The 68,873-nt window shown below is 40.1% G+C and overlaps 1 protein-coding gene across 1 annotated transcript; it reads left to right on the top strand.

The window, feature by feature from the left end:
* The first annotated feature begins 11,609 nt into the window (after positions 1-11,609).
* Ndnf (neuron derived neurotrophic factor) lies at positions 11,610-44,712 on the top strand. Its single transcript, XM_021165797.2, has 4 exons — positions 11,610-12,081; positions 35,480-35,668; positions 39,990-40,114; positions 41,598-44,712. Exons 2-4 carry the CDS (start codon positions 35,481-35,483, stop codon positions 42,989-42,991), a joined length of 1,707 nt encoding a protein of 568 aa, XP_021021456.1. The 5' UTR covers positions 11,610-12,081; position 35,480; the 3' UTR covers positions 42,992-44,712.
* The last annotated feature ends 24,161 nt before the right edge of the window (positions 44,713-68,873 follow it).

Here is a 68,873-nt window from a genome sequence, read left to right as displayed (position 1 = left end):
TATCTTCAGCTCCCTTCCCCCAACCCCCACCCTAGACATGCCCTCATTTTAGATTCAGTACTCTGTCCATAGCTCTCCTGTATTTCTTGCTTCCTCTTTCAGTGACTTCTCACCACTGCAGAAGCCAGATAGGAATCCCTCTACGTTTCTCTCAACCGACAGCCATCTCACCTCTAATGCATACAAGAAACAATGGCATGAGATATTTTAAGTGATTCCATTTTTTAAAATGTTTATTTTAATGTATATGAGGAAAGGAAAAAAGCATAACCAGCCCATGACACTGATATTGCTGTTTAGGTTGTTAATTTCCTTCTAAAATAAGCTATTTTATAGAGAGAGGGTCTACATCTTAAACAAATCAATCACATAAGTAATAGTAGACGTTGTGTTTAAATACAGAAAACCTTGGGGAAATTCTACCTTAAGGCAAATTGGCTTAAATCCCACTTGGTTCAAATCCACAATCTAATTTACTTTCTCTATTTTCACTGAAGACTCTTCTGACGTCAGAGCTTCCGTGTCTCAATATTCTGAAGTTCTCTTCGCTTGTCCTGCCATAGCTGGAGTGGCCTTGAGCTACCATTTTGCATTCTTGCTGCATCAGTGTGAGTCTAAGGATCAGGACATTCTGGCTAAAGGTTTTATAGTGTTTTCACTTCACTATCCTGTGCCTCTCTGCCATGTCTGTCTTTCCCTCCCTACCCCACATTTCCTATTCTGTGTACCCCTCTCTGCCACGTCTGCTTTCCCAGCCCTATATACACTTTCTGCCGTGTCTGCCTTCCCCTTCTCACCCCACATTTCCTATTATATGCACCCTCACTGCCATGTCTGTGTTTCCCACCACACCCACACTTTCCGATCTATGTGCCCCTTTTGACAGCACTCCCTGTGGTGCTGACAAGCTATATAGCATTGTTTTCTCTTGAACTTGATATTTGGTATGTGCTGCTGCTGTTGTTGTTGTTGTTGTTGTTGATGATGATGATGATGTATTCTGACTAGGGTGAGCTGAAAGCTCAAAGCAGTTTCAATTTGCATTTCCCTGATGGCTGAGGATGCTGAACATCTTTTTATATATTAGCTGTTTTTACTTCTTTGAAGAAATGTTAATTTGCTCATTCACTGATTTCATTGCACATTATTTTGTCATTTCATTTTCATTTCTTTACATATTCTAAATAGGATCCATGTCAAATGAATAGCTGTCAAACACTTTCTTCCATTCTGAAGACTGTTTCCTTCTTCAATTAATTGTTTTCATTGCTGTGTAGAAGCTTTTTAATTTCATGAAATCCCATTTGTCAATTCTTAATACTTTAGCATTCTATTAAGAAAGGTTTTATCTATGCCAATGTCTTAAAGTGTTTCCCTGAGTGGTTTGAGCTAGTTCTTTGACCTTTATACATGGTAAGAAGAGGTGGGGGGTGAGACTTTAGCCTTTTTCTTAAGCTTCTTAATATCTCGTTATTAAGGAGGCCATCTTTGCTTCACTTCTACACATACTCTAGAATGTCAGTTGGTCATCTTTAATGTTGCTAATGATTTCACCTACTCTCTCACAACTATTATAAATTCTTAATTATTACTCCCTTTTCATCCTTCCCACTCCCTCTCCCCTTTGTAATCTGCTATGACCCACTGATATTATTGTCGTTCACTTGGTTGTGGTTTTTTTTCACTATATAATGCCTTGTCTTGAAGTTAAGATGAGGAGGAAATAGATTCACAAGTGTGTCTTTTGGTGAAAAGAGAAAGAGAGTCACCCTGCTGTGGCTCTGAAGTTCTGTCTGTATGTGAGGCATGGCTGCACTATGTGGCCTCCTCCTTTGAGTACATCACACCCGGTATCAAAAACACTGACCCAAAGTTGATTGGCTGTTAAGTTTGTCTCCAGGTTGTGAGTGGCACACCTTGCTCATTGCTCATTAGGTCATTTCCACTTCCTTACAGTGTTTAACGTTTTTCTTCTTTCCTCTTCCTCTTCCTCTCCTCCTCCTCTTCCTCTTCCTCTTCCTCTTTCTCCTCCTCCTCTTCCTCCTCCTCCTCAGATGCACAAGTAAATTTAAGTTTCCAGTCATCTGAGTCTCATACCTCTTTGAATTCTCATTTTGCTATTTTCTTTTCTCAGTTCCTGAACAACATCCTACCTTTATTACCTCTTTGAACTAGAATCTCCTGTTTGAGCTTGGAGGCGAGAAGTGATAGAACATCAAAATTGTCACATTACTGGAAAGTCATGGCTTCATAAACGGAGAACAAAACTGGGAGCAGAGAGATGTTCAGGATTCACACTGGGGCAATGACAGAATTTCAGTGATTTCAAATAAGAGGGTAGAGCACATAGATAAATAAATCAGTATGGGATATTTTAACTGACTTAATCTTCTCCACTTGTGGTCTGAAAGGTTGTAGCTAGCATGATCCATAGCACACAACTGGCAGAAGCAGCTCCTGTGGTGGATTCACTCTTATCAGATGCCAATGGGACTCTCAAACATATTCTGTGGTAAAGTCTTTTCTTTTTAAGCCTATTAACATGAGAAGAGAAAGAAAACAGAAATGAATTTAAAAATAGTCTAGAGTAGTTCCTGGCACCTTCCCGGGACTGACAAAATTAGTTGTGAACACCATATTTGAAGTTATGCTGAATGGGACTCAGATCCTGGCTGAAGCACTGATGGCCCAGACCTTCAGCTTCGTCATGTGAGACGTATAAATAAATGTGCTTTTCTCACAACGTGTGTGTCAGGGATGTGATGTCAACTTTGCAGAGATGTAAAGTTGTGAAGTGCTCTTAGTGCATTTTGTTAAACCTGAAGCTATCATCTGGGTGTCCTGTGTGCCAGAGCCAAGCAGGTCCTTTCAATTTATTATTCCCTTACATTTTAAAAAATAATCTGGATGAAGCCGATGTTCTGTGTATTTAATTATTTACCCTGTGCTTTACTAGTCAAAATTGTTTAATCCTGCTAATAACACTCTGAGGGAAATGTTACTTCCCCATGTTACAGATGAGTGAGGAGAGTCTCTGAGAGATTCCATGTTTCAAGTTCACACTGTCCTGTAGCTATTGGAATGGCAGTGTGTAGAAAACAGAACCCAAGAATTCTACATCAAAATCCTGTGTTTTTCTCCACTCCATTTGAATCCATTCAGATATATGACATTTAAAAATAAGTAGGCTTTGTGTTTGTGTGACCTTAAGGCAAAATGACATCACTGGGAAGTAACTCTAAGAGACTGGACCCAAATTTCTCACGTGAAAGACTTTTTTTTCTTCAGCTTCATCTAAAAAAAATTGATGAAATAAGGCCATCCTCACATGAATTCAATTATAGAGACATTATTTGTCACACAACCCCTGACCCTACCTGCATGTATTTTCCTCTTCTCTTCTCTGTGTGTGCATATTCTTGTTGACATCACAGTGCTAGCTTGGGCTCTCATGCTCTGCCTTTGTGTTAATAACAGAGCTAGACTAGACCAGAGTGCTGGGGCGTCACAGACTTCAGCTCTGCCATTGCAGACTATAGAAGAAAGAAGGCTCTTGGGAAATATGATTCACATTAAAAGCACTTAGATGTTTTTACCAACTAATTGATAGAGTATAATACATAAATTAATAAAATGTCCACAGGAAATGAGATGACTGGGAGAGTATATGCTTTGAAGTGGAACAAATAGGAATTCTATGTGTGAGAGTCCTGTTACTTGAAAGTCAATAGACTATCTCTGTTATAAGTCGCCAGTGTCCTTCTTAAGTGTAGAAAATTGTATTTGTTTTCTTGCTTTTTATATTTAAGTTTTGTGCATTGCCAAGTGGATGAAGTCAAAGCTTCAAACATGTTATTTCCAGTGTGCCCAGCCTAACAGACACTTTCTTCTTCTGTTATTTTTCTTGACAAAATCTATTGCAATAAAATAAGTCTATCAACTGCCTCTCAAATGTGCCTTACTACTTCCTGTCTCTTTCTTGTATATTGTTTCCAGGATTTCAATACTCCCACTCTCTCCCCTAGCAAGTCAAACAGTTCCCAGTGGGAGCAAGTCATATCCTGTTCTTACTCTTTGCAGTTACCATTTGATGTTGGGGGCTGTAACCACTGGTTAAAAGCCAGCTAGCCTGTTTGTTAGGTTCTCTGAAGACAAAAGTGACATCTATCGTTTGAATCCTACGTCTCAGAATCTGTAAGGTAATAGACACCCAGGAAACGTTTATTAAGTGTCTGAAGGAATGAAATAATATACATCTAATATCACTTTACAGATTTCTGGGCAAAGTATTTTTAGATATCACTGTACCAAGTGCTTTGCATGAAGTAGTAGCTCAATACCTTAAAAAAGAGGAACTAAGAATGTTGTATGGGAATTACCCTTTGATTTGGTGAAGATTGTATTTGAGGTTTTAAATTTAAAAAAAAATATATATATGTGTGTGTATATATATATATATAGGTTTTTTTTGTTCTTAATGAAATAATTCTTTCTAGAAGACAATAGCATTCTGTTTTAAAGTAAATATAATTGAACATACCATAATATTTTTTAAAACATTCTAATCAAATTAAGACTCAATAAAATATATTATTATCCCAATATTTGATATCAGGTGGTTTTCTATAGTTCCCGTTAATTTTTCCAGTTAGTAAGAGTCTTTGAATGTGTCAAAGTCTAGGCTGTTTCTTGTTCTAATCCTTGCACCCAAGGCCACCAAGCTACTGCTTTGTATCTATTTAAGTCTTTTCTGGGTGAGAAGTTTTTCTACTGTTGCTGGAGACCAAGTTCCTGCTTCCCACATGCTAGGCAAGTCCTTTACCACTGGGCCACTCTTGCACCCGCCTCCCCATTTGTTACTTTCTCTAACAAACCTTCCAGGATTTCACCCTGCCAAGCTTCCCCTACATTTGCATAGCACCTCATTATTCCCCTATACCACATGCAAATGATGTATTTCTCTGCTAGACTACAGGTTCTGCAAGGAAAGGGACTCATTGACTCTTTCCTTTCCAGCTCCATGTGTGCGCATAAGAAGTGCCGAGTCTGAGTCTGTTAAGTTGACTGAACTTCCTCAGAACATCAGAATGTTGGCTAGGATTTATTTCACCTTCTCATTGGCTACATGTGTCAGAGTACTCAAATGACCATTTAAGTCTGACAGAACTGTGGAGTATGGGGTTACAGCCCCTGCCACAGAGAGGCAGTGTATGGTCCTTGAGACATGGAGACTGAGTGCACGAACAGGCGTGACATCTGCCAGCAAGACCAGGAGTAAGCCTCTCTTTTATCCATGCTTCAAGGCTTGGAGAATGGTTTGAATTTGCTTTCCTGTCCCACTGCCCCTCCCAGCAACCAGAGGAGAATGTCAATTGTTACACTGTAAAGAATTGAGTTTCTTGAAGGATATATTTGCATTTGGTGGGTGGGTAACAAATGTATTATATGATTATGACTGAAATGATGATGCCCCAACCTTGAAGACCTTACAATCCACTTTTGTGACGTGACTGTTTCTTATGTCATGGTCTTTTTCACTTTACAGTGGACCTTAGATCATGGAATAGAATTGATAGAGGGCCTAGAGGGGCTCAAGTTGCATGAGTTATCTTTACCAATATTCTATATTTCATGAGTCAGAAAATTTAAAATATTTATTTCAAAATAACATAAATAAACTCAAGCATCCTCTGTAAATCAACCATATCTTTCCATATACAATCTTTTCAGTGTTTACTTTTGTTTGAGGTAAGTGAGGAAATTCTAGTTTTGTACAGATATACAGTTAGGGTATTCTTTAGTGTGACACCAAAACCCAGTGAGGACTAGTCCCTTTAACCTGATCATTGTGGTGTAAAAAAAAATCCATGAAGCTGCTTCACTTAGCTGCTAATGCTGTGTTAACATTGAAGCCTAGTGGTTTATTTTATGCTTTCAAAGGCACTTTAACTCAGGGATTATTCTGGGATGCATCCTTTAAAAAATACTGGATCCCCGTTTTATGCAAATCTTGCAAACAGTGATACATTTGTTACACTGAACCACCTCAGTTTCAGTACAGAGAGCTACTAGGTTCACTGGGACTGACTCAAGGTCTCTATATGTTTAGATTTTGTTTTCACTGAAAATAGATGCTACTTGTTATTACCTTGAAGAGACAGGCTCTTCATTTGAAAATAGTCCATCAGTATACAAACCAAAATGGCACAAAATGTTTATCAGTTATTCTTTAAGTTTATGTTTCATGCAAAAAGCAGCTAGGGGCAGTTCACAACTCAATTATTCAAACATGTCATTTCAGGGTAGATGATGTGTGTACATTAGTGTGAAATGGAAGGGCTTATATGCATTGTCTAGTTTGCCCCGTGGAATATTAAAAAGAAATAGAGATGAAATTTCAATAAATGAATAATTTTTGTTGTTTTATCAAAGGCATCCTTAACAGTAACTGACATTTTGACAATGAAACTGAAATAACCATGAAAAATGTTTCAGGGCATTGCTTCTTTCAGTTGTGTGCTCATAGATGTCCCCACCAGGGTCTTGGTGTGGTTAGTACCAACATCACTCATGACAAATGGCAAATCAGTGTCTCACAACTGACCTGAAACTAGTCTCCCCTGATAGGAACCAAGGACACCTCTGGGGCACTGTGCCTAAGACACAGGCTTGAATTAGGAGTCCTCCCAAATGAACTTAATGTCATCTCTGAATTTTCCAATTCACTGAATATGAATTTTGTAGTTTTACAGTAAATGTGGGCAAAAATAAGCAAATGATTTAATATGTAATACTATTCCATGAGGCATATGTTATAAATTGTTCTATTTTATATTCTAAAAACATTAATGTTCAGAAAATGTTTTGCTCTATAATGAAAAGTTTTCAAGACTAGAACTAAATATTACTGTCAGTCTAAATAAGATCTATCGTATTCAAGAAAAGGGAGGGACCTTTGATGAAATGCCTGACAATAGGGAGAGGGGACTTATAAAGCCCACCTCCAGCAGGAAGACAGGACATCAAGTGACAGATGGGGTTGCCATCCCACAGTTTCAACTCTGATCCCTAATTGTTCCTGTCTGAAAGAATTACAGGGATGGAAATGGAGAGGAGTCTGAGGAAAAGAAGGTCCAGGGACAGACTCAAAGTGGGATCCAGCTCAAGGGGAGGTCCCAAGGCCTGACACTATTACTGAGGCTATGGAGTGGTCACATAAAGGGACCTATCATGACCACATTCCAGAAGACCCAAAAAGCAACTGAAAGAGTCAGATGCAGATATTTGCACCCAACCAGTGGACAGAAACTGCTGACCTTTATGGTTGAATTAGAGGAAAGCTAGAAGAAGCTGAGGAGGAGGGCAACCCTGTAGAAGGGCCAGCAGTTTCAACTAACCTGGACCCCCAAGATCTCTTTAACACTGGACCACCAACCAGGCAGCATACACCAGCTGATATGAGGCCCCCAACAAATGCACAGCAGAGGATTGTTGAGTCTGTGTTCAATCAGAGATGATGTACCTAACCCTCAAGAGACTGGAGACCTCAGGGAGTTTAGAGTTCAGGTGGGGTGGGGGTGGGGTGGGAAGTAGGGACATCCTCGTGGAGAGTGGGGTGAGAAGGTACAGGATATGGAGCAGTCAGAGGGTGGATAGGGGAGGAATAAAATCTGGACTGTAAAAACTAATAGTAATTTTTTAAAAAAAAGAAAGAAAAGCAAATGACTGTAAATGATGGTGAGTTTAGGAAAGAAGAACTCTGTTTATCACTGGTAGGACTGTAAAGCTGTAGAGCGGCCATGGAAGTCTATAACGACGTTTAAGGAAAAAAAAACTGAAAATGGGATAAATGGGACTGGATAAATGGCACAGTGGTTAAGAGCACTGGCTGCTGTTCTATAGGACCTGGGTACCATTCTCAGCACAGACAGGGTGACTAGCAATCAAATGTAACTCCAATTCCAGGAGATCTGATGCCCTCTCCTGGTCGCTGCATGCATCAGGTGGATGTTCCAAGTCAGATAAGGAACAGTAGAGTGTTGCCAAGACCAGGGACATCTCTCAGTGAGCATGGCAGTAATAAGGCTGCTCCCTACCCAAATTAGCCTTGGGCCTACTCAACTCCATAGGGACAAAGGCCATGTCCTGTTAAAGCCAGTTAGGCTTCTGTTTCCCTACCAGACGACTAGCTTCTCAGAAACCATGTGACTGGCAGTCTGCTAATCTAGCTGATGTGCTTGACTCTGCTGCAGTACTTCTTCCCTCGACCTTTCTCCTCCCCTCCCTCCTGACCTGAGCTGTATATGCTAGCCCTCCTATTCCAATAGAGGAGCTGGCCTCTAAAACAGTCTCTTGGGCTGTTCATACCTGCTGTACTCACCAGGTCCTCAGACCTTGCTCCTCCCCCCCCCCCCCCGCCCAGCTGGTGCATAATGGCAGCTAGGTGCAGGGACCCACAATCGAGTATACAAGTGATGCCTACACGTGCTTGTAGCCAAAACACCCATACACATTAAAAAAAATAAGTAAATTAAAAAAATTTAAACCCAAAATAGAATTGACTTGTGACCCAGCTATACCACTCTTGACTATGTACCCAAAGGACCCTGATTCAACATACCACAGATGCTAGCATATCTGTATTTATTGATCACAATACCTGTGAGAATGAAATGTGGTATGTTTTATGGAATTTTATGCAGCCATAAACAAAAATAAAATCATGACACAGGAAAATGGACACACCTGGAAATCATTATGCTAAGCCCAATAAGGAGACTGGGAAAGGTAAGTGCTCTGTTTTTGCTCATATATAGAACCTAGATTTGACACTGTTTATATGCATGCATATATGTGTGTGCTTACATATGTGTATGTTTATGGGTCACAAGACTAGAAAAGAAACTATAAGATAGCAGGAAGAGCTCTTAGTAGGAAATAGAGAAGGTGGTGGATAAACTGTTATAAAGTAAGAATTGGGAGTGACCGAGAAATAAAGGGAAGAGAAACAGCAGTGGGACGACACATGAGAGCAAAGTGAAATGGCATGGCGACTGTCCCTTTCCCTTTCCCTTGGGGGCTGAAGAGGTGGCTCAGGGTTTAAGAGGGTTTGCTACTTTTGCAGTGGACTTGCGTTCAGTCCCAGCATCTACACTGGGCATGCTCTGAAAGACTGCACATCCTTTTCTGGCCTTCTCAAGGACTATTCCTACATGCATAACGACACACCTACACACCACTAATTAATAAACATTTTATAAACTTAAAAATTACTCTTCCTGTTATGCCATTTTTTTTAAAAAAATGAAATCCCATTTCATTTGGATTATACTGATCCATCTGTCACATCCTAGAAGAGTCACCAACCAACCCCTAACTCCTTTGGCTTTGTCCTCTCCTTGTTTGGCTTTCTTTATGGTCTCTATCTTTGCCAGGCTTTTTTCTTCTTCTCCCTATTTCTGTAAGACTAGTGTCCTGGCGTGATCATTCCCCTGTCTTTTTACTTCCTTCTTCCTCTCAGACTTATAAAACACCTGAATGCTGATAACCCCAGATTCCAGCCTGACCTCTCTCAAAAGCCTTCCTCCCTCTCCAGCTGCCAACACAATGTTGAATTCAGACATTATCAACACCCTTGCTCCACAAACAGAAAACATGACCATTTATACACACAAATATATATGCATTTATCTATTTCTACCGGTATATTTCTATCATCTCTATACCTTTCTCTATTTCTTTGTATTGTTTCTCCTTGCTAGTGGCACCATGGTCTGTCTTGTGCCACCCAGAAAACTTAGAATTAACCCTTTTCTTCCACCTTCCTATAAGGGCTTACTAACCCCTGTCAGCAAATTCTAAATGTATCTGAAATGGCCCCAGCCTCTCAGCTTCATTGGTCGAGACCTGTTTTTGTTTCTACTTTGCAGAAGTTTCCTCACTATTAAGTCACTCTTATTTGTCTTCCTAAGAGGTATCAGAGTGACCTTTCTAAATGTGTACCCAATGACACCAACCTTATGATCCGCTTCCTCTTAACAACTTTAATCATTTTCCAAACAACAGTCACCTTCAGAAGTTCTGCCTCCCTGAGCCTGGAGCCTGGGGTGGGAGGCCTTGCTCACTGCACCTGCAATGCAGCCACACCTAACTTCTCCCTGTTCCCAGGGCACCCACGTACTCTGACAAGTTCCAGCCTCTTCATTTACTTCTCAGCGGAGTGCTTTCCTCCTTCCCCTCCCCCATCCTTATTTGCCTGGACTCCATCATACTCCAGAGTTCTGCACTGAAATCTATACCCCAGCACCTTCTAAGCCTTTTATGGCTTTTACTAAACTATGTCACAACATGGAAGCATTTAACAAACTCACCTAGAGTAGTAGTGGACCCCCTAGCAGCAGAACTTTGGAAAGTGGGCTGAACTGCCCTCTGTAAGATGCTTGCTTTTCAAAGGCATTTAACAGAAAGCTTATAGTTATAAATGAGGGTTCGATAAGGTTGAATTTCATCTTATCTTTGCTTTGGTGACAATGGAAGTAGATAAGTGTTTTCATGTTTTCAATACAGACACTATTAATGAATCCTGTGTAGTATATTCTTAGAACTTGATTCCCTAAAAGCCAGAGTCTGAAGAAAGAAAGAAAGAAAGAAAGAAAGAAAGAAAGAGAGAGAGAGAGAGAGAGAGAGAGAGAGAGAGAGAGAGAGAGAGAGGGAGGGAGGGAGGGAGGGAGGGAGGAAGGAAGGAAGGAAGGAAGGAAGGAAGGAAGGAAGGGAAAAGAGACTTGTTAGTCTAGGTTCTCAGTCACGAAAATGAGATTTCTAAATATTACTCCATACACACACCCAAGCTCAGGCCAGGTTGCTAATTAAGCAAGTTCTTACCATAATTACCTAGTCAGCTTTAATGGATTTCCAAGTTTTGCTGGGCCTCACTGGTCCTGTAGGGTCATTTTTTTCAATTGTTAAAACAGCAGCTGAGTTTCAAGCCCCAGAGGCTGAATTTGTAGAGGCAAACGCTCCAGAGTGAAGTCTGGGGCAGGCGGTCTGCAAGAGTCGCCTTCTACGCTCCCTCGCTCGCTTGCTTCCTCCAACCTCCAGCCTTCCAACTGAACACTCCGGATCACTAACCAAGCTCAGAGTTCCTCTCCATTGTGCTCCCCGGCTTCTGGACACTGAGATGGTCCCCCGTGAGCGTCTAGTCGTGCATCATTGTTGGGGGTCTCAAAGGCGCCCTCCCACCCCTCTCCCCACCCCCGGTAGCAGGGACCTAAAGAAAGCAATGAGTCCTGTGACCACCCCCAACCCCCACCAGACCGCAGCCCCACGAGGGTCTTGTGTGAGTGCTTGGTCGTTGGACCGGAGTGTATGCGCGAGAGAGGCAGCAAAGGAACGTGTGTGTGTGTGTGTGTGTGTGTGTGTGTGTGTGTGTGTGTGTGTGTGTGTGTGTTGCACGCTGGCGCGCAGCGGGAGAGAGGGCGCGAGGCACGAAGGGGGAGCGGCGGGCAGAGGAAGGCGGGGCAGCGGGCAGCGGCGGGAGGGCTGGGAGGGGCAGAGGCTCAAGCTCTGCAGTGACACCAGGAGCCAGCGCACACTCCTTGCCCGGAGCGGCGAGAGAGCAGAGCTTAGCGAGCCGCGTATGAGCCGCCGCCTCTGTCGCTGGTGCACCGGGCTCTGCCTCTGCAGCCCGCGCCGGCGTTTAGCGAGCCAGCCGGTCCGGCAGTGCCAGCTCCACGGGCGCGTTCAGTATCCTCCCGCCACTCAGCGCCCGCACCGGCCAGAGCTGTCCTGAGACCCCCGGGCTGGCGCCACCGTCTGTGCCACTTCGCAGCAACTTCTGCGGCTGCGTGTCGCCGGCCTTCTGCTTGTGTTGGAAGTTTGCAGCGCCCGCCACAAAGTTGGGACAGTTGGGCATTACATTCGCCCTAGCGTGCACGTCCCCTTGGTTCGTGGATCCTGGTATTTGACATCTTGGTAGGATCCCCGGACCTGGGCTTTTTCCGCACAACACACACCCCCGGGAAGAAAAAAAAAACCAACCAACTAAACTTTCTTCTTCCCACTAGAAAAAACAAATTCTTTAAGGTAAGGAGCAAGATCGAATCAATTCTCACCTCCCCGGGCGCCTTCTTGCGCCGGTGCGGACCTGGCCCGACTGCATTTGCATCTAAGGGCTGGTTTATGGTCGGGGTTGAGGTGTATCCTCACACAGGGAAGGGAGCGACCAGAGACTCTCTAGAACACGGACGTGGGCAGCTCTCACTGGGTTGGTCGGTCTGTGGCTGGGTCACTGATGTATTTGGTGGGCAGACAGCGACAGTGCTGGGGAGGTAGACACGCTGCATCGGGCTGGAGTGGATCCCCGGAACCGCCCGCTTTATCCTAGCCCTGCCTAGGCACTGACTTTGGCCGGTTGGCGGTGAGCTCTTGCTTCTCTCCCCGGGTTCAAATTCCTTCTCCATATGTGCTCGTTCTGCGGGACTGGGTGGTGGGGCGGGAGGTGTTTGGGGGCACTAGCGTGGGTCTGCGAAGCTTATAGGACTCGCGGAGTGGAGCACAGAGGTGGGCTCCATGCAGACGGTGGCTGCCCGGTGGTGGAAGGAATCTTCTGGGACTAGCCCAGCGACCCCACGCTTTCTCCTCATTTGTCCTCTGCCACGCAGACCAGCATCCTTAAAGAAACTTCCCTAAGCTGGGTGGTCTAGGTCCCGCTCACACTTTCCGAAACTTAGCAGAGTAGCTACGGAGGTCCGGACACCCTCCTTCCACCACAGCGGCCACCCTGTGTGGTGACCTCTCCAGTGTGTGTGTGTGCCAGCTGGAGCTCTCTAGTCCGAGCCACCTTTCTCCTTGTCGCGCCGGCAGGGAGCCTCCGGAGTTAAAGCGCTAGCTTACAGACCCGCTCCGCTCTTCCCAGGCGGGCGCTTCGCAACTGTGATTTGGTGCGCTCTTTCATTTTGTCGCTCGAGCTTCATTCTCAAACTCTCTTCCCCGTCCCAGGCCGAGGTGTGAGAATTCTTGAAGTCGGTCGCTCCAGCTGCAGAAGGGTGGCTCAGAGCTGGCTCACCCCAATCCCACAGGTCACCACCCTCCTCCTTGTCGCTGCAGGGAGCTGTCCATTATCTGCTCTGGGGACCGTTAGCTCCCTGAAACCAAGACCTGGAGTGGGAGAATAAACCTTTAAAAGTCTCTGGTTTACACACACACTCACTCACACACACACACACACACACACACACACACACACACACACAAACATATATATTTTTTAAACAGAGTTCTTTTAAGTAACTTGGGGTTGCGGTTTGTTTACTTCTTTTAGTCCCGCTAAATTCCAAGGAATGCTTTATTTGTTTATTTGCCTTGAGCTGAGGGGTCTCCAACACATAACCTCCTTTTCTCTCTACCCCTCCCCCTACTTGCTTTGTGGCCCGCTTTTTCGTTTTTTGTTTTTTGTTTTCTTGTTTTGTTTTGTTTTTGAGAAGGGGGTCTCCACACCTCCCCATCTCCTCCTTCGGGGTTTCTAAGTGCCTTTGAGACACTTGGAGGGGGGGTAATCAATGGTAATAAATAGGACACCCACTGCATTTCCTGAACCATTTTAAGCAAGTAAAATCCTCTGCGAGCTCAAAGAAGTGGAGATAAAACAGATAAAACATCGCTCCCTCCCGAGGGAGCAGTTGCTGAGGATTGGATGCTGTGTTTGAATTGCTTTATTATCCTGAAAGAGTGATTGATGGATGCAAGAGGCAATGCGCATTCTAAGCAGAGTGTGCTGGGGACCTTCGGTATTTATTATTATTCATTTTTAAGTATTAAGAGTGCTAATAAGGCCATCACCCCAGCTCAAGTCAGTGTTTACACTCACTTGGTTTTATGTCAGTCTCTTATTACAGTGGTTTCTGAAAGGGCCAACACCACAACTGTATTCATTCCGCACACTCATTCCGCATATGGGATTAATCAAACTGTCAAAAAAGATACTGTCGTTTTACCAGTTTTAACTTGGGATGTTGTAGAGGTCTGCAACCCTATGAAATGTCATTTTCATCGCTTTGACTTTTCAGAGTTTAAAAAACTTGGCAACATAATTAATTATGGTCCCAATTCCCATTTTCAATCTAAACCTATATTCAGGATTATATTAAAATATCTTATCACTCATTTGCTAAAAGCTACTCTTGTGAAATTACATTCCAATTGGGGAGATGGTGGAACAACTGGGAATGTGCCCCCCCCAACCACCAATTTAGAGATTAGTAGTGTTTCAAATTTCCATCAAAAGCTCTTCTTCCAAGGGTTGGAGTGATGTCTCAAAGGTTAAGAGCTTTTAATGCTCTTGCAAAGGGTATCAGTTCTAGTCCAGCAGCTACAGAGATCAACTCACAATCCCCCCTCTCCCTGCAAATCCAGCTGTGGTTGGCACCTGCACTTCAGTGCCTGCATACTCATGTACAAGTGGTGGACAGACACACACACACACACACACACACACACACAAGAGAGAGAGAGAGAGAGAGAGAGAGAGAGAGAGAGAGAGAGAGAGAGAGAGAGAGAGAAACTTTAAAACTCCTCTTCGTCACTTAGAGCCATTGTCCATTTCTTCTCTGCATAGCTCTTTCCTGACTGTCCTTAATCTTCATCATACACTTGAAACCCAACAGCTTGCAACTTTGTGTTCCTATTTTCATTTTTATATCAGAATCTTTTATTCATTAAACTTTTATGTCAAAGAATCAGGCAGAAATACTCTTTTAATTAGTAACCATATAAAAAAGAAGCTAGACCCCTGTAATGGGCCTAAATTGTTATGAATTATATGTGCTTTATTATGCATTTATTTAAGTAGAAATAAAAGCATCCTTTAATCACTTGAACACACAGCTTTTATCTCTGAAGATGTAACAAAATGTGTAATTGCAAACCATCCTTGTATGAACAAGGGATGCCTGGCTTTTATTTTACTTGTACTGGGTCTTAGCATCCATGTGATAAACTATGAATCTTAGAGAGAAAAAAACTCACATCATAATTTTATCATGTGGTGCAAGGGAACGTAACATCCCAAGCAGACAAAACAGGCCATCTTCATGTAATCTTCATGTGACTTTCCAGTGACATCATAAATTTGGCCTTTCTGACTTTAGGCTTTCTCATATGGACTTATGAAGTAGACTCTGCTTGTGGTGGGGGAAAACCATGTATTTTAAAGCTCTAACAAATTATGTGCAATGTAAGAAAGGTCTCAGTGTTGGTTTCTTAGCAGTTCTATTGTGCCTCTAACCAGAGGTCAGAATGCTCTATCTGTTTTAAAGCTGGCTGTATCAACTCACTATGGTGAGAATGAAAGCTTTTCAGATTAACATAAGAACAGATTTTGAGTAATTACCAGAAAACGTGAATGCCATGTGAATCCCACATAATTGCACGGATTCTATTATTGTTGTGTCTCATCATCAGTTTCCCTGTGATGAGATGGTTGATGCTTTCTCATAAGTGTTCATTTTCTCACTGTTTTCTTGTCATGTCTTATTGAAGGAACTGTGAGCCCCAGAAGCACACAGTTACAGAACAGTCCCTGCTAAGCACCAGGAAGAACATACATGCACAGTTCCTGTACTGCTTCAATTGCAAGCACAACTAACACTACGTCATGCCACTGATTTATCTCTATGTTCTCTCAGTTATTTTGGAGTGATTATTCTAAAACATATAATTTGTCCATCCTCTGTTGGCTCATTCCCTGGTTAGTAGACACAGCACAGATGAGTTGCTTAAAAACTAACAACACAAAACAGTGGCTTCAAAACTAATTTTAAAGCACAACTCTCCCAGTATTTAATTATTCCCTTAATAAGCACTCTATATGAAGGCTAGAGAGAAGTCTCAGTGACTAAGAACACTTGTTGATCTGGCAGAGGACCGGGTTTCAGATTCCAGAACCCATCTAGTGGCTCACAACTGTCTGTGATTCCTTGTCCATGGAATTCAATGCCTTCTTTTGACCTCTGAGGGCAGGAGTCACATATGTGGTGTGTATACGTATGTGTGGACTAAAGTTTCATACTCATAAAATAAATACTGATAAAAGTACTCTGTGTTTTATGCTCTGGAGCCCAGATAGTTTTTATTTTTCCCCCTATATATTAAAAGTGATTTAAAAAGACAAATAAAATAGCCAGATGTATAGAGTCAAATTCCTTGGTTGATTTCCATCTAGGAAGAAGTCTAAATTCAGGAAATTCAGTAGTTTACTGTACTACACAGTAGTACATAGACCATAACCTCAGAGTGTGGAGCACAGTATTGCAGTGTGTTTGTGCACATTCACATATCTTTTAACTCATCGAAGATATCACCTGGCACTTGCAAAGAGGTCCATAGGGGCCTGCTCACCTCTTCAACACCAAATTCGGAGACACCAGACCAGTATCTTTCCTCTTCCTTTCCAGGCTAATAAAAAAGCTGCCAAGACCAACTCCACAAATATCACTCTTCTGAAAGATTTGAAAAGCATAAATTGTATATGATAACATAGATGTCACAAATTAAAAAAATGCTTCTTTTGCCCTTTAGAAATTAAGAGTAGAACATTTGATGGGTGCAGAGAAAGGGGAAGCATAGCTCTGTGTGCTCATCCTGTTAGGATGAAGGAACAGGTCTGCGTAGAGCACCGCTGAACACTGGGCCTGGCAACAATGCCACTGTTGCTAAGGAGCTCACGGAGCAAGGCTCCATCTAAGCTTCACTTTAAACCTGTGGTCCTCAGTGCTGTAACAAAAGCACGAAGAGCTCAGGATTAAATCCTGTTATTACTTCCACCTTTTGGAAATAGATTTTAGGTAATTGGTGAATAATTTTAGTTTATTTGTTGTTTTTTATTCCTACTGCAAATTTGAATGGCATGTATTTACCATTTTATATATTTTTCTGAAGTGTATTAGACTCACATATAAAACCTCTTTAACAAGTATATCCTTTATTTTTATTTTCTTTTATTAAGTAATTTATTTACTTTATATCCTGAGGGCAAGAAACATTTTATACCCCACAAAGTGGTAAAATGTATATAGTTAACTTATCAAACATCTACTTTAGTTTTCTTTGAAATAATATGTGGCCCTTTTGTTGGTTGATAATGGTAAAAGACATTTTATTTGCTTTTTTTTAATAAACAACTTTTATTAGATATTTTCATTTATATTTCAGGTTAGTAAAGATTGGAAGGTCTTCAAATTTTGATTATGCATGAATAGACATTAACTCACTAAAGTGAAATACTTGAACACATGCAGCATGGAAACTTTTAAACATGGCTAAATTACAACCCTGCAATTAAGTGTGGTACAGGCATGTACACCTGCTTCCTAACTGCAATACTGCCTGCTAGTGTCACAGACAGTGGAGATGGACTGAAGTGCAGTGAAGATCCTGTCATTTGCTCCAAGAGGACTCCAGGTGAATGCTGTTTTCCTGATGCCATGTCTGAAACACAGACTACAGTTTAAAGGCACAGTAAAAAAAATAGACATATTTAAGTATACATTTTATCCACAACTGGAAGTCAATACTTCTGGTAATGTCCCTAAATGGCTTTGTGGCCTTGTCTACAAAGATGGAGCTAAAATGAAACAAGAAGTTTAACATTTTTTCTTCTCTTTCGTTTTCTTTTTTCTTTTTGTTGTTGTTGTTACTTTTGCTTGTTTTGTTTTGTTTTCAAGACAGAGTCTCACTTTGTTGCTCTTACTGACCTAAATTTGCTATATAGAGCAGGCTGTTCTACAAACTCACAGGGACCCATCTGAGTCTGCCTCAGAAGTGCTGAGATTAAGGGCGCGTACTGCCATGCCAGGCCCAGCTGAAGTTTTCTTTTTATAAAATGAACAGTAATCTCTGAGCTCATAATGAAAACAAACTGTAGAATATTATTTCATCTTGTTTTAGCAAAGACCGTGCCCACTTTTAAATTATAACACAATGAGTGAACAAAGTGTTATACTTGAGTGATATTCAAATCACTGGCAAAGATATTAAGTGTTTTTCTATTTACTGGCAGCAGATATGTTTGAGAAGTAGTGCTAACTTTAAAAGGCCTATTTGATTAGGATTGGTAGTCTGTCCTGCTTAGATGAAGCAAGTGTCAAGAGACTGTTGGAAAATGAATAGTTACAGTGTATAGAATATTGTGGTAAAACACAATCCACAACCTCCTTATACATCTTGGGATACTGATGATGATCCCCGAGTTGAACTCACGTTATTATACAAGTCAATTTGCACAATATAGACATACACAATACATCTTTGCTTTAAACTTCAGTTAAAAAAATCCCATATAGTAAGTACAGTTCCAATGGAAGAGACACAGCTCTGTGTGATTGCATGTCTTCCCGTAGCTCTAACTGCAGTGTGCTGGTCAGTGTCATTCAGTGTAAACATGCACCAGACTTCTTTATCAAAAGATTTGGGTTGGGATAGATTCTGACATTTGTGGACCAACTAATTGAAGAGACATTTATTGTCACAGTGGTGACAGAGATCAGGGGCAGAGTTTGGCTCCCTGCTGGGCAACTGGTTTTGGTTATTTTTATTCCTTTGCTTCCTTCTAAAAGATTTATTGGTGACTATTCAAAGTTTGTGGAAATCTGCTATGAAAATTTAATGTTTTTAACGGAAAAATGAAACAGCTTCTTAAATAACTATCAACACCAACAGCATTGGTAGCAGGATTCTCCCGTAACAAATGAGCTAAGAGGTAGAGATGTGAGAGAAGTGTCCCTGCTGTTACCAAAGTGGTACTGACAGGAAAAAGACTTTTTTTTTTTTTTACTAATTTAAAAGGAAATTTATTTTTCAGGGTCTTCTATAAAACTAAAAATTCTGCAGCAGTAACAGTAAAATTATAATTATAAATATAAAAATTATAAGCTAAGATCTTAAAAGATAAAGCCAAATAGAAAAGAGACCAATATAACAAAATGTGCATATGTGTATATCTATCTATCTATCTATCTATATATATATATATATATATATATATATAGATATAGATATATATAGATGTATATTATATATACATGCATGTCCTAAAGCCTCTTCTCTTCTCTTCTCTTCTCTTCTCTTCTCTTCTCTTCTCTTCTCTTCTCTTCTCTTCTCTTCTCTTCTCCTCTTCTCTCTTTCTTTCTTTCTTTCTTTTTTCTTTCTTTCTGAGTAACCTATCTTTCCTGTAGTTTCCTTTTCTAATAATTCTGTCTCTTGTATTTTAACAAAAATTATAGCTAAGGCCATCTTCACGGGTCACACATACAAATACAATGGCCTCATGCTTGGTCTCTACCCTCATTAAATTAATGATGCCCTTCATTCTGATCACAGTTTCTCTTCTCTCATCTCCTCCCAGATCCTCCCCACCTCTCCACCTACCCAACTTTCTCACTCTAGAAGAAAAACAGGCAAAACAAACAAACAAAAAAACAACAAAAACCAGAGTGAAACAAAACAAATAAGAAAAAAAGCATGAGAAACTCTCTCTCTCTCTCTCTCTCTCTCTCACACACACACACACACACACACACACACACCATTAAAACACAAAACTGGAAATCATAGTACATAAGCAAAAAAATATGTATATTACAGTTTAAAACCACTTCCCAGTTTTTCATGCAGTGTTGCATTTTGAACGTTTCCTTGAAAATTTGGTTTCCACAAAGTTATCAGTTATTAACTGACATTAAAGTTGTTGCTTTATTTTGAATTTTAAACATAGTTTAAAATAGTTTTTTCCCATTAACATTAGTAGTGTTGTAGATAAGATTTTTTTTTTATGAAACATTTCCACGCCCCTTGACTTTCATAACATCCTCCTGCTAATATGACTTCTGAGGCCTCAGCTCAATGAAGACACATAAACTCACAGGAACTTTTAAACATAGCACTAAATCTTTGGGTCAAGAACATAGTTGATTTTTAAAATTCTACAAATTTGAATTGAAATTAATGACCAAGTTAATTTGCATAGATAAAATTTGGATTCCCCCCCCCTTTATTTATTGACTCAGGAATGTTATTTTCTTATAAAGCCTGACGACCTGGGTGCTAATTCTTGGGACCCACACAGTGAAAGGAGAGGATGAAATTTAGCAAGGTGTTCTCTAACCTTCACGTGTGTTAGTGACATGTGTACACCCCACCCTCCCCCCTACACAGAAATAAATACAAATAAAACATTTAAAAAATATATTCCCAATTTAGTTTGCAAGATCACAGTGGTGTGATGTCTACTAAATGTTTTTGTTTGTTTTAGGGGATGATTTATTAAATATTTTGAAGGAAAAAAATTTAACTGCTTATGTTTAAGTTCATCTTTAATTTGTAAAACAAACAAACAAACAAACAAACCAGCCATTCTCGTTCCAAATAGCACAGAAGAAGGTGAATAGACAAATGTTGGTCCACACCTGTCTTTCTAGAAAGTTATCCTTTTTTTGTTAGGGGAAATCAACTTAAAGTAAAATGGGGTACCCACCTCCAACAGTGCATTCTGACATAATTTTCAACATCCTCTACCCAACATCGAAGCAAATAAGTCTTTACACATGCTGCTCTGTCAAAGAAAGCACACCAAGTTTTAGTGCTGTTAATCCACTCGTGTTTGGGAAATTGATTCTTGCAGGCTTGCTCTTTAGTCTTTTCTGCCTCCTCTTGCCTCTCACTGACAAGCGCTGGAAGTTTCTGGGTATCGAGTACTGCCAGACTGCTAATTTTTGAGTCTGTCCTCTCTGTTTCATTATGTAACCGTGTACATGAGTACTGCCAGGTATGTGATTTTTTTTGAGTCTGTTCTCTGTGTTTCTTTATGTAAGTAAGTATGTATATATACGTAATACATATGTATGTATTTATGTATAATTGACAAAGATATTCAAATACTTTAGAATTCATCAGGGAGCAAAGAAATAAAATGAATTTTTTTAGTAGAAATGAATGCGAAAAGGTGGGATTAGAAAAATGAGCTAGACATTTATTTGAAACATGTAGTCTACAATCCTGAAATATTTAAATTATCTTTAGTAACTGTAAACAAAAATACAACTTCTTCCAACCTAATTGTATTTAGTTGGTCAGCAGGTTTTTTTTTTCTGTTAACTATAGTGTTGTTCAGTCACAAGAACCAAAGAGAGGTCAGTTCTAAGATTGAAAAAAATTATATCAAAAAACATGGATGAAATTGTACACAGACATTAAAGAAGAGTTTAAATAAAGGGACTCTCTATTTGAGAGGATAATGCCTCTCCCAAATGCCATATGCTATCCAACAAGAAGCCCAGTGCTATGTATAATTTCCTTCCCTTCAAGTTGTTAACCAGTGAACAGACTTCCCAGGACAACACAGACAGGTTACTATGTTGCTCTTGGTTACTCTCCAGTACTCCATAGTAAGACCCTATTGTTGAAGCCACCATAGATTTGAGTCCTGGGACACAGAAAAAATCAGGCTGCTGTTGACCTGGTAGCTTCATCTTTACTAGATACGTTTTCATAGTGCTGGAAGGTGCTACAGCAGGAGAAACGTTATCAGTTAACTGTGATCTATGCAAGCGCTGATAATAAGTAGCCCTGGCAAGATTTTTCTATTGGTACCATAGTGTCACAAATAAAGGAGTGACTTACCACTTTCCAACTAGATTTAAGGCTTGCTGCAGAAAATGGAGCCTGTGGATGTATTTTAAGTAGGCCAAGAACCTGTGCCTGGATAGGCCATAGACCCAGAAAAGCACTCACTACCATTATTTAGCTAAATGGACATAGTAGTCAACTCTATCCTAAATGTTTATCTTTATACCCATAAATTAGTGCAGCTCTTAACCTTCATCACAGATGCTTTCTTTTGCAGTATATGGCCATTGTTTCATAGACTTACAATTGGTCATAATGCAGAGAATAAGAGACTGTGAAGTGCCTATTCCTAAATGGAATATTTGTATCATTTGCTCCACCCTCAAGGATTAAGAACACCATAGACAAAGATTTTTGGAATATTGCAAGGGTCAGGGATAATAGAGGACCTATGTGAAACCAGTGTCTTTGGTCAGGAGAGGAATGTTGCAAGACACAAACTCACATCAGGTGTGACTGAATGCCCTAAAACTCCACAAGATCAAGTCAGTTAAAATTCCAGCATCAGTGGTGGTGGGGCACTCACCCAACTCCTCCCCAATATCAAAAGCTATTGGCAATTGATAGTTGCTGGGAGAGGGAAAATTAGTTTATTTCAGATGTGGACTCCTGCCATGCAACCCATATTCCAGCAGTATACTGGTAACATGAATGAACTTAGTGGACTTAAAGAATTGGGGAGAAGAATGGGAAGACCCAGAAGGGAGAGATGGAGGGGGTGGGATGGCAAAATCTAATAGTTGCATATATGAAATTCTCAAGCAATAGATTTTTTTGAAACTAAATTTGAAAGAACACTTTAAGTGCATAAAAGTTTTTAAACCCAAGTTAAATTTTCTTTAGGGGAATTTTCTTTTTCCTTTGGAAAAATAAGGCCATGTATCACCTCCATTCTGTGGGCTGAGTGAGAGCCTAGGCTGTAAGCTTGAAAACACAGATGTAGGTGAAGCCATTTACCTGACAGTTAAGTCAGTAAAGATAGATCAGTTAGCCTTTGAAACTCCTTCCCCACCTGTGGTTTGAAAAGTATGTTATAAACACATCTTTTATTATTTAATCCAGTTTGACACTGACTATAGCTCAGTGGTATAGAACATCCCTAGTATCAATAAAGCCCTAGGTTTCTTCCCCAGTCCCCAGTGTGTGAAAAAAGACTGCATTTGTGCCGCTTGTCTAAGCAGATACCTTACATAATATGTACGTAAATCGAGAAAGTCTTTAATTTAAAACACTCATGTTTAATGAGGTGCATTGGTCTCCATAGTAGACGAGGAATGTAAGACTAAGGTTCAGAGATACACTCAAGTTCAAGAGATGGAAGATTAGCCAGCTCTTCTTCACCTTCTTACCATATGTTCAGCCACTCTTTCTTTTCTTTTCTTTTTCACTTTGCTTTGGCAGGCTTTGAGCTCTCCAAACGTGAGTGAACAGTATAAATTGCACGATAGAGAAAGATGGAAAACAACACAGAACAGGCCCAGACTTAAATCAGCTATCTGTAGGAGATTTTGTTCTTATATTGATGGGAAAACAAAATGTGGAAGGAGTTCACATGAGATGTGGAGACATGAGCTAGATGAGAGAGCTAAATAGAGAAAGTAAAAGAGCCGTGTTCACACTAGGTTCTCTAAATGACTAGAGGCCAGGAACTTCCTCCTTGGAGGACATTATCTCATCTTTCCAAAATGTGTCTTTGTTTGGGAAAAGGGGCTGGACTTCTATAAAAGAAAAACACATATTTAACAATTATTGTTTTCAAATTTCTTTTTTTTTACATAACAAGACACAAGATGGTAGATATTAATGGTTTGAAAGTTTCAAAATAAAAATTCATGAAAATCAAAAGATTCAGAGGGCCAAAAACCATCTATAACCTGAGTATTTAGTGCATCCCAGGAGTTACAGCAGCCTTACATTTCAGGGCCAGTCTGAGGACACATCTCGGACCTGCTAAACCAAGTTGATTTGTGTCTGCTAGTTTGAGAATACGACACTTCTTTCCTCAGATCAGAATTTTCAAAGGAAAAGAAAAGCTCCTCTCCAAGTAAATAGTGCTATATTCCCTGGCAGAATATTTCTATGTTCTTTACGAGAAAAGACACGTCTTTGCAGCACATATCTGGGTCATCTTCTTCATGGCCCTCTGACCACAGCAGCCTTGCCAATGGCTGCCCTTTTGATATATACCTCAAAACACTAAAGATATGCTTCCAAACTACTGAAGTTTCTTATAACAACCTGTTATACATTTGTCAGTTTTAAACTTGTCAAAAGCACACATTCCCTTTTTTTCTCTTCAGCTCATGTTACTACTTGATGAAATAATCCTATTTAGTAAGGAGCCCATTTCAATATTCTCATTTTCATTAATTTATGTATTCCTAAAATGCTATGAGCATCAGCTTGATGCTGTGCTCTGTGATTAGCATTATTAACTGTTGAATACCTGGGGATCTCATGTGTACAAACAAAATTTAAGATGGTTGTCAGTAAAAATGTATGAGTGGACTTCCCTGTTTGTCTGACTCTGGAGCCTCGCTTGGAGAGGTAACCACTATGCCATTTTCCACTGTTGTGTGATCAGAGTGAACATGGGTCTAAAGCTCAGATTGAGCTGAGAAGCTGTAGCAAGCTGCCATCCCTAAATTCGTTTTGCATGCTAGAAACTTTTGGGGTTTTTCTGATAGAAGACTGTCTAGATTGCTTTGGTCTTTGATATTAGCATTTCAGAAGCAGACACTATAATTCAGAAAATATTTATTCCATGCCTATTTTGTGCAAGCAAACTAAAAATAACCATTTAAGGAAGTCAAGATAAATTAAAAAGAAAGTTATGCTTATAAACTTGTGTCCTTAAGTCTTATGAAGAGCACTTTTATAGGGACAAAATACATATAAAATCTGTACAGTTCCAATGAGATGGGACAGGACAATAAGAATCAAATTCTGGTTTCTGCAAAAGACTGATTCTGCCTTATGTGTTTTTGGAGCACCCTCCCCCTGGGGTGGGGGACTAAAAATAGGAACCTAACAAACACAAACTGGTTTACTGACACTGTACAGAGAGGACGAGGATAAGAAACCATACGAGTGAGCAGCACCTTGCTACCATCCTAAGGGACTCCTGGAGTCTCTAGAGCTGTTTTTGTGCTTGGCTCCAGTAGGTTGGAAGGCATCCTTGTACTGTTGCAATAGCTCTGCCATTTTAAACGACTCCTTTAAGTAGAATGCCCTTGCCAGTACATCTTGATGTTACTACACTGCAGTCTCATCTGCCTTTCCTTTTGGTCCTTGGGATGAGTTGGGAAGTCCCTCTTCTTCTAATATGTATGATAATGGACCCTGAAGCCACTGTGTCTACTCTCGCTTTGGCTCCAACCCATCATTCCTCACCTGACCTGAGCTAGGACCTGTTTTCCTGGCCCTGTTACCTATTATAACAGTTAGGAAAACATTTCCTCCAAGAGTGAAACATTCCATCAGGCAGGAAAACTCCTTAAGCCAGAAGTTAAGTAACTCAAAATTACTCCAGGAAGTCCATGAAACTGACCAGATTCAGTAGGCTTCCTCCTGCCACAGGAAGCAATAAAGGCTGAGAGTCCCATTCAGATGGATGGAAGCTGAGCTGCAAAGAAGATTCTCAGAGAGGCTAAACTACAAAGGACACTCAGACCTGAAAAGGTGCTGGAAAGAAGTACAAACCATCCAAGCTACCTGCAATAGGTTGAGACAACCAAGGCACCTAGAAAGGATACTCTAACCTGTTGAGGTGCCTGCAGGCTATGCAGTGTGCTCCAGGTTCCCAGCTTTGCTGGCTGTCATTCATGCTGGGGTGAGCTTTGATGATGAAGCTGTCCCTTCAGCTCCTGTAAGTAACCCCTTACCCATATTCCTGTAAGCAACCCCAATAAAACTCATTGGACCATCAAGTTGGTGGTATCTGAACTTAGGTCTGTCATGGCTCCCTCTCATGTGTGTATAGTGTCTCCCTGGGAAAATTTTTGTCACGTGATACCCTTCTTTCTTGACTGGTAGTTGCAATTAACACAAATATGGACAGATCCCTAAATGTAAGCCCTGAGAGACCAACGACTGTGCTGCTTGTATTCCTCAGGGTCTGCTCTGTTGAAAGAAGTCCCCAGTTCTGCATAGCTTCCTCTTTAGCCTTTATTAAGACCCCTGCTGAGATGCTCATCCTCACAGATGTCCTCTCTGACCTCAGAGCCTGGAAGACCCACTATCCCTATGTTATCCAGCCCCTTTGGTGGGTCCATTTTCCTTTCAGGCCCCATTGCTCTCTGGAATAGGCATATTAAGCCAATGTAATTCTTGTTCTTTGTATCTCTCAGCACAGTGGAAGCCTGACAGGTGCAAACACTTCACAAGAATTGCTCGTTGCTGTTTCAGGATTCCTCAGCCAGATCTTAGGGAGGTCTCTGTACCCAAGCCGTGCTTGGCCAGCTTCCCACTGAGCACTGTGGTTCTCCCATGCTTGCTGTTCTAAAGCAGCTTCTTCTTGTTGGTGGGGCTTGCTTTTAATTACACCACTAGGAGCTGGATTATAAAAGCTTTCTTTGATCAAAGCATTATGGAAGATGCGGCCCATGTGTGTAGCAGACACAGCTGGAGAATCACCAAAGCAATTTTCAAAAACCAGGTTTGTCCTACAAACAGGAATATCTTTGAAGTTGGATAATTTAAATACCTTCTTTCTGGAGACTAGAATGTTTATGGTCTTTTGAGAAAGTGACACAGATTACCTGAATTTGAGAGGAAGTAGGTGAAGATTTAAGGTTGTTACTTGCGGAGGAGAAGAGAGAAGAGTCCGTGTGTTTTTGTAGACTCTTCTTTCCTGCTATAGTTTTTCTGTTATTCTGTCATTGTATTCCCACTCACAAACAAGACTAGTGTAATGTACGTCTCAGTGGAAGGGATTCAGTATTCAACCCATGAGGCCCACAAGAACAGTCCATCTCAAGGCAGAGAGTCCAGAAACTAGCCCAGAAGGCCCAGCAAGACCAGCACATCTCCGTATAGAGGGACCATTAGCTAGCCCATTAGGTAACTCAGTCCAGCAGAGCTTAGTAAGCACCTGGATCTACTACAAAGCATACAAAGGGACCCCTGGTTTCCCACTCCATCTCCTCACTGCGTTGCCATTCCATGAGGCAGCCCATTGCTCCTTTTCTATCCCTGGCCCTGATAGCATTTGGTCCCTTCCACTCTATGAGGCAGCCATCTACTTCCTCAGTGAAAATCTAGTTCTAGAAAGTCCTATGGATCCCTGTGTCATCGCACAGCCTGTACTGTGTGTTTCCTCAAGCTGGGACTGCTTTGTTTATATATATATATATATATATATATATATATATATATATATATATATATATATATATATATATATGTGTGTGTGTGTGTGTGTGTGTGTGTGTGTGTGTGTGTGTGTATTGCTGATAAGTACAAATTAAGTAATATTGGGAAAATGTTGATTTGAACTTGGGCTCCTCATTTTTTTTAGCTGTTAAGACACAGCTCGGGAGGAGAGCTGGTCTGTTATGTGCTTTAAGTCAATTTTCCTCAAAACATCTCCATGTATTTTTCTCATTTTGTTTTCTGCTCACTAGTAATCCACTAAGCTAGGATACAGCTTCAGGATTCTCAGTTCTCCGTGTACTTTTGATACATTTGATAAATTAGTGCACCTGAAGTATTTTGCATCCCTCACCATTAGGTACAACTGTGTGTGTGTGTGTGTGTGTGTGTGTGTGTGTGTGTGTGTGTGCTGTCTCTCCAGCCTTTTCTATTTCTGGATCCTCTTTTGAATTATGACAATTGAAGTCAAGACTTTTACTTTTTGAGGTCACACATGTCACCACTGCATAGAATGTTTCTTTCACTGCATAGAATTTTCATCACATAGAGTGTTTTCCTCAAATATTTTATTTGCCATAAGAATTACTTAGGCTGGGGAAGATGGCTTAGTGGGTAAAAGCAATGACTGCTAAAGCTGACCATCAAAGTTGATCCCTGCCAGTCAGTAGAACAGAATTGACTGCTTCAACTTTTCCTCTGACCCCTTCATAGGCACTCTGTGGCATGCACACACACACAAAAAATAGATGTAGAATATTAAGAAAAGAATGAGATTTAAAAGTTACATCTTAGGTAGTAATTCATTATGACATTATATCAGTTCAACCTAATTTAAAATTTCACTGATTTCTTATGCTTCATCCTAGTATATTATTCTTGATTCGTCACCGCAATTCTGCCTTCATCTCCTCTATATTCTTTGTAATCTAGTTTATAAAATATATCCCAAAGCTGCTCCATTTTTCTTTATCTTTGCCTCCAAGCCACCTACGCTCTGCCACAGGCATCTGCCAGAGCCTTCCTCTGTGTTTTTTAAGAGACTATATTGATTTTTTAAATTTCTATAATCACCCTCCCTTTAAAATTGGTTACCTATACAGTGCAGAGTTATTGCTTAGATGGATAGATGGATGAATAAACAGGTAGGTAGGTAGGTAGGTAGGTGATAGATAGATAGATAGATAGATAGATAAATAGATGACAGACAGACAGACAGACAGATAGCATGGATTCGCCCTGGGTCTTATTCTGCTTACAGAGCTCTCCATCACATTCAAAATAGAGTCTAAAATCTTTGATGTGGTTGTAAAGTTCATGTGACCTGCACTTTGCCTCTCTCCCTCTCTCCCTTTCCCCGTTCCCTCTCCCTCCCCCCTCTCTCCCCCTCTCTTTTCCTCTATGTTCCACCAATGACCTTTTCCTTTGTCAATACCCCAAGCTTAGTGCCATGTCAGGATCTTAGCTGCAGACATTTCTCTGTACGGGATGCTCTTTCCTTTTGCCTTTGCTTCTCTGGCATTCTCTTTATGTTTAAATCTCAACATAAATGCCATTTTCCCCATGAAACACTCTAAATACTCAGCCTGAAGTTGCTATCACCATGTGTTCTTTAATACAGGCCTATTCTAATTTTCTGCACAGCAATGAATAGCAGCCAACATTGTTATCCTGTTTATATTTGAGTGCCATTTATCACTCTGACTACAATATGCACTTCATGATATGTCTCCAAATGAGTTCCTGATATATACCAAGCACTCATCACAAAGATGCTGAATTAAAAATAGTGAGTGAATATCAATGCTATTGTCTTTTTAAGTAGCTTTTGCATTTGTACAATATTTTGTTATCATTGTTGAGTCCCTATATTACCCTGCTCAGTTTGGGGTACTAAGTTAGCGATTGGCAAGTCATTTATTAGCAACTTGGCTTTTTAATGTTAGCTTTTTAATAATATTTCAGGTTTGGTAACTTCACGTTTCAGCTAAAGTAAGTATAAAGTCAAATTGAGGGTGTGTGTTGCTATCTCCTCTTCTCTGCTGACACGTGCTGGGGCTAATGTCCTCTGCTCCATCTCTGCTTCATTTCTGCAGAGAATGAGGTGTGAAGGGAATGGACTGCTTAGGAACATTGCACAGGAAACCACTTTCATTCTGCTGCAAACCAAGAGAAAAAAAAACAGCTTAGCTATCAAACATAAGCAAGAAGAGCCACCAAGTATTTTCTCCCTCTCCACAGACTCAGTTATTAGCTGTTTTCGAGATAGCAGGAACTCCCCCAGTTATCTTGCATCCAGAGGACATTTTGACAGGAAGAAAGCATCTTCTCTTTTGTGTCAGTGTTACTTTTCATTATCCTATGCATCGTTCTTGGACTTGGCTGTATCTTGTGGTCACCCATCCACTGCAGTTTAAATCTTCTTTCATTTGGTAAATTAAGTCTGGTTTCCCACATCAAAGACTATGGCTATTTATGGTGCATTTGTTTTGGTCATTTCTGTTGTTATTGTGCTCTTTTGGGCCTTAAGAACAGTGTGAAGGCAGGGTTACTTACTTTAAAATAAGTTCTTCTTTCAAGTAGTTCTGATTCTTGACCATTTAAAATTAGAATGCCCTTGACTTTGGCCCTGTCACGAACTGTGCACCAGGAGGATCCAAGCGGATGGATGACAGCATGGAAACTTTATTTGAATCTCTGGCAGGTTTTAATTTTACAGTGCTTTTTAATATTAATTCAATTTCCCTTCAGAATGAAAGTTGGCAGTCACTGGGGGAAGTGCTTGAGGATGTTGGAATCACTGGTGTAATGAACTCTAAAGCCCTTCATAATTGTGGCACTATGGAGTGACAGCAGATTCACTTAATAGGAATAAATCCACAAGGGACAGTCTTTGCATGGGAGTGCCATTCTCACCTGCTGAGACCACACCACAGGACAAACCAGGAGCCTCCTACTGCATTTCTTTCTTTTTACATATGGAAATTCCAAACTGCAGTGCATTGATTTCTTGCTTTAATATTCAACCAAAGCAGGGGGTATTTTTGGATTTTTTTTAAACAAACAATCAACTAACTTCAGTCAACATTTTTCTTCTTTGAAAAGACAACAAAATCAAACCACTTCTAGGAATTTAAACATTATTGTTTTGCATTTCTGCCTTGAAGGGACTTGAGCTCCAAAAGGCAAGCTCTGGCACACTATGGTGACTAGCCTCCTTCCTCACTTCCAGCAGGTTGGCGCAGACACAAGAAGCAGTCCTTAGACCAACGTGACATTTTCCTTTCAGCTAGATTAGTCACTTAAATACATTATCACATGTGTTTGGATGATGTGGATAGAAAAGCAAATGCCCTCAAGTTTAATAATAGAAATTTAAATTACTAAATATTTGCATGAAAAGAAAATAACAGAAATCTTTGTGGCATACCATTCCTTAAATTATTCTCACTCAATTATAATCATGTACTTTCTACTCTCTGTAATTAAACATTAAATTTCATTTATTCCAGATGCATCTTCTTCAAGTCATTCAGGATATTCTTCCCTTTGTGGTGCTTGGGGGTTGCTTTGAATTTATTTCAAGTATAAAATAAATCTCCATGTGGGTGCTTTAAAACTGTATCCTTTGTGCAGCGTGTTTACATCAGGAATTTGATCTTAGGTTTTATAGCACAGAATGGCTCTCATCACCTGATGCCGTTCTTTACAAATAAATTCACATTTCTGTAAAGATATTGCAGGCCTTGATTTCCATTGTGAGAGGTTGGATGAGTTTGTTTCGATTCTAGTAACACCACTGAAGAGAGCTATTGATGGCAGTCCTGAGAAGGCTGTATGGCCAAGGAGGAAGCTCTGTGTCTTCATTTATATCATGCTGCCCCTTAGTCAGAAATATCACAAAACACACAGTTCTTATTTACCAGACTTACCGATCACCCCCAACAGTAAGCTAACTAACAGTAGGTCCACTGTATAGTTTGTAGCCAATTTGACCCAAGCTGGAATCATCTTGAAAGTAGTGAGCTCAATTGAGAACATGCCTCCATCTGATCGACCTGTAGGCAAGTCTTTGGGAACATTTTGTTGATTAATGATTGACCAGGGTAGGGCCCAGTCCACTGAGAAGAGTGATACCCCAGGGTAGGATGCTCTTGGTTATGGAAGAAAGCAAACTGAGCGAGCCATGAGAGGCAAGCCAGTAAAGAGCATTGGTCCTTCTATGGCCTCTATTTCAGTTACTGCTTTCTGGCTCCTGTCTTGAGTTCCTGCCCAGACTTCCCTTCATGATGGAGCATGGTTTAGAGTTATTAGTCAGAGGAACCCTTTCTTCTACAAGTTGCTTTTGGTGATGTGATGGTGCTAACCGCAGCTCTAGGAAGCAAACTAGGACAGTAGTCTACAAATCCTAAAGGCAAGACTTCTAGTTGCTTGAAATGGTTTCTACTCAAGATAACTGTTAGAATTTGTGATTAAATTCTGTTGGCTATGTTTGTATAGCAAAACCTCATCCAGTTTATTTGCTTTTTATCACTGTTTAAACAGGTTAAGTAGTAAACGGTGTTCACCAAGCAAGCCAGTGACAGGTGGGTGGGTCTACCTTACATAATTGCCAGGGCATTGCATGGACGGGCTGTACGGAGATGCTCTAGGTGCCTGGCTGCAGGTTTCACTTGTTTGCGCATGGAAGCCAGTTGTGATTTTTGGCTTATATAGTGTACTTTAAGATTTTACGTAGCTTTTTTCTGGCCATTTACCATTTCTCCAAGTTTGTAGGAAAGGAGGCTCCTAGGTCAGTCTGAATTTATTTTAACAACGCTAAAGGATACATAGGATACAAATTTGAAGGTCAGAATGATGGCTACGTTGGTAAAAGCTCTTGCTGTTAAGCTGGAAAGTTTGAGTGGGATTCCTAGGGTCCACATGTTAGAAAGAGAAAACTCATTCCCGAACACTGTTCTCTGGTCTCCACCCACTCATGCTACAACACACGTGCACCAAGCCATACCTACCCCCACACGTACACAAACAAATGATTGAATAAATACTAATCAATGAAAATTATAAAAGAATAAGAATTTTAAATTAGTGCCAAATGTATTAGACTCAACAGTGCCTCTTCAGTTTCCCGTTAGCTGCCCTGTTCCTTAGTTTTATAATGAAAGCAGCTCCTATCTCCTCATTGGCTGTGACTGGAGCAACGTCGCAGCAGTTAAGAACGTGCACCACTCTCTTTGAAAGCCTGGCTTTGGATCCCAGAACTGACATCAGGCGACTCACATCTGCCTATAACTGTAGTACCATTGGGTCTGAGGGTGAGTCTTAACTGGCCACTGAGGGGGGCCTGTACTTATATTCACATATCCATTGTACAGACACACATATCCCAATAACTGAAAATGAAGCATCTATTTATTCATTGTCTTATTCTTTAAAACTGGTCTTCACTTCATCCCATGCAATCTGCATTCTTCATAGCAAAGGTGAAGAAGATGACGTAGATGCGAGTCTGCACTGAAGTTCTAAAGCAAACTGTCATCACAGTTTGCTTCACTGGAGGGTTTGCCCTCTCACCATGCAGCAGCAGCAGATGCCACATTTTATACTGAACACACTATTCCTTTAGGACTGTGCCTCATTGATTTTCATGTCTATGTCAGCTATCTGTACTCATACATTTCTACACACTTTGACCTGAAGAATATATGCATGTGCATACAGCACACAACTAAATATAGATCTTTCGGTACACTAGTCTTGGACCCTCCTCATCTTTGTCAGTATAGAATACATGGTGATCTTGAGATGATATTTCAGAAACAACTCATTTCCTCTCCTCTGTTCCCAAGAAAGAGCTAGATAGAGATGGGGATGGAAAACATGATGGAGATGAAGATGGAGATGGAGATGAAGAGATAGTGATAAAAATAGAGGTGGAGTCAGGGATAGAGAGGGAGAAAGAACTAGAGATGGAGACAGAGATGAAGTGAAGGAGATGGAGGGGGGGTGGAAGAGGAGAGGAAAAGAGAAAGAAACCTTTTCTTGTAACTTTTAATCTGACACATATTGTCCTTCCAAAATATAAAATTATCTCATGTGTCTGTGGCCTATAATCCCAAAAACTTTGGAATATCCAGACACCCAAATTCTTCCCTCTCCTGTCTTCACAGGATTTAAAGGTGAGTACTGTTTAAGAGAGAGGCTTTTGACAACATAGTCACTGGCAGAGATTTGTTAGAATCTCTATGGTCCAGGCATTAGAAATTTTCAGTCCAATCATGTTAGTGACCCTACTTGGTATTTAAAACAGCAGCATGCTGTTTCTGGATTGTTAATAGTCATACAGCCATGCTGACTTTATTAGTGCAGTGTATGATCATGCTTAGTTGCATATGTATCTGTATTTGTATACATATATGATGTAGATGTGGAGCCATCCTGGCAACTTTTTACATCTGATTGAGCTACACATACTCTGTGAGAGAAGGATAACAAGATTCCTTGCTCCACATGGGCACAATCCCCACATTATCCACCAGATGGCCATGTAAGAAGTCATTCTGAAAGTGAAATTCTGATGAGGGGGGATTTAAATATTGTTGCGTGGGGGCTTGTATTGTTTTATTTGAGGGAGGGGAGGGATGCTATTTTTGTTCCTGTGAGACAACAGGTCTCATTGTCACTTAGGCTAGCCATAAACTGGTTATGTCACTGAGGGTGACCTTGAAGTCCTGACCCTCCTACTTCTGTCTCCCAAGAGCTTCATGATATGTATATGCCATCATGACTGGCCTGATCACTGTTACTGAATTCAAACGTCAAGGCTGTGGCTATGGACATGCAACAAAGAGAAGCAAAAGAAGTTACGCCATTAGAGGGCACTTTTGTAATTTTAGAAGTCTGTTCTTAGAGACCGACTTAGCTAGGCTTCCTCTGAAGAGGGATGAATTTACAGTTGTTTATTTAAAGTGGCATGAGAGCAGGAGAAACTGTTGGGGGAAGGAAGGGGCCAGGAGAATGGGAGAAAAGAGTAGGGAGGCCCCGAATGATGGAAAAGTGTATTAGTACATGTGAGAACCTGGCAACAAAACCTACACTAAGTTTTGTTTTTGTTTTTTAATTGAAGCTTCTAATTCTTAGAATGAAACTTTTACAGAGAACACATGGGTTAAAGAGCTATAAAATTTTAAGACATCCATTTAAACAATCTCTACATAAGTCCATTTTTGATCAATGCACATAAATTATGAATTAAATTCTGCATATTATGCTTACAAAGTAATGTTTGATTACCTTTGGCGCTTTCTCAAAACGAATTTTGTGAAAAAATAAATCTTGTCTGTAATCAGGTAAAATTGAAGAAATTACTGATGCTCGTCAGGGAACATTCTCCTACTCAATTACTTCATGTTAAAATATTGGGTGTTCAGTGAATCAGACAACCTGAGTTCATTCTCTAGAACACAAATGGTAGAAACTTCCACACAAAACAAACAAATAAATGTATGCTCAAAATACTGAATGTTGAACCATAGTGTGTGATATAATATAAATTCCTGTGTTTTGAGGTTAATTTTAAACTCTTCTCTGAAAAACCAGTCTGCCCTGCTCATTATTATAGACATGACAGTTATTGATGGGTACAGATATGTAGGAAGGCTAGGTATAGTTGATTGACATGACAATTATGATGGGTGTTAGAAACCAAAAGCATACCTGATAGAACTATATTAAGAAAATATGACATTTTGATAAATAAAAGAGGAAACTTGATGTAGATAAAGGTTGGATAGTAGACATCAAATCACAGGTAGTAGAAATAATACTGAAGCTTTTATGGCAAAGCAGAATAGCTATGTGCTGAAATAATTCAGTAAATGCATCCTAAGAACTAGAAGAAAAGGTCTAAAAGTCCCCAACATAAAGATATAATAAATGTTTAAGGAAATATAAATGCCAATATTCTGATTTGATCAGTGTATGTTATATACATGCATCAAATTGCCATACTGTTGTTTGTCTTAATTATATATAATTGTTATATCCCAATTTATTTTTTAATTTTAAAAACTTAGCTTTGGACACTGACAGGACATCTTCAGTAAGGATTACATTGGCTTCTGTCACAATGAAGTGCCTTCTTTCTTAGGACTCAGGGAAGTTAATGTCCTTTCATTTCAAAACATTTTGTTTAATGTCTGAGGTTCTAGTAAATCCATTCTCAAACTTTTGAAATAGTTTAAAGGAAACACAGGAGTATTGCTTCAAAATTGTGAGAGAGAGAGAGAGAGTGTGTGTGTGTGTGTATGTATCTGAGACATGTGCTACATCATTGATTCTGTGTAAACGAAGAGTTCTGCCTTATCAGGAAGTTTCCTAGCCGCCCCAGGATCTGGCTTCAGGAGTAATTGAAAAACTTGTTTCTATTGCCCAGGATGGAGCTGTTCTACTGGTGTGTGCTGTGCCTCCTGTTACCACTCACTTCAAGGACCCAGAAGCTGCCCACCCGAGATGAGGAACTTTTTCAGATGCAGATCCGGGATAAGGAATTTTTTCACGATTCATCTGTGATTCCAGATGGAGCTGAAGTCAGCAGTTATCTCTTTAGAGATACACCTAGAAGGTACTGTCCCAGTAGAGCTTGCTGATCAGTGTCATAAAAGAGTCTACATAGAAGACAGGAAGCTTTCAAATGGAGTTTTGAAAGTCAACTTATGAACAACATTGTGTATTTTTTCTAAGTAAGACAGACATAGTGGCCATGCGATTTCTGCTCATTAGGTGAGGCTGGCTGGGTCTTCTTTTTTGTGCTCTCCATTTAAGTGCAAGAGGCAATGCTGGTATTCATATTTTGAAATGATTGCTTTCTAATTTCTAGGATAGTAAAAGATTCTAAGACAGGTTCTGTAGGAGTGAACTGGAATTACTTCAGCATGATAGTATAAGGAGATATGAAATACTGAGAAACTCAAATACTGAAAAACTGACAACTATCATGTCTTTCACACCACCATAAGCAACTGGGCTTCTGTTCTGTTTCTAATTATGTCTATCTTAGAAGTTAGACACCTATCTTTCACTTACTAATTTTTTATTTTTGACTTTTATTTCCAAAAAAAAAAACATTTTAAGGCCCTTTGTATCTCCACCTGAGTGAACTGTTTGCTTGAACTTGTTAGGTAGAGTTGTAGCTCCAAGAAGAAATGTAACTTCTGAGTTGGGGTTGGAAAGTTGTAGGTGCACACAGCCACGCTAATGTTCTACCTCAGATGGTTGTCTGGAGGAGTAGAAAAAGACACCAAATGTACATGTTGTTCTCATGTTTACATATCCATTGCAAGGGTGGGTGTTTTGTGGTGTTCATCCCTCCTCATCTGTGCTTTTCATCCATCCATTTCATTTCTGCCAACCTTCCTAGGGATTACATGTCTGAACATACAGACCATATCCTATCACTTCTGTTTTGTGCATGCTTAATAATGGATGCATGGCATATTGCTGGTTCAGTTTCTCGCTTATCACTAACTTGAGAGCTTTTAGAAGGAAGTGTTACCTTAGGGATCTCCTGCTGCTGCACATGCACAGGATCACCTTGAGCAATGCAAACATCCTCCTGTTTGTTAATAGGTATGGTTTGTCATCAACTTACTAACACACCATTGCTTAGCTAAGGAAAGAAACTGCTCTCTGAAAGCAGCTAACAGATCAGCTTGGTTTTGCCTCTGGCATTACTGTCCTGTGCTGCTCAAAATCCAAGAAACAAACCATGAAGTTCCACACACTATTTGATACTGTGTCTCCTTTTCTCTGTGATATGAAAAGGCTCAACTTAATATCATCTCTGCTAAAGGATTAAAAAAAAAACCTCTTCAGAAAGCTGGCAGAATTAAATGGCAAATATTTTGACATGTGTATGGGTGGCTATGGTAAGTGGTACATCAGACTTTACATAGTAAACAGTTAAATTATCCACCTGTCCTTTTAGACGATTGTCCAGTATTATTTTTAAGACATTGCATATGTTTAACATGTTCTTCATTCTGTCTTCTCTTGCTCCACATCACCTGACATCTCTAAATTTACCTCTGAGTAGTGAAGAGAAAAACTTCTATTTTTGTTCAGATTTTATGTATTCAAATAGAAGCAGATTCTGGATAGAATATCCTCAGGCTAGACTAATGAGATTGCTGTTAAGATTCCTGAGTTAGCTCATTGACTTAGTATTCATTCATTCAAAAAATGTCTAGTGAGTGCTTGCTCTATGCATAAATCTGTACTAGCATGCTGAGAACAGGGATGTTACAGTGACAATGAAAATGAGCCCTAAGTGGGCCTTGGGGGAATGGGAGATGAAATAACCACACAGATGCAGTAGGCACAAATTGCAATAAGTGTGACAAGTGGAGACCATAGGCCCCAAGAGAGAGTTTGTAAACCTCTTCTGGAATGAGTGAGGAAAACATTTCTGAAGAGGTTGCATCAAAATATGAGTAGAGCATAGCGGGGGTTCTGAAAAAACACACCTCAGAGACCCAGGAATGGGTAGTGATTTAGAGAACACAGGAGTCCTGTGTGGTTACAGAGACAAGCACAGAACCTGGTGAAGAAGGCAGGACCTCCCTGAGGAAGCTTGACCATGAGATCAGTTGAAGACTGACCCAAAGCTAAAATCTAAAGATGTGAAGAGGCTCAAAGCTGAAAAAGAAAACCTGTGGTTTATACGAGTACAAAACAAGGTCTGTAGAGGGGCATGGCAATGATTTGCCTCCTTCGAGGGAAACCTTAGCTTAAATATAAGGGCCTGACAACTGCTCTTGTGCAAAGGATGCTTCTGAGTTGTGCTTGGGGAATGGTGCATGGTGCCTGTGAGAGATAATGAGGCTTAGGCATAGGAAAGGAGCTCTGACGTCATCAGTGTTGGGTTGAGTTCTTCTCTTTCATTGAGAACGGGAAATTTTATATACTTCATTTTCAACCTGTGGTTCAAGTTGGAAAGTTGGTGGTTCTTGTTCTGGTCACCCAGTGTTTCACCAGGTTTAGAAACTTGGAACAGGGCTTTAAATAGAGATCGCTTCTGTTTCAATGGAAAGAATAGTTGGAAGTAATGAAATGATCTAACGGTGGAAATCACAATTGGTTAATTGTCTCAACAAATATTTTGAATTATTTCAGTGTCTGAATACATATCAAGGAAATAAATGGCTACTCTCTTGTAGCTGTCAGTCTAGTTGAGGGAGACAGAAAAATTACAAAGGAATAAATGAAACATAGTATGTTAGGTGTCAATAAGTACTTCAAAAATAAAAGGAAAGTGACACTCATTAGCAAGAAGGAAATCTTTTACATATGGAGTCCAAGTGGATTCACAATGATGCTGGAGTAGAGGACTGAAGGGAACACTTAAGGACATCCGGGCCTCTGTCTCAAGGAGGTCTGCTAGGTGAAGGAGGTTCAGAGTCCACAGGCAGGAGCTGGCATGCATGCACCACAGACCACAAAGCTCAGGGTGACATGGTGGCAAAGCACACACAGTTGAGGTGGATCAGGAAGGGACCTGAGAGATAGCATCAGCTCTGTGGCTTTTACTCTGTAACACACAGGTCTTGGAGGGTTTTGAGCCGGTGGAAATTCTGAGTTTGAGGTTTACAAAACCAGGAGCCTGATCAGGAGCCCACAGCAAGTCTCAGGCTAGAGGAACTGAAGATTTAGGGCAGCCAGGAGAAAGCAGTAGTGTCTGCATGTATTTCAGAGGCAACGTAAAACAAAGCAAAGCCAAAACAAACAAACAAACAAACAAACAAACAAATCACCATGAGAGACTCTAAATTGTTCATCTGGAGTGACCAGAAGTTGATCTACTGAAAGGGTATGACTATAGGGATTTAGATTAGATGCCTCAAGTTTGAAACGGCACTGTCTTATTGAAGATGGAAAGAGTTCAGGCTGGAATTTAAGCCTGAGAGTTGTTAACACGTAAGAGGTAAATTCAGGTGCCTGATGTGATATGGGAGCAAGTAGAGGTAGAGAAGGGACACTGCTATGAAGATCCAGGCTCAATAGAAAGATTGGATGCAGCAGAGGTGATCTGAGAGAGCAGAGTAGGAGCTGGGTACTGTTGTCAGCCTGGCCTGTGTGTTGGTGGTGGGCATGTGGAAAAGACTGACTCAAGGGATGCTGAGGTGAAACAGCATACAGGAAATGAAGCTCACCCACCTCCTTCCCCATAGAGCCTGTGAGCTAGCCTGAAGCTACCTACAGCACAAGGTTGCAGCCTATGAAAGGTAATTAAGTAAAATTATGAAAGAAATTTAGAGTTAGAATATGACCATTTTTATAGGTTACTGATATTTTTATTCTCCATAAAATATCTTCTGAGGTACCATGAAAAATGTCTGAGGTAAAAACAAAGAACAGAATATTTTGATTTTCTTTCTAATTGTTTAAAATTTTTTAAACATACTTAATTTGACAGAATATGTTGGTAATAAATATATAATGAATACACATGCTATGTTTGTTATCTTGCAAACCAAGGGTACTATGGTTTTAGGACTATGATGTTGGAAACTGTTTTTTTGACAGAACAGGTGACATGTCAGAGTACCATCAAGGTAACACAAATTTTGTCAAAGCACAGTGCTATAGGGCACGTAGGGAATGCTTAGTGGCTGTGACTTATTTCTTGGTGGGGGCCCCTACAGATGGACAAGAGTTCATCTTGAACTCTGGACAGTTGGTTGAATCTCCTTTTGTTACCTTCATTGTACTTGTTTGATATTAACTTTGGCTGCCTGTTTGCATTTGGACTTTAAACTTGTGGACTTTTAGGGTTTTATGTTTTCTCTGAAAAGTGTTAAATGAGTAAAACTGGAAACCAAGAGGCTTTTCTGGTAAGTCTTGATTGTTGTTATTAGAATCACCATAGGGTCTGAACTTTCCCATAGGTATTTCTTCATGGTTGAGGAAGATAACACCCCACTGTCAGTCACAGTGACACCTTGCGATGCACCTTTGGAGTGGAAGCTTAGCCTTCAGGAGCTGCATGAAGAGTCCAGTGCAGATGGATCAGGTAAGCAGCTGGATCCACCTAGCCTCAGAACTCTCAACAATGGTTGAAAGCCCTCTGAAACACGCAGCCTTCTACAAGTAAGGGAAACAATGCAGTTACACATGGGAACGGAGCTTGAAGTGAAAAAATGGCATGAGAGGATAGTGATTTATGTAAAGTAAAAGAGGCAAAGAGGGGTGTGGAGGTGAGCCGTTTGGGCAGCCTCAGTGTCTAGTCTCTGCAGGTCTGTTTGCTCACTTGCAGCATCTGAAACCCTAGGTGCTTGAGTTAAGTCTTAGATGTTCATTCTGGCTTAGTTGTTGTGGAGTCTAAAATCTTTCCATTACTGGCTTTGCGGCTCAGACAAGGTGAAGAATGTCTTTTCTCTAGGAAGTACCGGGTGCATCAAAGAAGTAGAGAGGCATTTAGCAGTGTTTAATGGCCAGAGTGAAAAGCAAGTTAGTAGAAAAAAAGAATCAGTCACCTAAAGATGACAGAGAGGGTGGAAAGTTGATAGCAGAAAGCAAGTGAAAAACAGCTGTAGCTCCTTCTAAGGGAATCTTAACTGAAAGATAAAGGCCTGCCCATTGCACCTATGAGAAGCATGTTTGTGAATTATAGTACTCCCGCAATCTTGGAAGAGCCCATGGGCAAGCAATAAGACTTCTAGTACAGAATCTCTGACATTAACAGATGTGGTAGTTCTGTTCTTCCCAGAATTGTAGAATAAGTTCATTCTACACACTTTTAAATTATGGTACGAAGCTGAAAAACAATTGTTCACTCTGCTCACCAGTGTTCCACCAGATTATAGAAATTGTATGCTTATGTCTGCATTGTGTTGATGTTAACAATAGGCAAATATTTTTTAATGGGAAAAATAGACTTCCTTTGTACTGTCTTGGGAACCAATTCTGAACACTGATCCTTAAACACACTTACTGATGCTTCATGCCCTATATTTTAATTAGATCATCCAGTTACACTAACAGTCATGAAATTAGAATAATGGCTGACCATCTGCAAGCAACATGTTTGAATCATTTTGATTTACATCAGACTAACAGTCACTAAAATGTTTAGTCTTTGACCTAACTTTTTCTCTAACTGGATTCTGTCCCAAAGAAGAAATGTCTTGCTCATATATGGGCATCGTTTACAATAATAAAAGATAAACCGATAGTATTATTTTATAACATAATCAAAATTAGAGTTCTAAAAGGAGATTTAGAACCCTAAATCTAGATTCATATATGTATGACAATATATTGTATTGAATTATTAGTTGCCCCCAAAAAACGTGTAAGAGAAAAGACTGGAAAGAAGTACAGGAGTAAAAAGTGACTCTGCTGAGAAATTAGTGACCTTATCCTCATCTTGCTTCCATTGGTGCCATTGTCTCTGTTAGGAATATGCCATGCCTTCAACATGAAGATATGATATTTGTAAACATAGTCTAAGGCCAGCAGTAACATGCAGCCTATATTTCTCCCTTGTTCTTCAGGTGACCCAGAACTACTTGACCAGCAGAAGCAGCAGATGACTGATGTAGAGGGCACAGAACTATTCTCCTACAAGGGCAATGATGTAGAATATTTTCTGTCTTCAAGTTCCCCATCTGGTTTGTATCAGTTGGAGCTTCTTTCAACAGAGAAAGACACACATTTCAAAGTATATGCCACCACCACACCAGAATCTGACCAGCCATACCCTGAATTACCATATGACCCCAGAGTTGATGTGACCTCCTTTGGACGTACCACAGTGACTTTGGCCTGGAAGCCAAGCCCTACAGCCTCTATATTGAAACAACCCATAGAGTACTGTGTGGTCATCAACAAGGAGCACAATTTCAAAAGCCTCTGTGCAGCAGAAACAAAGATGAATGTAGATGATGCCTTCATGGTGGCACCCAAACCTGGTCTAGACTTTAACCCCTTTGACTTTGCCCATTTTGGATTTCCAACAGATAATTTGGGTAAAGATCGAAGCCTCCTGGCAAAACCGTCTCCCAAAGTGGGGCGCCATGTCTACTGGAGGCCCAAGGTTGACATTCAAAAAATTTGCATAGGAAATAAAAATATTTTCACAGTCTCTGACCTAAAGCCTGATACCCAATACTACTTTGATGTCTTCATGGTCAATACCAACACCAACATGAGTACAGCTTATGTGGGTGCCTTTGTCAGGACCAAGGAGGAGGCAAAACAGAAGACAGTGGAGCTCAAAGACGGGAGGGTCACAGACGTGTTTGTTAAAAGGAAGGGGAAAAAGTTTCTACGGTTTGCTCCAGTCTCCTCTCACCAAAAGGTCACCTTCTTTATTCATTCTTGTATGGATGCCGTTCAAGTCCAAGTGAGAAGAGATGGGAGGCTGCTTCTGTCACAGAATGTGGAAGGTATTCGGCAGTTTCAGTTAAGAGGAAAACCCAAAGGAAAATACCTCATTCGACTGAAAGGCAACAGAAAAGGAGCATCAAAGCTGAAAATACTGGCTACCACCAGGCCCAGTAAGCATGCATTCCCCTCTCTTCCTGAAGACACAAGAATCAAAGCTTTTGACAAGCTACGTACCTGCTCTTCAGTTACGGTGGCATGGCTTGGCACCCAAGAAAGGAGAAAGTTTTGTATCTACAGAAAGGAAGTGGGTGGAAACTACAGTGAAGACCAGAAGAGAAGAGAGCAAAACCAGTGCCTAGGACCAGACACCAGAAAGAAATCAGAGAAGGTCCTTTGCAAATACTTCCACAGCCAAAACGTACAGAAAGCAGTGACTACAGAGACAATCAGAGATCTACAGCCTGGGAAGTCTTACCTGCTGGATGTTTATGTCGTAGGACATGGGGGACACTCTGTGAAGTATCAAAGTAAAATTGTGAAAACAAGGAAGGTCTGTTAGTTACCTTGAGTGAAGATCGGTAGAACTCCAGGAGAGACATGGAATCACACTGCTTGTAACTGACTACTCTCGTGATAAACAAAAGTTGTACTTGAAAGAAAGGGTAACAACATGTGTACATTGATGCTTGTCTAATGTAGCATGGAGACTTGTACTCACGCACACCTGTGGTACTTAGGGTCCATCTGTCTAATGCTGGTTAATGTCAAAAGAAGAGGGTATCTCAATGGATGCCACCCCTTGCTTTGACCATTGCATGAACTGCTTCTAAATTATTTTATTACCTAAAATTTTAAAATATGCCATTCGTTGCACACATTCACAAATGCAAATAATTCCTCTCTATAGATGTTAGGGGAAGTTTATATATAAATATATAAATATAAATTATTTTATAAAGTCTGTTTTAATTGTTGGTGTTTCTATTATTGTAAGCTATTAAATTCTTTCTCTGTTAAAGTATAGATCTAATCTAAGATCGTATCACCCTCTAAGCAGTAATATTGTTGTAAATTCTTATTTGTTCAGTAAAATGTTTAAATGCTGTCTGTATGTATCTCATGTAAAAAGTTGATATACATTATATTCATGTACATAAAATTAAGAATATTAGATTATTACACCGTTCGTTTTCCAAAGCAGTACTGTGGTATATTCAATTGCTTATCTGTCCTTAAAACTGTGCTTTTCTGTAAGTTGGCACCAAAATTTAGTCTTATTTAGTAGCTAGGAGGGAAATGTTGACTCTCTCAGTCTTTACTGGCATCAAGAGCTGGTTATTCAAGTCTGGATTTGGGAACTCAATGGGAGACTAAGAACTGTAATAGGCTTGTTTGAGCATAGAATAAGCCAAACACTATCAACCTGATAAGCGATCATTTTAAACATTTATTTTCCATTTGCTTAAATTTTGGCAAATCTTTTAACCGCTAGCTGAAGCAAGAGAGAACCTTGATTAGGACTTTCATCAGTCACAACACAACGCTACATCTGCTGCTTACAAGATTTATAAAACACTGCTGCAGGTAATTTTGAGTTTTCAACTGTTTTTAAAGGTAATTTTAGTGTAAGATACAAGTCTAGCAAATAACATTTGCAGGCTCTACCAAGGGAGCTTGGGGACACTTTTATCCTCTACAGATTTTACCTGGAAATTCCAAGGCAACATGAGACCATAAAAGCAAGCTTCAGAAATACTTGTAATTGTTGGTCACCTAAAACCATATGACTTTAGGAGAATGTTACTGCCCACCATCCCCTTTCCCACTTATAACGTTGAGGAAGTGGTAGATGTGGATACAATGACACTGTGAAATATCTTCTGTCACGAGAAGTTGCCATTTGCAAAATCCTGACCCTAAACCCTTACATGCTATGGCTAGAGTGAGGACAGGCGCAATGGTTCCTCTTTTTGCTGTCCACTGCATGCCGGCACAGATTTGCTGGTGAGAGTTCACCAGCAGCATTTCTATGGAGTATAGGAATACTGTGGCAGAGATGGCGTTATATATAGTTTCCCTATGACGTGTGCTCTGCTTACCTTAAGGGAAAGTACAAGCATTAAGGCATACCCTCTAAATCCTTGGCAGTAACTTTCAGAAAAATGGATCCATGCATGCAATGCAGGAACAACATCTGAAATAATTTTTTGGAAGCTGACAACTATATACCCAATGTTTTATTTGAGCAGCTTCAATAAAAGGAGAGACTGACAAATTAACACCCAGAGAAATTATATTCAGCTATAGATGTGAGAAAAGTAGCTTCCTAATGTTGCTGAGCAGCTTGTAAGTGGGACTACAGTGAATCAGATTACTGCTGCTTTGAAGGTCTGGGATCTTGGATACTGCCTAACTCTCAGCATCTGGGAACCAGGATGAACTGATTTTAAAACACTTTGAAATTTCTGCTAGGTGTGATAGTAGTTTCTTCCTATTGTGGACAAATACAGAAATCCTCTCATGACCCTAGGATAAAAATTGCCTTTTCCAACTAAGGAAAATTGAACACACATCATGAAATGCTTACTGCTCATAACAAAGGGAAAAGCCATGAAAATCATACCTCACTGATGTGCTAAGATTTCAAGAGCATCCAGTGGACTAGGAACAAGGAAGGGACTCATTCATTCACATTTTAGAAATAACTACATGCTTGCTAATATAAAAGCAAAACCTGGCCTACGCTAATCTCTGAGTGAACAATAGACACTGAGGGGGATGATACCCAATGCCATATGTAGACGGATATTGAGAAGAGAAGGTTTAGAGATATTTATCTCACTATCTTTCCTTTTCAAGTACAATGACAGAGAAAGAACAAAATATATTTAAAACAAGAGAAACAAAAAATAGAAAAGTTTTGCCCACACAAATGTATACCAGGAGACAGAGGCAGATGGAGTTCTGTGAGATTGAGTTCAGCCTGGTCTATTTAATGAGACCCAGGCCCACTAAGGACTACAAGGTGAGACTCAGTCCAGAAAAATTAAGCAAAGCAAAACAAACAAACAAATGGTTCTATAGTTGAAAGAGTTAAGAAAGTTACATCATAGACTCCAAAAATGCTTTCCAAATCCAAGTCATCAAATTTTGTTTGAAAAAATATTCATCCATAGGTTAGTTTTTAAAAGTAGTCTTATAGTGTAATTATTCTTAAGTTTCTTAAGAAATGTGACGTCTGTAGTTGATCACTTCAAAGTTATAAGAAAATAATTTTGAATATGAATTATTTCTAATGTATGTTTGCATATACAAAGCTAAGACTAGAAGTTTATTAGTCTATTTATTAATGTGTATGCAAACATACATTAGAAATACTTTGTCTACAAAACATAACAGAATTTTAAAATTAACTTGTAATCAGTATGTAAATTTTTATGTCTATGAATATTTTGCCTGCATGTATATCTCTGTAACACGTGTGTGCTTGGTGTCTACAGAGGCCAGATTTAGGTGTGAATTCCCTAGGACTGTGGGTGCAGATGATTGTAAGTCACCATGCGGGTGCTAGGAAATTTACTTCAGTTCTCTGGAAGAGCAGCCACTGTTCTTAATCGCTGAGCCATCTCTCCATCCCCTAATTCAGTTTTTAAAAATGCATTCAAAGATTAGAGCTAAAAGGCAATGCTTTATTTTGTTGCCCCAAACCCATCTGAAGTAACTAATATTTCTATGTCCTGAAATGATGATCGTTCAGGTTAAACTGACAAATTTTAGTTTAAAGTGATGAATTCAAGGTACACTTATTTCTTCCTTTAAAAATATTTAAATTTTTTTTGTATATGTATAGATGTTCTACATGCACACATGTCGTCAGAAGCCTGAAGAGGGCATTGGATCCCTTGGAACTGCAGTTACAGATGGTTGTGAACTGACATGGGGATTTGGGGAATTGAACCTGGGTCTTCTGGAAGAGCAGCAAGTGCTCTTATCCACTGGGCCATGTCACCAACCTGATAACTTAATGTTTATTGATTACTTTGTGAGGTTGGATGTAGGTAATCTCAGTGAAATCATACACAAACACATTTTGACGAAGTGTGGTGATCAGGTGGAGTTTAGTCCATTCTAGCACTTCCCTCCATAGGTAAACCAGCCGTGCCACGCCCCTTACAGTGGGGTCTGGTCAGGACACCAACCTGGGTTACTCAACTCCCTTCCTACACCTTGTCAACAATCCCACCGATATCTTGCAATGACATCCATCCCACTTGGCAAGGAAGAAAGTGAAGTCTTCCCCAGGACTGGAAACTTTATTCCCAACTTACTGCTTTCTCAGGACTTGGTTTTAAGCATGAGTTCACTTTAGGAAGCATACAACAGTGTACCCACTTTATTTTTACAGACCAGCTGACTGAACTGCAAAACAAAAGATAAAAACCTGCTGGTTGACTTGAAATAGCTCATTGGGAAATCAAGACGGTTGCTTCCTTTCCCACCTTAATAAGGTGTCATAGAGATAAAATCCACTGGGAACCTGCCCTCAGCTTCTCTCCCCAAGACCAAGCTGATGTGACTCCATGCAGATGGCAGCTGCCATCTATTTGTCATTTTCTGAGTGGCCTGGGAGGCATCAGGCCACATTCACTACTGGTTTTCCCCAGGGAGTTTTGCTCAGAAGAATATACAGTAGTGTGCTATCTCAGCCTTTATTGTTGGCTTGGAACCAGAAAATGCCAGAGAGAAGAGCAACACAAACAATAGAGTACAGAAAAAGGGGCAGGTTTATCCCATTTCCTTCTCTCAGAGGCCCAGGAGAGGGAACGAAGTGAGAGTTGTAAGACAACTGGTTTTATTAAGATTTTGCATGCTGACCTACATGTAGCTCACACTGTAAGTTCTGACTCAAATTACCATCCTCTGATAAAACTGTATCCTGTTGACAGAAACTTTTCATCTCCCAGGTGTGCCCAACGTGTGTGTAAGTTCTCTTTACACATTTCCTTTCCAATCATGAAAAATATGCTTATCTATTTAGAACAACGGCCTTTCAGAGCCACCTATATTTCTTTCACAGATTTGCAAATGAGAAAGAAAGGTTGGTGATGCACCACCTAGAAAAATAATTGGCCTAAAATTGAAGAACTGAGTCTTAGGCATGCCAACACTGCTTCACTGTCTTTATGTAGGTCTCAATATAGACAGGAAGGGACCAGCTTTGGTGTGGAAAGAGACCCTGGGTACTAGTCAAATCTGAGGATGTTTATACTACTCTTCACCTCCATGTTTTCACAGTTGTAGGGATTCCATCCAGAGGCATTACAGACCAAAGATGTTACTGGAACATAGCCACTACTCACTACACTGCCCAGGAGAACTTTCCAGGAAAATAGGTGTTCCTGAAACTTGTGAGAAATGTATTTTGAGACTAAGCCCAGAGCAGACATGTAAGGCAACCTCCCAGAACAGATTAGGTAAGGGAATTATGTTTGAGTTAATACAAAGGTGTAAATCAGAAGGGTTGGAGGAGAACAGTGCTGATTGAGGGTGACGGGATACAGATAGTGCAGTCTAAAAACCAAGACCAAATTGAAAAAGCAACTGGAATGAGCCCACTGTTCCAGGTTGGGCCTAAGCGTAAAAATGGGCTATTTAAGCAGCAGTTTCAAATCATAGTCTCAGGGTTGTTTTGATCTGCATTTCCCTGGTGAGCAAGGATGCTGAACATGTCTCTAAGTGTTTCTCCATCATTTGAGATGCCTCTGTTGAGAATTTTCTGATTCCCTTTCCTCCTTCTTTAATTAGTTATTTCAGTTGTTGTTGTCTAACTTCTTGAGTTCTTTCTATATTTTGCATGTTAGCTCCCTATTAGATGTAGGGTTTTTTTTTTCTTTTTTTCTTTTTTCTGTTCCCAGTCTGTAGGTTGCCATTTTGTCCTATTGACAGTGTCTTTTGCCTTACAGAAGCTTTCCAGTTTCATGAGGTCCCATTTATCAATTGTTGATCTTAAAGCCCGAGCCATTGGTGTTCTGTTTAGGAAAATTTTCCCTGTGCATTCATGGCTATTTCCCACTTTTCTTCTATTAAATTCAGTGTATCTGGTTTAATGTTGAGGTCCTCAATTCTCTTGGATTTGGGCTTTGTGCTCCCTCCCTCTTTCCTTCCCTCCCTTCTTTTTCTCTCTTCTTCTCCTTCCCTCCTTTCCTTTAACTCTCTTTCTTCCCTTCTCCCCCGTCTCCCTCTCTTTTTATCCTTCTCCCCTTCATTCCACTTTCTCATAAACTTCCTAAAATTAGTTTCCATTCAAACCATCATGATTTGAAAATAAGTAAGTATGTAGTTCTTTTATTTAATTGTCTCGGTATGATCTCTCCAACTGTGAAAACGTGATAGCACAGGATAATGTAAGCAGTTTTCAGGGTGAAACTTACAAAGCCCCAAGGTATACATAACTAATCATTATTCTAATAAGATTTTGCTTCTGAGAAAAAATATCTATACTAAGCAGAACCAAGCATATAGTACTTGGAACATAGAAAGTTGATTGAGGTATTTCTATAAAACCCTGAACTGTCAAGGAAGACTTAGCATACGAATGTCTTTATCACACAGACTGGAATAGCCACACAGTGCTAGTCAGACACCAGATGAAGCACAGGGGAAGATGTGTTCTAAATATTCTCTGTACCTGAATCTGGGGAGGTGGCTCGGGGGCTAAGAACACTGGCTGTTCTTCTAGGGCACCTGAATTCAATTCCCAGCACCTATATGGCAATTCATAACCATTAGTAACTTCAATCTCATATCCAACACCCTCTTCTGGTCTTTGCAGTCACTAGGCATGAATGGGGTACACAGACATTATGCAGACAAAACATCCATACACATAAAATAAGTATATTACTTTTAAATGTGTCTGAATTAACAACTTAACCATTCCCATAGTATTGACTATGGGCACAGATAGCTACAAGCAGTTAACAGCACTCCTGCAGTCCAACACTTGGTTTCCACGTGGGTCAGCAATGACTAAACCATAGAGCATTTCATGCTGCCTGCATTTTCTGGATCTGGTAAGAGCTGTAGGTGGGACAAACAAGCACACATACATTTGCTTAAATGTGGAAATAACATTCCAGCCATCTTCCCATGACAAGTGTTTTATAAGCCATTTAAATTAGTATCATTAACTTTCTATCTTCTTATGGGAGATTGCCATTTCTGTCTCCCAGCTGTAAGGGACAGACGGTTGAATCCCTCAGCCTTTCACCAACACAAAACACAATGCTTTGGCACAGGGAAATGACAGAAATTTGAAACAAAGGTACTGAGTCACAACACAAACAGTTCATTGTTGTGCAGGTCTGAGTGACTAATGTTAGAGACTGGAGCTTCAATTCAGCTGTGTGCCGTGCATATGTAGCTCCTCTAAATACCAGACATCAGCCCGTTAGTTGCTCCAATGAGCAGGCATTCCAGGAGGCCCAACTGGAAGTGGGCAGATGTGTACTGTGTACTAGAGATTTGGGTACCAAAACATACAGAACATTTGTGTTCTGCTGTGGAAATCTGGGAGGAGCAGAGCTACTGTTTTTAAGAGTTCTTAGATTGCTGATTGCGTTCGCTTCATAATGCTCACTCTGACCTTCACAGTCTCCGTGGCTTACCCATATTAAAAAGAGGAAAAATATTCCTTTATTTCGCTGAGCTTTCTTTTTCCTGCTAAAGTTATGCTCCTTAATAAGAGAAAGGGGAGTGGTAGAAATGAAATTTGGGGTGTTTTTTTTTTTAAATCTGGGAAATAAACTTCTTTATTTGTAAAATGAGGACAGTGATGCCATCATGCTTCCTTCTGGGAAAAGCAGGGAAGAAAAAGGTCACATTGATTGCTGAACATTTGAAACACAGTAGTTCAGTGCTCATAGCAATGATCAGATGATCAGATGAGGACAGGGTTGCATTCTTGTTTACCAAGAGGAAATAACACAGAAATGGTACTATGTGTCCAAGGCCACAGGTTAAGATACAGTAGAACCAGGATGTGTGAGAGTCTTCTAGCTCTGAACATGTGCATCTCTCAGTCCACCCCTAAGGTTATGAGTGGTAGTACTTAGTCCTGAGCCAGAATTTCACTAGGATAGAATACTGAGAAGTCATATGAAAGAAAAAAAAGGAGAAATTAGCATGCTTGAAGCTTGCCCTGCCCTTCGACACAACACCTGTGAGATGAGTAAATGTGGGAAACATGAGACAGAAGAGAAACCATTGACAAATGGTTGCTGAGTTTTTCATATTGTGTAGAATTTTCCTATCTTATACTGTGTCTTATGCTACCACAATAAAATTGGTTGGTACTTGATTCTATCTGTTAGTCTATAGAATTTGCTGTGATTCTCATATATGGTGTGAACGTCTGTGACATATATTATTAATAAAGGTTTCTTTAATGCTCCTGTTCAGTACACAAACAACTGCCTGTGGTTGTCATTGTCTCTGTCTTGCTGTGTGCATATTGCTTTTTTCTGTTACTTCTTTCTTTAATAGAAGGTATTTGAGAGCTTTTCATGACATAGCTGCCAAGCCTTGTGTTGAGGGCTTTATCTTTGGCTGAAGCATTGTATCTTAGATCTGAGTAACCAACTTCTGAAGTAGATTCTATTGGTTTTTATATCTTATTGCTAAAGAAACCGAGATCAGAGTGGTTGACTAACTTCTCAACTGCCTGCTGCTAATAGGAGTCAAACCCTATAACTGCTTACAAAGCCAACACTGGATTGGTTTTGGTTTTGATTCACTTCCTTGGGGAATGATCATCCAACTGCCTTCCATGAAACTCACTAGCTCTAAGTTTGTTAGGCCACTCACTTTTGTATAGGCCTCTTTTGGATGACCCATCCTGAGCCTGCTGGCGATATTCTTGTTTGCTTTAACATACCTTTGTCCCCACATACATTTTTCCGTGCTTGATCATGCTTGATTTAAGGAATTCACACACAAGCCCTGCCTTTGATCTAGACTGAACTTTTTGGCTTGCATGGAAAGGAGAAGGCCAGAGACACGATTTAAGCATAGCTTTTTTGGCTTTTGAGTCAGCCACTGTGGTTTAGTGGGTTACTTGTTCTGAACGAAGACTGGATGCTGACACATTGCTGCCTCTCTTTCCCTCCCCAGTTGGAAACCATTTTTGATTGCTGACATGTATGTAGTAGATATGTACAAACTACATCACTGCCACTAGTGCCATAAAACTTGATTCTTCACTCTCATTCTTCTCCACAAAGAAATTTCTCCACAAAGAAAATATATTTTAACAGTTTAACTTGAATTCTGATACTTTTCCCTTCTACACACACACACAGATTGCAATTTTAGCATATATAAAATTATACTAAATAGACTATTCTTCCTCTGAAGAATAGTCTTTTCCATTTTTACATGATATTTTGACCCACATTCTATTCCAGTTTGATTTCATTGTTAAACAATCTTTTTTCCCCTGCCCGCTATTCTCACTCGTGAACGTGTGTGTGTTTTGTGACCACAGAATCTGTCACAATTCTATCCAACCTCTCCTATGTTCATTTTGGTGCAGAACCTTCTTCTACAGAGAATGAAACTACTTCCAGAAACTGCATTTGTTTTCAGTCTTTTAGCACCTTGGTGAGGATAATTCCCTGAAAATATGATTCTTAAAATCAGCCTTCTATGCTGAGATGCCAAATCTTAGAAAATTACTTGAAAGCCCCGGTTCAGCAATTTTTACATTACGTTACTATATGCAATGATCCTGTGTCTCTGCTTCATACTAATCAATTTAGCATGTAAAGTTGACACTCTTGGTTCCAGTATCTCCTGTATGCATTGTATTCATGCTACCTACTGTTTAATTTTTCACTTTAATATATGTATTTGTGAACTGAGCTTCTTATAGTATTTTTTTATTATTTTATGTATGAGTGCTCTGACTACATATATGTCTGTGACTGGTAGCCACAGGGGCCAGAAAAGTATGTGAGAACTGTAACTATAACAACAGATGGTTGTGAGCTGCCATGTGGGCACTGGAATAGAGCCAGGATTCTCTGGGAGGACAGCCTTGGTTCTTAACCACTAAGCTATCTCTCCAGTCCCCAAATATTTAAAAAGTGAGTGAGTGTGTGTGTGTGTGTGTGTGTGTGTGTGTGTGTCAGGAGGTATGTGACTACCATCATGCACGTGTGGCAATTGGAGGACACCTTTGTGTAGTCATCTCTCTCCTATCTTTACAGGTGGTCCTGAAATTGAAATCAGAGTGTCAGGCTTGCCTTGTTATCCTAAGACATCTTGCTTTCTTCCATAAAGTTATTTGTTTGTTTATTTGCTTTGTTTTTTCCTTTTTTGGAACAAGGTATTATGTAGCCATGGATTACCAGAATGAGATTGACCTTGAACTCACAAAACTCCACCTGCTTCTGTATCCAGAGTCCTGGGATTTAAGGTGCAGTCCAGATTCCAAACCTATAGTTGCTTTATTTTGTTTTGAGGCAGGATCTCACTTTATACCTCTAGATGGCCTGTAATTTGTTTCATAGACCAGGCTGCCTTTGATATCTTAGAGATCTTCCTGCTTCTGTCTCACAAGTGCTGAGATTAAAGATGTGCACCACTATACCAGTTTTTATATGCCACAGACTATAGGAGGCCCCTTTTTGTGTCTCCTATCTGCATGGAACGGGTCTCTGGTTGCAGGCAGACAAGGAGTCAGAGAATGACAACCAGAAGCGACACATGACATTGTATAGAATCTGAATGTAATTAGTCAAATCAAGCATCAAACTTTTTTTCTTTAATAATTTTATTAGGTATTTTCCTCATTTACATTTCCAATGCTATTCCAAAAGCCCCCCATACCCTCCCACCCACTCCCCTACCCACCCACTCCCACTTTTTGGCATTGGCGTTCCCCTGTACTGGGGCATATAAAGTTTGTAAGTCCAATGGGCCTCTCTTTCCATTGATGGCCTACTAGGCCATCTTTTGATACATATGCAGCTAGAGTCAAGAGCTCCTGGGTACTGGTTAGTTCATAATGTTGTTCTACCTATAGGGTTGCAGATCCCTTTAGCTCCTTGGGTACTTTCTCTAGCTCCTCCATTGGGGGCCCTGTGATCCATCCAATAGCTGACTGTGAGCATCCACTTCTGTGTTTGTTGGCTCTGGCACAGTCTCACAAGAGACTGCTATATCTGGGTCCTTTCAGCAAAATCTTGCTAGTATAGGCAATGGAGTCAGCGTTTGGAAGCTGATTATGGGATGGAACCCTGGATATGGCAGACTCTAGATGGTCCATCCTTTTGTCTCAGCTCCAAACTTTATCTCTGTAACTCCTTCCATGGGTGTTTTGTTCCCAATTCTAAGAAGGGGCCAAGTGTCCACACTTTGGTCTTCGTTCTTCTTGAGTTTCATGCGTTTAGCAAATTGTATCTTATATCTTGGGTATCCTAAGATTCTGGGCTAATATCCATTTATCAGTAAGTACATATTGTGTGAGTTCCTTTGTAATTGGGTTACCTCACTCAGGATGATACCCTCCAGGTCCATCGATTTGCCTAGGAATTTCATAAATTCATTCTTTTTAATACCTGAGTAGTACTCCATTGTGTAAATGTACCACACTTTCTGTATACATTCCTCTCTTGAGGGGCATCTGGGTTCTTTCCAGCTTCTGGTTATTATAAATAGGGCTGCAATGAACATAATGGAGCATATGTCCTTCTTACCGGTTGGAACATCTTCTGGATATATGTCCAGGAGAGGTATTGCAGGATCCTCCTATAGTACTATATCCAGTTTTCTGAGGACTGCCAAACTATTTCCAGAGTGGTTGTACAAGCTTGCAATCCCACCAACAATGGAGGAGTATTCCTCTTTCTCCACATCCTCGCCAGCATCTGCTGTCACCTGAATTTTTGATCTTAGCCATTCTGACTGGTGTGAGGTGGAATCTCAGGGTTGTTTTGATTTGCATTTCCCTAATGATTAAGGATGTTGACCATTTTTTCAGGTGCTTCTCAGCCATTCAGTATTTCTCAGGTGAGAATTCTTGGTTTAGCTCTGATCCCCATTTTTAATGGGGTTATTTGATTTTCTGGAGTCCACCTTCTTGAGTTCTTTATATATATTGGATATTAGTCCCCTATCTGACTTAGGATAGGTAAAGATCCTTTCCCAATCTGTTGGTGGCCTTTTTATCTTATTGACGGTGTCTTTTGCCTTGCAGAAGCTTTGCAATTTTATTAGGTCCCATTTGTAGATTCTCAATCTTACAGCACAAGTCATTGCTGTTCTATTCAGGAATTTTCTCCCTGTGCCCATATCTTCAAGGGTTTTCCCTACTTTCTTTTCAATAAGTTTCAGTGTCTCTGGTTTTATGTGAAATTCCTTAATCAACTTAAATTTGACCTTAGTACAAGGAGATAGGAATGGATCAATTCACATTCTTCTACATGTTAACAGCCAGTTGTGTCAGCACCCATTGTTGAAGATGCTGTCTTTTTTCCACTGGATGGTTTTTGCTACCTTGTCAAAGATCAAGTGACCATAGGTGTTTGGGTTCATTTCTGGGTCTTCAATTCTATTCCGTTGGTCTACTTGTCTGTCACTATACCAGTACCATGCAGTTTTTATCACAATTGCTCTGTAGTAGAGCTTTAGGTCCGGCATGGTGATTCCACCAGAGGTTCTTTTATCCTTGAGAAGAGTTTTTGCTATCCTAGGTTTTTTGTTATTCCAGATGAATTTGCAGATTGCCCCTTTCCAATTCGTTGAAGAGTTGATTTGGAATTTTGATGGGGATTGCATTGAATCTGTAGATTGCTTTTGGCAAGATAGCCATATTTACTATATTGATCCTGCCAATCCATGAGCATGGGAGATCTTTCCATCTTCTGAGATCTTCTATAATTTCTTTCTTCAGAGACTTGAAGTTCTTATCATACAGATCTTTCACTTCCTTAGTTACAGTCAAGCCAAGGAATTTTATATTATTTGTGACTATTGAGAAGGGTGTTGTTTCCCTAATTTCTTTCTCAGCCTGTTTATTCTTTGTGTAAAGAAAGGCCATTGACTTGTTTGAGTTAATTTTATATCCAGCTACTTCACCTAAGCTGTTTATCAGGCTTAGGAGTTCTCTGGTGGAATTTTTAGGGTCACTTATATATACTAACGTATCATCTACAAAAAGTGATATTTTGACTTCATCTTTTCCAATTTGTATCCCCTTGATCTCCTTTTGTTGTCTAATTGCTCTGGCTAGGACTTCAAGTACTATGTTGAATAGGTAGGGAGAAAGTGGGCAGCCTTGTCTAGTCCCTGATTTTAGTGGGTTTGATTCCAGCTTCTCACCATTTACTTTGATGTTGGCTACTGGTTTGCTGTAGATTGCTTTTATCATGTTTAGGTTTGGGCCTTGAATTCCTGATCTTTCCAAGACTTTTATCATGAATGGGTGTTGGATTTTGTCAATTGCTTTTTCCGCATCTAACGAGATGACCATGTGGTTTTTGTCTTTGAGTTTGTTTATATACTGGAATATATTGATGGATTTCCGTACATTGAACCATCCCTGCATCCCTGGGATGAAACCTACTTGGTCAAGATGGATGATTGTTTTGATGTGTTCTTGGATTCGATTAGCAAGAACTTTATTGAGGATTTTTGCATCGATATTCATAAGGGAAATTGGTCTGAAGTTCTCTATCTTTGTTGGGTCTTTTTGTGATTTAGGAATCAGAGTAATTTTGACTTCATAGACTGAGTTGGGTAGAGTATCTTATACTTCTATTTTGTGGAATATTTTGTGAAGAAACAGGATTAGATCTTCTTTGAAGGTCTGATAGAACTCTGTACTAAACCCATCTCGTCCTGGGCTTTTTTTTTTGGTTGGGAGACTATTAATGACTGCTTCTATTTCTTTAGGGGATATGGGACTGTTTAGATCATTAACCTGATCTTGATTTAACTTTGGAACCTGGTATCTGTCTAGAACCTTGTCCATTTCATCCAGGTTCTCCAGTTTTGTTGAGTATAGCCTTTTGTAGAAGAATCTGATTGTGTTTTGGATTTCTTCAGGATCTGTTGTTATGTCTCCCTTTTCATTTCTGATTTTGTTAATTAGAATATTTTCTCTGTGCCCTCTAGTGAGTCTGGCTAAGGGTTTGTCTATGTTGTTGATTTTCTCAAGGGACGAGCTCCTCAATTCATTGATTCTTTGAATAGTTCTTGGTTCCACTTGGTTGATTTCACCCCTGAGTTTGATTATTTCTTGCGGTCTACTCCAATTGGGTGAATTTGCTTCCTTTTGTTCTAGAGCTTTTAGGTGTGTTGTCAAGCTGCTAATGTGTGCTCTCTCTAGTTTCTTTTCGGAGGCATTCAGAGCTATGAGTTTTCCTCTTAGAAATGCTTTCATTGTGTCCCATAAGTTTGGGTATGTTGTGGTTTCATTTTCATTAAACTCCAAAAAGTCCTTAATTTTTTTCTTTATTCCTTCCTTGACCAAGGTATCATTGAGGAGAGTGTTGTTCAGTTTCCACGTGAATGTTGACTTTCTATTATTTATTTTGTTATTGAAGATCAGCCTTAATCCATGGTGATCTGATAGGATGCATGGGATGATTTTAGTATTTTTGTATCTGTTGAGGCTTGTTTTGTGTCCAATTATGTGGTCAATTTTGGAGGAGGTACCATGAGGTGCTGAGAAGAACGTATATCCTTTTGTTTTAGGATAAAATGTTCTGTAGATATCCGTTAGATCCATTTGTTTCATAACTTCTGTTAGTTTCACAGTGTCCCTGTTTAGTTTCTGTTTCCATGATTTGACCATTGGTAAAAGTGGTGTGGTGAAGTCCCCCACTATTATTGTGTGAGGTGCAATGTGTGCTTTAAGCTTTACTAAGGTTACTTTAATGAATGTGGCTGCCCTTGTATTTGGAGCGTAGATATTCAGAATTGAGATTTTCTCTTGGAAGATTTTAACTTTGATGAGTATGAAGTGCCACTCCTTGTCTTTTTTGATGACCTTGGGTTGGAAGTCGATTTTATTCGATATTAGAATGGCTACTCCAGCTTGTTTCTTAAGACCATTTGCTTGGAAAATTGTTTTCAGCCTTTCATTCTGAGGTAGTGTCTATCTTTTTCCCTGAGATGGGTTTCCTGTAAGCAGCAAAATGTTGGGTCCTGTTTGTGTAGCCAGTCTATTAGGCTATGTCTTTTTATTGGGGAGTTGAGTCCATTGATATTAAGAGATATTAAGGAAAAGTAATTGTTGCTTCCTATTATTTTTGTTGTTAAAGTTGGCATTATGTTCTTGTGGCTGTCTTATTTTAGGTTTGTTGAGGGATTACCTTCTTGCTTTTTCTAGGACATGGTTTCCATCCTTGTATTGGTTTTTTTCTGTTATCATCCTTTGAAGGGCTGGATTCGTGGAAAGATAATGTGTGAATTTGGTTCTGTCGTGGAATACTTTTTTTTTTCTAAATAAGTTTATTTCTTTTTTTTAATTTTTAATATTTTTATTACATATTTTCCTCAATTACATTTCCAATGCTATCCCAAAAGTCCCCCATAGCGCCCCCCACTTCCCTACCCACCCATTCCCATTCTTTTGGCCCTGGCATTTCCCTATATGGGGGCATATAAAGTTTGCAAGTCCAATGGGCCTCTCTTTCCATTGATGGCCGACTAGGTCATCTTTCGATACATATGCAGCTAGAGACAAGAGCTCCGGGGTTCTGGTTAGTACATCATGTTGTTCCAACAATAGGGTTGCAGATCCCTTTAGCTCCTTGGGTACTTTCTCTAGCTTCTCCATTGGGAGCCCTGTGATACATCCAATAGCTGACTGTGAACATCCACTCCTGTGTTTGCTAGGCCCCGGCATCGTCTCACAAGAGACAGCTATATTTGGGTCCTTTCAGCAAAATCTTACTAGTGTATGCAATGGTGTCAGCGTTTAGAAGCTGCTTATGGGATGGATCCCTGGATACGGCAGTCTCTAAATGGTCCATCCTTTCATCACAGCTCCGAACTTTGTCTCTGTAACTCCTTCCCTGGGTGTTTTGTTCCCAATTCTAAGAAGGGGCACAGTGTCCACACTTTGGTCTTCATTCTTCTTGAGTTTCATGCGTTTAACAAATTGTATCTTATATCTTGGGTATCTTAAGTTTTGGGCTAATATCCACTTATCAGTGAATACATATTGTGTGAGTTCTTTTGTGATTGTGTTACTTCACTCAAGATGATGCCCTCCAGGTCCATCCATTTGGTTAGGAATTTCATAAATTCATTCTTTTTAATAGCTGAGTAGTACTCCATTGTGTAAATGTACCATAATTTCTGTATCCATTCCTCTGTTGAGGGACATCTGGGTTCTTTCCAGCTTCTGGCTATTATAAATAGGGCTGCTATGAACATAGTGGAGCATGTGTCCTTTTTACTGGTTGGGACATCTTCTGGATATATGCCCAGGAGAGGTATTGCTGGATCCTCCAGTAGTACTATGTCCAATTTTCTGAGGAACTGCCAGACTGATTTCCAGAGTGGTTGTACAAGCTTGCAATCCCACCAACAATGGAGGAGTGTTCCTCTTTCTCCACATCCTCGCCAGCATCTGCTGTCAACTGAATTTTTGATCTTAGCCACTCTGACTGGTGTGAGGTGGAATCTCAGGGTTGTTTTGATTTGCATTTCCCTGATGATTAAGTATGTTGAACATTTTTTCAGGTGCTTCTCTGCCATTCGGTATTCCTCAGGTGAGAATTCTTTGTTCAGTTCTGAGCCCCATTTTTTAATGGGGTTATTTGACTTTCTGGAGTCCACCTTCTTGAGTTCTTATATATATTGGATATTAGTCCCTTATCTGATTTAGGATAGGTGAAGATCCTTTCCCAATCTGTTGGTGGTTTTTTTGTCTTATTGATGGTGTCTTTAGCCTTGCAGAAGCTTTGTAGTTTCATGAGGTCCCACTTGTCAATTCTCCATCTTACAGCACAAGCCATTACTGTTCTATTCAGGAATTTTTCCCCTGTGCCCATATCTTCAAGGCTTTTCCCCACTTTCTCCTCTATAAGTTTCAGTGTCTCTGGTTTTATGTGAAGTTCCTTGATCCACTTAGACTTGACCTTAGTACAAGGAGATAGGAATGGATCGATTCGCATTCTTCTACATGTTAACAACCAGTTGTGCCAGCACCATTTGTTGAAAATGCTGTCTTTCTTCCACTGGATGTTTTTAGCTCCCTTGTGGAAGATCAAGTGACCGTAGGTGTATGGGTTCATTTCTGGGTCTTCAATTCTATTCCATTGGTCTATTTGCCTGTCACTATACCAGTACCATGCAGTTTTTATCACAATTGCTCTGTAGTAGAGCTTTAGGTCCGGCATGGTGATTCCACCAGAGGTTCTTTTATCCTTGAGAAGAGTTTTTGCTATCCTAGGTTTTTTTGTTATTCCAGATGAATTTGCAGATTGCACTTTCTAATTCGTTGAAGAATTGATTTGGAATTTGGATGGGGATTGCATTGAATCTGTAGATTGCTTTTGGCAAGATAGCCATTTTTACAATGTTGATCCTGCCAATCCATGAGCATGGGAGATCTTTCCATCTTCTGAGATCTTCTATAATTTCTTTCTTCAGAGACTTGAAGTTTTTATTATACAGATCTTTCACTTCCTTAGTTAGAGTCACACCAAGATATTTAATATTATTTGTGACTATTGAGAAGGGTGTTGTTTCCCTAATTTCTTTCTCAGCCTGTTTATTCTTTGTGTAGAGAAAGGCCATTGATTTGTTTGAGTTAATTTTATATCCAGCTACTTCACCGAAGCTGTTTATCAGGCTTAGGAGTTCTCTGGTGGAATTTTTAGGGTCACTTATATATACTATCATATCATCTGCAAAGAGTGATATTTTGACTTCATTTTTTCCAATTTGTATCCCTTTGATCTCCTTTTGTTGTCGAATTGCTCTGGCTAGGACTTCAAGTACAATGTTGAATAGGTATGGAGAAAGTGGACAGCCTTGTCTAGTCCCTGATTTTAGAGGGATTGCTTCAAGCTTCTCACCATTTACTTTGATGTTGGCTACTGGTTTGCTGTATATTGCTTTTATCATGTTTAGGTATGGGCCTTGAATTCCTGATCTTTCCAAGACTTTTATCATGAATGGGTGTTGGATCTTGTCAAATGCTTTTTCTGCATCTAACGAGATGACCATGTGGTTTTTGTCTTTGAGTTTGTTTATATACTGGATTACGTTGATGGATTTCCGTATATTGAACCATCCCTGCATCCCTGGGATGAAACCTACTTGGTCAGGATGGATGATTGTTTTGATGTGTTCTTGGATTCGGTTAGCAAGAACTTTATTGAGGATTTTTGCATCAATATTCATAAGGGATATTGGTCTGAAGTTTTCTATCTTTGTTGGGTCTTTTTGTGGTTTAGGTATCAGAGTAATTGTGGCTTCATAGAATGAGTTGGGTAGAGTACCTTCTGTTTCTATTTTGTGGAATAGTTTGTGAAGAACTGGGATTAGATCTTCTTTGAAGGTCTGATAGAACTCTGCACTAAACCCATCTGGTCCTGGGCTTTTTTTAGTTGGGAGACTATTAATGACTGCTTCTATTTCTTTGGGGGATATAGGGCTGTTTAGATCATTAACCTGATCTTGATTCAACTTTGGTACCTGGTATCTGTCTAGGAACTTCTCCATTTCATCCAGGTTCTCCAGTTTTGTTGAGTATAGCCTTTGGTAGAAGGATCTGATGGTGTTTTGGATGTCTTCAGGATCTGTTGTTATGTCTCCTTTTTCATTTCTGATTTTGTTAATTAGGATGCTTTCCCTGTGCCCTCTAGTGAGTCTGGCTAAGGGTTTATCTATCTTGTTGATTTTCTCAAAGAACCAGCTCCTTGATTGGTTGATTCTTTGAATAGTTCTTCTTGTTTCCACTTGGTTGATTTCACCCCTGAGTTTGATTATTTCCTGCCTTCTACTCCTCTTGGGTGAATTTGCTTCCTTTTGTTCTAGTGCTTTTAGGAATGTTGTCAAGCTGCTAATGTGTGCTCTCTCTAGTTTCCTTTTGGAGGCACTCAGAGCTATGAGTTTTCCTCTTAGAAATGTTTTCATTGCGTCCCATAAGTTTGGGTATGTTGTGGCTTCATTTTCATTGAACTCTAAAAAGTCCTTAATTTCTTTCTTTATTCCTTCCTTGACCAAGGTATCATTGAGAAGAGTGTTGTTCAGTTTCCACGTGAAGGTTGGCTTTCTATTATTTATTTTGTTATCAAAGATCAGCCTTAGTCCATGGTGATCTGATAGGATGCATGGGACAATTTCAATATTTTTGTATCTGTTGAGGCCTGTTTTGTGACCAATTATGTGGTCAATTTTGGAGAAGGTACCATGAAGTGCTGAGAAGAAGGTATATCCTTTTGTTTTAGGATAGAATGTTCTGTAGATATCTGCCAGATCCATTTGATTCATAATTTCTCTTAGTTTCTCTGTGTCCCTGTTTAGTTTCTGTTTCCATGATCTGTCCATTGGTGAAAGTGGTGTGTTGAAGTCTCCCACTATTATTGTATGAGGTGCAATGTGTGCTTTGAGATTTACTAAAGTTTCTTTAATGAATGTGGCTGCCGTTGTATTTGGAGCATAGATATTCAGGATTGATAGTTCCTCTTGGAGAATTTTACCTTTGATGAGTATGAAGTGTCCCTCCCTGTCTTTTTTAATGACTTTGGGTTGGAAGTCAATCTTATCAGATATTAGAATGGCTACTCCAGCTTGTTTCTTCATACCATTTGCTTGGAAAATTGTTTTCCAGCCTTTCATTCTGAGGTAGTTTCTATCTTTTTCTCTGAGATGAGCTTCCTGTAAGCAGCAAAATGTTGGGTCTTGTTTGTGTAGCCAGTTTGTTAGTCTATGTCTTTTTGTCGGGCAGTTGAGTCCATTGATATTAAGAGATATTAAGGAAAAGTAATTGTTGTTTCCTGTTAGTTTTGTTGTTAAAGTTGGCATTCTGTTCTTGTGGCTGTCTTCTTTTAGGTTTGTTGAGGGATTACCTTCTTGTTGTTTCTAGGGCGTGGTTCCTGTCCTTGTATTGGTTTTTTTCTGTTATTATCCTTTGAAGGGCTGGATTCGTGGAGAGATAATGTGTGAATTTGGTTTTGTCGTGGAATACTTTGGTTTCTCCATCTATGTTAATTGAGAGTTTGGCTGGGTATAGTAGCCTGGGCTGGAATTTGTGTTCCTTTAGTGTCTGTATAACATCCGTCCAGGATCTTCTGGCTTTCATAGTCTCTGGTGAAAAATCTGGTGTAATTCTGATAGGCTTGCCTTTATATGTTACTTGGCCTTTTTCTCTTACTGCTTTTAGTATTCTATCTTTATTTAGAGCATTTGTTGTTCTGATTATTATGTGTCGGGAGGTATTTCTTTTCTGGTCCAGTCTATTTGGAGTTCTGTAGGCTTCTTGTATGTTCATGGGCATCTCTTTCTTTAGATTTGGGAAGTTTTCTTCTATAATTTTGTTGAATATGTTTGCTGGTCCTTTGAGTTGAAAATCTTCATTCTCATCCACTCCTATTATCCGTAGGTTTGGTCTTCTCATTGTGTCCTGTATTTCTTGGATGTTTTGAGTTAGGATCTTTTTGTGTTTTACATTTTCCTTGATTGTTGTGCCGATGTTCTCTATGGAATCTTCTGCAACTGAGATTCTCTCTTCCATCTCTTGTATTCTGTTGCTGATGCTGGTATCTATGGTTCCAGATTTCTTTCCTAGGGTTTCTATCTCCAGTGTTGCCTCATTTTGGGTTTTCTTTATTGTGTCTACTTCCCTTTTTAGGTCTAGTATGGTTTTGTTCATTTCCATCATCTGTTTGGATGTGTTTTCCTGTTTTTCATTAAGGACTTCTACCTGTTTGATTAGGTTATCCTGTTTTTCTTTAAGGATTTGTAACTCTTTAGCAGTGTTCTCCTGCAATTCTTTAAGGGATTTTTGTGCTTCCTCTTTACTGTCTTCTACCTGTTTACCAGTGTTCCTTTGTATTTCTTTAAGTGTGTTATTAAAGTCCTTCTTGAAGTCCTCTACCATCATCAGGAGATATGCTTTTAGATCCGTGTCTAGCTTTTCCGGTGTGTTGGGGTGCCCTGGACTGGGCGAAGTGGGAGTGCTGGGTTCTGATGATGGTGAGTGGTCTTGGTTTCTGTTAGTAAGATTATTACGTTTACCTTTCGCCATCTGGTAATCTCTGGGGTTAGTTGTTGTCGTTGTCACTGTTTAAAGATTGGAACAGAAGCTGTGTTCCACTCACCAGCAGTCTCAAAATCCTGTGGTGGGGGTCGTGGGTAGCTGGCAGTACCCCGGTGCTGGTCCAGCCGGAAGAGGCCTGTGGTCCTACTCAGGCCGGTTTTCTGCTTCCCTAACTAATGCAGTCTCAGGTCCCGTGCACAATTGCATTGGAGCAGAAGCTGTGTTCCACTCTCCAGAAGTCTTAAGATCCTGTGGTGGGTGTTGTGGGTAGCTGGCGAGTGTCAGCCGACCCTGCGCCCTAGTTACTCCGGTGCTTTTCTGACTGGGAGAGGCTTGTGGCCCTATGTAGTCCGGATTTCTCCCTCCCCAACCAAAGCAGTCTCAGGTCCCGCATTATTGGACTGGAGCAGAAGCTGTGTTCCACTCACCAGCAGTCTCAAAATCCTGTGGCGGGGGTCGTGGGTAGCTGGCGGGTGTCAGCCGACCCTGCGCTCTAGCTACCCAGGTGCTGATCCGGCCAGATGAGGCCTGTGGCCCTACTCAGGCCGCTTTCTGCTTCCCTAACTAGTGCAGTCTCAGGTCCCGCGCACAATTGGATTGGAGCAGAAGCTGTGTTCCACTCACCAGAAGTCTTAAGATCCTGTGGCGGGTGTTGTGGGTAGCTGGCGAGTGTCAGCAGACCCTGCGCCCTAGCTACCCTGGTGCTTTTCTGACCGGAAGAGGAATACTTTTTTTTCTCCATCTAAGGTTATTGAAAGTTTGGCTGGGTATAGTATCCTAGGTTGGCATTTGTGTTCTCTTAGTGTCTGTAGAACATCTGTCCTAGCTCTTCTTGCTTTCATAGTCTCTTGTGAAAAATCTGGTGTAATTCTGATAGGCTTGCCTTTATATGTTACTTGACCCTTTTCCCTTACTGCTTTTAATATTCTAACTTTATTTAGTGCATTTGTTGTTCTGATTATTATGTGTCGGGAGGAATTTCTTTTCTGGTCCAGTCTATTTGGCGTTCTGTAGGCTTCTTGTATGTTCATGGGCATCTATTTCTTTAGGTTTGGGAAGTTTTTTTTATAATTTTGTTGAAGATATTTGATGGTCCTTTGAGTTGAAAATCTTCATTCTCATCTACTCCTATTATCCGTATGTTTGGTCTTCTCGTTGTGTCCTGGATTTCCTGGATGTTTTGAATTAGGATCTTTTTGTGTTTTGTATTTTCTTTGATTGTTGTGCTGATGTTCTCTATGTTGTCTTTTGCACCTGAGATTCTCTCTTCCATCTCTTGTATTCTGTTGCTGATGCTCAGATCTATGGTTCCAGATTTCTTTCCTAGGGTTTCTATCTCCAGCGTTTCCTCACTTTGGGTTTTCTTTATTGTGTCTACTTCCCTTTTTAGGTATTGGATGGTTTTATTCAATTCCATCACCTGTTTGGTCGTGTTTTCCTGTAATTATTTAAGGGATTTTTGTGCTTCCTCTTTAAGATCTTCTACCAGTTTAACAGTTTTCTGTATTTCTTTGAGTGAGTTATTAAGGTCCTTCTTGATGTCCTCTACCATCATCATGAGATATGCTTTTAGATCCAGGTCTAGCTTATCGGGTGTGTTGGGGTACCCTGGACTGGGCGAGGTGGGAGTGCTGGGTTCTGGTGATGGTGAGTGGTCTTGGTTTCTGTTAGTAAGATTCTTACATTTACCTTTTGCCATCTGGTAATCTCTGGAGTTAGTTGATTTAGTTGTCTCTGGTTAGAGCTTGTTCCTCAGGTGATTCTGTTAGCCTCTATCAGCAGACATGGGAGACTAGCTCTCTCCTCTGAGTTTCAGTGGTCAGAGCACTCTCTGCAGGCAAGCTCTCCTCTTACAGGGAAGGTGCACAGATATCTGGTGTTAAGACCTCCCTCCTGGTCGAAGACGAAGGCCCAAAACAGGACCTGTCCTGAAGCTGCGTTGCTTTGGCCTGTCCCAGAAGCTGTTAGCTTCTGTATTCTACACTCTCACCTCTGCAGAATACTCTCGGAAGAGTCCTGGAACCAAGATGTCTGCAGCTGATGCTCAGGCAAAGCACTCTCGGGCCAGGCGGACCCCTATCCTCTGGCCGGGAAAGTGACCGGATGTCTGGGACCCAAAAAGGGGGCTGCCTTAGAAGCTCTGTGGTTCCCTGCATCAAAGGTTTTATACAGAAGAAAATAGCGAAGTTGGGTGACACACCAGCAAGGTACAAAGAGGTTACTGGATTCTTACACAAAAGAAAGGACTGCAAACACAGAAGGACTGGCAGGAACCAACTGGGATAAAATTCAATGTTAACAACTGGAATCAAAACCAGCTCCACCTAAGGTCCACTTAATCTTAGAAGCCAGGGACAAGGGCTTTGTACCCTTGCCATAGTTGCTATTCTAGTCTATTGTATAGTCTACCTTCCCCCTAGGCCATTGTAAATACTTGTGTATGGGTATAACTCAACTATCTATAGTTCTAAGTATCTACTCTAGTTTCTTCTTAGATCACAAACTCCCTTCTTCCTAGATAATGGTAAATTTCTGTGTAGGACAGTGACTTAGCTATCCATGCCCAAGGTCAGATCAATGACTGCCTAGAATCTAACTTAGCTATATGTCAAAATATCAATCCTTAGGAGCACTTGTAATAAAGCAATATTAAGGGAAAGCACACACATCTGTTTACCAACTAAAGCAAGAACATTGGAGCATTCTTTATACAGGATGCCACGATTCCAGGACACTAAGTTTCTGCGAACTTTTTGCCTCGGGACAGCACCCAGGTTTTCGGGTTCTGTCGCACTTGTCAATACTGGAGTGGATGTAGCATTATATGCTTAAAAAATTCATAACTGTCTGGTGAAATTTATTTATGACTTTGTAGAATTATTTTTATAGTAGATGTTACTTTCTGAATCACATAGATAATATTATTTCTAGTCAAACTTCCCTTATGTTTGAATTTGTGGTATAGCCTTGTCTATCCTCTATAAAATATACTTAAGCTACATGTCTTTAACAACATAGAGGCAAAATACTAAAAGTATGACATGATTATTATTAAAGCCTAGGCACTTAACCAAAATGAATTTAAATTCTAAGCCCATTTTACAATTAAAGTTAAAGAATAGACCCCAGCAGTTACATTAATTGTACTGCAATGAAGAAAAAAAATTTTGATCAATTCCTTAAAAAATCAAATTTTTCCTAGTCCTGAGTTCCAAGTAGAACCAGCTGTAAGAGTGGCTGGTAGTGACTTTTTGCCAGAGTTCATCCATATGACTTGGTATAGAGGTATTCGGATCTTCTCTTCCTGTTTGTACAAACTGAGCCACACTGTAGAATAGGGAACAATTTTCCTACAAGCACAAAGTTTTCCTTAGGAGGTTGATTCCTTTCTCCTTGAATTTCTAGAAAGATCTTCATAAAAATGTCCATATTTACCATTTAAAATTCCTTTGCTTTGTGGAAAATGGTATAGTAGAGAAAGGTAATAGAAAATATCTTCAGTCTCCTTAACATAAATTCAGCACGGAATTTAACACATCTGAATCTTCTAATCCTCCAGGAAACACCAGAGGCCTGGCGTTTACACACAGTGTTCATATAAACAATCTACTCGGAGCCAAGACACTATGGTACTTATACTTGACAACCTAGTTTTGTAGAAGTCTAGAATATTTTAGCCAGAAAGTCAGTATACCACAAAACATTACCTTCATTTAATCTGATCATAAATTTTGTTGCTAAACTGGTATTCTTTTATTTTCCAAATTTTAATTAGGTATTTACTTCATTTACATTTCAAATGCTATCCCAAAAGTCCCCTATACCCTCCCCCTTTGCTCCCCCCCTCCCCCACTCCCACTTCTTGGCCCTGGTGTTTCCCCTGTACTGGGGCATATAAAGTTTGCAAGACCAAGGGGCCTCTCTTCCCATTGATGGTGGACTAGGCCATATTCTGATACATATGCAGGTAGAGACATGAGCTCTGGGGGTACTGGTTAGTTCATATTGTTGTTCCACCTATAGGGTTGCAGACCCCTTTAGCTCCTTGGGTACTTTCTCTAGCTCCTCCATTGGGGGCCCTGTGTTCCATCCAATAGCTGACTGTGAGCATCCACTTCTGTGTTTGCCAGGCACTGGCATAGCCTCACTAACAACAGCTATATCATGGTCCTTTCAGAAAATTCTTGCTGGCATATGCAATAGTGTCTGCATTTGGTGGCTGATTATGGGATGGACTCCCGGGTGGGGCAGTCTCTGGATAGTCCATCTTTTCGTCTCAGCTCCAAACTTTGTCTCTGTAACTCCTTCCATGGGTGTTCCCAATTCTAAGGAGGGGCAAAGTGTCCACACTTTTGGTCTTCCTTCTTCTTGAGTTCTTAGTGAAAATAATGAGCATACTCTTTTGATATTGACTTTTCTGGTGGGAATTTGACATATTTGCTTGATGTTATTCCATGTCACTCATGAAAGAGGCATGATAATGAAGACATCTTCTTTTGAAACTGAAGTATATAAGACTATGCCTAAGACAAAGGGCAATTTATTTCTACAAAGGATTGAGACACAGACTTGATTTTAAATAAGAATTTGGTTGCTTCACATATACTAAGCACATGATTAGAAATCCAAACTGCTAAGATGTATATTATATAGATGTGTATTTATAAAGACACTAATCTTGATAGGACAAATAGTCATATATCTTAATGTTTGCAAACTTTTCTTTAAAAATGAGTCAGGCCAGAGGATCTCTGAATAAGTTGCAGTCTTTGACCATACATTCTAACTGTCTTATAAATGTCTAAAATGACCTCCTTAAAGAGTATGAGGAGGAAAATTACTGAACTAAGTAATACTGTAAACAAACAGCATGTATAAGACTAAGGGCCAAAAACAACTGTACATAAGCACTGCAAATTACCTGATGAAGTTGTTTCTAGTAGGAACAAGGGTTAACAAAGATCAGACTGATAATCAAATAGATAATAGACAGCAGAAGGCAGGTCTGGGAGGGAATTAACAGAGAAGATGAGGCGGGGCAAGAATGAATCACTGCTAATGGGTTAGAATCACAGATACGAATATGTACTGTGCTTAAATTAATGTCAATGTAGATGATTCCCCATAAACTGCTTGTCATCGTATATACACACAA

This window comes from Mus caroli, unplaced genomic scaffold, assembly GCF_978045245.1.
Source record: "Mus caroli unplaced genomic scaffold, Mus_caroli_1 scaffold_7, whole genome shotgun sequence".
Lineage (NCBI taxonomy): Eukaryota > Metazoa > Chordata > Mammalia > Rodentia > Muridae > Mus > Mus caroli.
This window is presented reverse-complemented; position numbering and strand designations above follow the sequence as displayed.

What these genes read in the sequence shown, in the direction of transcription:
- Ndnf (XM_021165797.2), top strand. Translation starts at nt 35,481, where the DNA reads ATGGAGCTGTTCTACTGGTGTGTGCTGTGCCTCCTGTTACCACTCACT. An exon ending in TTTAGAGATACACCTAGAAG is followed by an intron (nt 35,669 to 39,989) that starts GTACTGTCCCAG and finishes ACTTTCCCATAG; the next exon opens with GTATTTCTTCATGGTTGAGG. An exon ending in GTCCAGTGCAGATGGATCAG is followed by an intron (nt 40,115 to 41,597) that starts GTAAGCAGCTGG and finishes CTTGTTCTTCAG; the next exon opens with GTGACCCAGAACTACTTGAC.